At 49.2% G+C, this 70,838-nt stretch overlaps 2 protein-coding genes across 2 annotated transcripts; one reads left to right on the plus strand and one right to left on the minus strand.

Annotated features, from left to right (window-relative positions):
- Positions 1–13,111: 13,111 nt before the first annotated feature.
- TMEM221 (transmembrane protein 221) lies at positions 13,112–28,541 on the plus strand. The gene is made up of 3 exons (XM_036754517.1): positions 13,112–13,404; positions 23,641–23,726; positions 28,057–28,541. Exons 1-3 carry the CDS (start codon positions 13,112–13,114, stop codon positions 28,539–28,541), a joined length of 864 nt encoding a protein of 287 aa, XP_036610412.1.
- A 10,738-nt stretch (positions 28,542–39,279) lies between these two features.
- On the minus strand, positions 39,280–63,044 carry MEX3D (mex-3 RNA binding family member D). Its single transcript, XM_036737158.1, has 2 exons — positions 62,320–63,044; positions 39,280–40,718 (listed from the first exon to the last, which is right to left on the minus strand). The coding sequence occupies exons 1-2, from the start codon at positions 63,035–63,037 to the stop codon at positions 39,406–39,408; spliced, it is 2,031 nt and encodes a 676-aa protein (XP_036593053.1). The 5' UTR covers positions 63,038–63,044; the 3' UTR covers positions 39,280–39,405.
- Between the last annotated feature and the right edge of the window lie 7,794 nt (positions 63,045–70,838).

Genomic DNA, 70,838 nt, shown 5'->3' on the forward strand with positions numbered 1-70,838 from the left:
GGGTGCCTCGTCCCGACCCGCAGCTTTGTGGACACTGGGCCCGAAAGTGACCCAGCTGACCACATTTAAAGCACCGACGGTCGGATCCGGAGTCCCGGGAGACCGCGAGGCGGTTCAAAGCCTCTACCAGGGCGTCATTTCTCGCGGCCTCCTCTTTCAAGCGATCCCTCCGGTCCCGTTCTATGGCCGTCGCCAAGACTTCCATGGGACAGGGAGGAGCGAGGGACATCACCTTTTCTATCATTTGGTCCGGGGTGGCGTCGGGGGGCAAGGCCGCCAGAGCTGTCTTCGCCTCCCCCCGGAACCCCTCTCGGAGGATCTGCTTAATGATGAGTTCCCGGCCCGGCCCTGCAAACGTGCTGTCCACGTATCTCCGCACTCGCGTGGCAAACTCAAGTGCGCTCTCCCCTGGCTTCTGGCGCATATCGGCCAGGCCAGCTGGGGTTCCTGCAGAGGTACGCCCCAGCCTTTGCCATGCCTGTTGATGCACTACCCGCACATCCTCCAGCTCCTGGTCACTAAAAGTGGCCTGTACCCGGGGATCACTGTATTGTCCCCGGCCCAACAACAGGTCTACCCGCCCCGGGGGCCCCCCGGTGCGCGCTTGGAGCGCTCTAGCCTCCGATTCTTTGATAGCCTGGAACGCCGTGTAGTCCACAGGGCTCAGGACCCCCAACGCGAGGTCATCGAAATCACGCGGGGTCCAGACTGTGGAGACAGTCATATTAGAAAGAAGGCGCTGTGCCAACGGGGAAGCGGGGCCATTCTCCTGCACCGCCTGCTTAAATTCCCTAATGGTCTTCAGCGGCAGGGGCTGAAAAACTCGGGTACCATTATCCAGAAATAATGGAAATGCCTCAGAGATTTCTGAGTCCACCACCTCTCCGGACCGCATAGCTTCGCGGATCGCGCGAGGTATCAGAGGAAGGTACCCGCCTGATCTATCCCCCGGGCTGAGCCGCTCATAGCGGCTTTCGCTTTCGCCGTCAGAGTGGGGAAAAGAGGAAGTAGATCTGCGTTCCTGTTCTGGAGGGCGGGGCAGTGGGCGGCCCTCTGGCACACCACCCCTCCCTCGCGCCTCCCCTTCCCCGCAGGAGGGAATCGCCCACGACTCCTCCCTCGGCCGGAAACCGGCGCCATCTTTGCTGGGTGCGCCCACCGCTCCAAAAAGTCGAACTGCGCCTGAAGCGTGGTAGCAGTTCTCCGAGACTAGTCTTTTCGTCTCTAAAAGGGGCCATTGTCCTGTATGTTCCGCCTGAGGCCGCTCATTTCCCGCCTCCTGCATATCCTCCCAAGGGTACAACGGGGGAGCAGAGGCCGCGGGCCTTGGCCCAGTTACCACCACCTCAGTCAGATCAGTCTCCCCTCCCGGGCCCCCACCGAGCGGCCGGGTCTCCGTCTGAGTCTCTGCCGTGCTGGTGTCCGGAGGAGGCCTGGGGTCGAGCAACCCCTTAATGGCGGCCATCAAGCCAAAGTCCTCCGGAAGAAGAAAACCCGGGCACTGTTTTTGATAAGACAGCATTTGCTGCTGTAAGACCGGAAAACGGTCCGGCTGAAACCCCGAGTGTATGAGCCACGGAGCCACCACCAGCAACTTTTCCACGAGCCGCTTTAGCTGCTCCGTGGAGGCGGACAACCCCCGTTTAGACAAAGCAGTTCTGACCTGTAAAGTTAATAAGTCCCGATCCTCTGGCCGCAGCAAAGGGAGGCTGCGCGCTTGCCCCATCTCCGGGCCTTTCCCCCGTTACCTGCACGGAGAAGCTGTCTGGTCCGCCCTAGTCGGGCTAGTCCCCCCTATCACCGGGGCTCTTCCGGAACTCTGCAACGGTCCAGCCGTCCTAGGCCGGTCCCTGTTCGGGCGCCAACCTGCCGCGTTCCCCCTAGGCCTCTTCCTGGGCCGGGGGTCGCGGGCAGTCCTCCCCGGGGGACCTCTTCTGCTCCTACACCGAGCCTTCGGTCGTCACCGGCCGGCCTGGCCTCCACCCAGACCGGAATTCACCAGACAGAACGCCAGAGGATCTCGCTCACGGTCTTTATTGGTACATCTTCCACGGCGACTGCTCGACTCTGCTCTCTTCCCCTATCCCCGTACATTATATATCCTATTGCAGCCAATCCAGTGGCGAGAGCTATAACATTGCCTTATATGGACGGGCTTCATCCTAAGCCGGCACCGCCCAGCGATATACCCGGAAAAGCGTTATACCCGGAAAGCTGTAGTCCCTGCCCCACCCTCCACCCAGCCCTAAGCGGCGTCCCACCCCCACCCAAATCCCAACAGGGAGGTTTAGGAGGAAGGGATGAAAGGTGGAGAGAGGCAGCCACATAAAGAAACAGCATGCTCGATTCCAAGCTATCCAGAAGTATAATGGGATTCCTGGGGACTTGTTCCTCACTCCTCCAGATGTTGTGGAGAGGATTCCTGCTTCGATAGGACGTCAAGCCCTCCGAGGGCCCTTCCAACACTGACAATTGGGAAATCTGCTTGAGTCACATTCTAGAAAGACATTTATCCCAGCTGACTCTGAGCAGGAACTGTCCTGGGTTCTGTTGTCCGGGGAGACATGAATGGATGGAGCCCAGTTCCTGCCCCGTTGAATTCCCTACAGCCTGGCAGAGGGAACGTGAGGCTGGTGGCTCTGCACAGCCCTCCCTCACTTAAATCTAATTCACTTGTATGTCATGGCACCACCTCCAGGATGTCATGGTCCTCTTCGAGAACAAAGCACAAACGACGACAACAACAAAAAGCAACAAGTCATATTCGCATAAGCTGGATGGACGGCAGGATGTTATAAGAGCCACAGGAGAGGCAGAAACGTAGGGCTTTGGGATGCAGAAGGAGAGATGCTCTCCAGCTTGGGGATGGGCAAGGGGATGGATCAGGAAACCAGAGCCCCAGTATGACCAACGAAGGATCAAAGGGCATCGACCAACAATTTTCAAGAAGGAAAAGATAAATTCTTAATAGTCAATTTTTAAAAATGCTCGACTTCATCAATAGTAATCAAAGAGATACAAATTAAAACTACTTTGAGTACATACATTACATACATACATTAAATTGGCAAACTAACTAAAACTCACGAAACTCAACGTGGTCTGGGTGGTGGAGAAACAAGTATATCATTGATTGCTGGAGGATTTGCAAAACCATAGGATCTTTTTGGAGAGCAATCAGGAAATACGCAGTAAAAGTTACCAAAATAATTATACCTTATGACACTAATTCCATTGTTGTAAAAGTGAATTTTTAAGTGCCCTGTTCAAAGATTTTCATAGCAACATAAGTAATTACAAAAAACTGGAACCCTCCTCAATGCCTAACGATGAGAGGATGATTAAGTAAATAGGATATATTAATGAAATGGAATAAGAAAATACTAAATAATGCAATAAGACCGATAATTTACAAAATAATGCAAAACAAAGAAACAGAAGTCGAATAATACTATTAATAACAGCTAGCATTTACATAGCAGTTCGTAAAGTTTGCAAGGCACTTTACAATATTATTTTGTTTGATACGCATAACAACCCTGGGAGTTAGATGCTGTTATTAGGTAAGATTATTCCTATTTTACATATGAGGAAACTGAGGCAGAAGTAACCAGGCCAGGGCCACAACTAGTAAGTGTCTGAGGCTAGATTTGGACTCAAGATCTTGCCTCCAGGTTAGTGTGTCACCCAGCTCTAAATGCAACCATGTTAGAGGAAAAGTTAAGGAGAATAAGTAGAGAAAGAACTCTGAAGGGGGTCTTAGAATACTTTGTGTATTGAAATTGTTTCATTTAGATGTAAATTATTACCAAGCAGTTTTGGTTGGTTGTATAGATGTTCACTGTTAAGTTTTACATGAAACATGAGAGTTTACATGACTGCTCTGTGTAAGTATTTAACAGCTGACATTTAAACAATACTTTTGAGAGGGGAAGGTGGACTCCAAGCTAACCTCAGGTCCAGAAGACCCAGGTTCCAGTCCCATATCTGACATAACCTGGCCGTGTGACCCTGGCCAAGTTATTTAATATCTTAAAGCTTCCAGACCTTCCCCCCAAATATGTGGTTATGGCATTCTGAGGTTTGCAAAATGAGTGATGTGCAGTGTCTTATTTGATCCTCACAACTACCCTGGAAGGTAGGAGTTATCAAGATCCCTACTTTCCAAATGTGGAAACTGAGGCTTTGAGGTTAAGTGACTTACCCAAAGCCACACAACTAGGAAGTATCTGAATTTGAAACCAGATTTTTCTGATGACAAGTCCAACACTCTCCACTGAGCCTAGACCCAATATGCTGCCATGTTCCTGAGCATTGGTTAATGTCTTTGTGTAATGTGTGTGGCTGAATGTATGTGTATGTGTTTCTGACTGTATGTCTGCCTGTGTCTCTGTTGTCTCTGTCTGGTTGTATCTGTGTCTTGTGTGTCAATTGTCTATTCCTTGTGTGTCTCCTTTGAATGTCAGTGTCTTAGTGGGACCAACTGTTGTCTCATGTGTGTCTGTGATTGTAAGGGTGACTGCCATGTGACCCTGTATCTTTGTGTTGTGGTTGTGTGACTGTGTCTATGTGTTACGGGTCTGGGAAGCTGCCTCCTAGCCCTTCCACCCCTCAGCCCCTCAGCCCTCCAGCTTCCTAAATCCCCTCAGTGCCCCAGGTTCTCGCCTCCCAGGTCCCTAGGACCTCAGCTTCCCAGTCCCCCAGCCTTCCAGCCTCCTGGGCCATCTCTGCTGAGCCTCTGGTTCCCTCTGGTGCCTGCCAAATGGACGAACAACCTCCTAACGTGGGTCCACTCCCTAGCCCTTCCGTGCTCAGGAACCCAAAGGAAAAGGGTCAGGGAAACAGCAAAGGGGATGAGAAACGGGGCAGCGGAACCCACCCTGAAAGCGGGTTGGGGGGGCAGCGGGTGCAGAAGGGTAGGGGGGAAGAGGGGTGAGATGCTCCCCCATTCCGCGTTGCCAGCGAAAGTTCGAGGACTCGGGTTAGAAGGGACAAAGACTAGGGGGTGTGAGCCTTAGAAGGAAAAAGCACCGGTCCAGGCTCTAGGGTCATGAGATCTCGGTTCCTTCCACTCGTGGGTACGCGGAGAGAGTCACGTAAAGCGAGTCGAGATCCGGCTTCCGATGCTGCTTGCTGTCATGCGGCACAAATCCCTTAGCCACTGTCGGACCTCTAAACTTCAGGGGCCGACCTCTTTTCAGCGCACCTGGAGGCACCCGACATGCAAATCGCATGCAAATAAGGCCCCGCCCCCGGCTTGTTTCTCAGTTTCGGTGGGCAGTTTTTGGTTTTTTTTTTTTTTTTCCAAATCCTGCTTTGGGCTGACCAGAGCTGTTAAGATGTGTGGTGGAGCAGCGCCTCCCGGTGTCCATCTAGGGAGGAAGCTCAGCCGGGCTGCCCTCCCATCTCCGCTCCTGTTTTGTCTGCTCCCGTGCCCCGCCCTCCCACCCGACCTCCCTTCCACCGGAGCCAGGTCTCCATGGGAACCGTGGGAGGAAAAAGCGAAGGCAGGCTGCCCGAGGGTTTAGACAAAGGCAGGGGCACCAGCTGGGAGCTGGGCGAGAGACAGCGAGTCGGAGCTGGGTTCTCCCCCCTCCTTCCCGACTCTGCCACTCACTACCGTTGGATCATATGATTTAGCACGGGCAGGGACCTTAGAAGTCTATGAGAAGAATCTGTTCATTTTACACAAGCGGAAACTGAGGAACGAATGATTGAGTGACTTGCCCAGGGTCACACAGCTAATAAGTGTCTGAGGGAGGATTTGTACTCCAGCCTTCCTGACGCTAAATTCTGCATTCTCTTATCCGACACCTATCTGGATGACCTGTGGCAAGTCTCGTCTCTCTCTGGGTCTCAATCTTCCCATCTGTAAAATGAGGGGATTAGGACTCCCGATTCTAAAATCCTATCTATAATCTCTCTTCTCTCCCTTTCCAGAGGTCCAATTATGGTCCAGAAAACACACAGAAAAAGAAGGAGGAGAGATAAGGAGAAGCAGATCTAAGGATCGGGTGGGGGAGGGCTGCCTGCTGGAGCATCCAAGACTAGACTGTCTTCATCTAGGATCAGGGCCAAGGCCCCAGGCTGCCAAGGGAAGAAGGGAGAGACAGAGAGCTGACCCCAGCCAGAAGAGATGGGCAAGGTTTCTTTCAAAGATTCTAGGGCACTGGCTAGATTAGGAGAGCCTCATCACCAGGTTGGCCTCAGGGTGATTAATTTTTCAGCCAGGGCAACCCTCCAGGACTAGGACTGTCTACCAAGATATAGAAAGACTCCAGTCTTAGCCTTCCAAGAGGTATTCACACTGATGAAAAATCACAAATCCCTGAATTTAGTTTTGTTGACATTGTTATTGTTTAGACTACAACATACCTATTTTTCTAAATAGAAAGGAAGGGAGGGGGGAATGATTCTTAGGTACCTGGAAATCTCCTCCTCCTGCTGCTGCTGTTGCTGAAGATTGCACCTCAGAGAGTCGTTAGTAAACAAATAAGAGTGGAGATTTGCAGACTAGAGACCTTTATACATGACTTTAATTCCAGGCAAAGTTCTAGACCATATTTCTAAAGGGACTGTTGATGAATATTTAGAAAAGGAGGCGGTAATCACAGAGGCTTCATCAAGAGCCAGACTAAACTTGTTTCCTTTTTTTGACCAAATTAGTAGACTGATAGATGGGAGAATGCTGCAGATAGCATTTAACCTAGATTTTAGGCAAGTGTTTAGCAAAGTCTGTCTTGCTATTCTTGTGGAAAAGGTGGAATTGTGTAAGCTAGATAATAGTACGATGAGGTGGATTTGGAACTAGCTAAATGGCCAGACACAGAGGACTTATTAATAGTTTGCTGTCAGCTTGGAAGGAGGCCTCCCTTCAGTGGAAGGCCCCAGGGATCTGTGCCTGGCCCTGTTTTAACATTTTTGAAGCAAATGATTTAGGTAAAGGTGGAAATAGCCTGCTTACTGAATTTGTAGATGACATAAAGTTGGGAGGGATTGTTGATTCAATGAATGACAATTGGGATCCCAAAAGATCTCAATACGATAGAATCTTGGGCTGAATCTATTAAAATGAAATTTAATAGAGGTGAATGTAAGGCCTTGTACTTAGGTTAAAAAAATTGACTTCGCAGGTACAAATATCTCGACCCCTTCTGACAAGCAGGAATTGGTGCTTTGGCATTTAAAAACTCTCAGTGTCCTGGGATTTGCTTCCCCACCCTGGGTCTGTATACTACATAATCATCCTCTCCCCCACCCCACCCCACCACTGCCTGCCTCAGATGAAATGACAAATTTCAGGAAAGGCCCTTGTGACCAAGAAGATAAAAAGTCTACATGAGGGTTGGCTGAAGGAACTGGGGGTATTTGGCCCAGAGAAGAGAAGACTAAGGGAAACATAGATGATACCTCTCAAGCATCTGGATGGCCATTACCTGAGAAGGCATCAGACTGTTTCTGCCAAGGGCAGGAGATGGGAGGGAGTACATTTAGGCTTCCTGCAAGGAAAATCTTCCAAGCAGATTTCTCCACAAGTGCAGTGGACCACCTCTGAAGCTATTGGGCAATCCATCTCTCACTGAAGGGCTCCAGCAAAGGCTGAATGGCCACTGGTCTGAGAATGTCCATAGCTCACATCACCACAGCCCGCAGACAATGATATTTCCATCATTGGTGACATCCGCACCCCTGTCCCTACTGCTAATCCCACTGTCCTCATCCTTATACCTAACAGCATCTTTATCTCTCCCATCATGAATATCACTACCACCACTGTCCTCAGGATTACTCCTTACTGCCATATTCACCCCCCCCCAACCTCAGCATCATCCCAACTTCTATCTAACCAACCTCAGCACCAGCATCACCACCATTAATTACCCCCTTCCCCACCAATGCCTTCCAACCTCTCCTTAGTTCCTAAGATGTTCACTGGAGAATTGGGATTTCACAAAGCAAATGGCCAAACTTGTGAAACTCTCTGCCCCAGGACAGGAATTAACTGGGACTGTTATTTCAGTGGGATTTGAAACTTCCCTTTGAGGAAAATCCCTCTACCAATGTAAATCAGTACCTTCCCTGCAAATTAGAGACCTGGAAGTAAGCTGTCAAGAGCACTGAGGTTAAGTGACTTGTCCAGGGTCACACAGACAGGATGTGGCAGAAATGGGGCTTGAACCCAGGTCTTGCTCATTCTGAGAACACCCCTTTATCTGGGTCTCACTAGTCTATTGCCAAACATGAAGTCATTTTTTCAACTGAAGGACGCTTGTTCTCTTTCCTTCCAAGCCCTCCCCACTTCTGAACTTGCCTATTGCTGTCCAAGGTCCCAGGCACCCAGGTTCTCGATCTAGAGAATCCCCACTCTCTCTCACTCCCCACTCCAAACCACATCCATATCAATCAATTGTCCAGTTCTGTTATTTTTACCTTCAAAAGATCTCCAAAACACTCTTTTTTCTCTCCTTGGACACTGGTCCAGACTCTCATCACCTCATGCCTGGATTATAATAGCCAGCTGGTTGGTCTTCCTGCCCAAGTGTCTTCCCACTCCAATCCCATCCTCCACTCAGCTAGCAAGATGATCTTTGTTTGTTTTTAATTTAATATTTTATTTTTCCCAATTATTTGTAAAAAAAACCCAATTTTTAACATTCATTTTAAATTTTTTTGAGTTCCAAATTCCCTTCCTCCCTCACCTTCCCCAAATGAAAAGTCAAGTAATTTGCTATAGGTTATAGATGTGCAGGTTACACGTGTTGCTATAGGTTATACAAAACATATTTCCATGTTGGTAATGTAGTAAAAAAAAAAAACACAGACAAAAAAGCCCAAGAAAATTAAGCAAAGTAAAGAAAAAGTCTGCTTTGATCTCCATTCCAAATCCATCGGTGGGCAGATAGTATTTTTCATCCTAAGTCCCTTAGAATTGTCTTGAATCATCGCATTGCTGAGTATAGGTAAGCTGTTTGTAGTCGATCATCATATGATATTGCCGTTACTGTGAGCGATGTTCTCCTGGTTCTGCTCATTTCACTCAACGTGAACTTTGTAAAGCACAAGTCTGATTATGTTCACTCTCTTACTCAATAAACTCCAGTGGCTCCCAATCACCTCTAGGATCAATTATAAAATCTTCTGCTTGGCTTTTAAAGCCCTTCAGCTTTAGGGCAGCAAGGCAGCTCAGCGGATAGAGTGTTGGGCCTGGAGTTAGGAAGAGAGTCTTCCCAAGTTCAAATCTGGCCTCAGATACTAACTGTATAACCTTCAGCAAGTAATTTAACCTTATTGGCCTCAGTTTCCTCATCTGTAAAATGAACTGGAGAAGAAAATGGCAAACCACTCTAGTATCTTTGCCAAGAAAACCCCAAATGGGGTCACGAAAGGTCAGACACGACTGAACGAAAACCTGGTCTCTTCCTACCTTTCCAGACTTCTTATACTTTACTTCCTTCCACATGTTCAACCATCCAGTGACTCTGGCCTCTTGACTTGTTCTTCACATGCTGAGCTCCATCTCCTGAATCTGTGCCTTTTCTGTGGCTGTCCCCATGCCTGGAATGCTCTTCCTTCTGTCCTTCCAGCTTCCTCTGGCATTTAGCTCAAATCCTATTTTTTAGGAGACTTTCCTAGACCTCCCTCACCCCCTCCCACAGTAGTACCTTCCCTTTTGCATCTTATAGGTGTAGTTTTGGGCATATTGCCCCCCCCCATCAGAATGTCAGCTCCTTGAGGACAGAGATTGCTTCTTGCTTTTCTTTGGATCCCCAGCACTTACCATGGTGCCTGGTATATAGTAAGTGATTAATAAATGCTTGTTGACTGACATATTTTGTTACTACACAGAATACAACTATGAGTATTTTGGCAAACATTGGACATTTGTTTCTGTCTTTGACTTCCTCGAAGTATATACCCAGTAATGGGGTTGCTGGGGATGAACATACTTCCAAACCAAAATCCAGAACAATCGGATAACTTCATAGCTCCACCAACAATGCACCAGTGAAGCCTGACTTCCCAAAGCTCCACCACATTGACTGTTCCCATCTTTGGGAATTGACTGGTTTATGACTGCTTTCATCTTTTCCAGTATACATGATGTGAGGTGAAATCTCACCTAGTTGATTTTTTAAATTTATTAATATCTTTTGTTTTTCACCACCTTTATTCTAAATATAGCCCTCCTTGCCCTCCTACCTGTCGAGCCATCTGTTGCAACAAAATAGAAGAAAAAAAAAACATTTTGGCAAAACCAACTAACACATCATCCTGAATCTGGCAGTACCTATAAAGGTCCACAGCCATAGTCTCCGCTTCTTCAAGCAAAGAAGAGAGATGCATTTCCTCATCTCTTCTCTGGGGCCAACTCTGTACATAGTTTTCAGTTTTGTTTTGTTGGTGTTGTTTTCTAATTTACATCGTTGAAGTCATTGTGTGCAGTTTCCCTGGCTCAGCTTGATGAGGTTTGAGGGGGGGAATTCAGGGACCCCCCCCCAAGGACTGAAGTCCTGAAGAGGGTCCTCTGGAATGAATTCACGGACTCAAGCATTCTTCAAATCAAGGTGGCAAAGGTTTGTTGTAATGCCAATATAGCGGGCAGAGCTCCTTAGGGAACTTGCATTCCCTAAGGAATTTGCAACTTAACAGGAATGATGCTAAAGCTTATATAGGAAAAGTAGTGGATTATCTGGCAGATCTGCTAATTAGGTGATAACTTACAAGCTTGGTCACTGGTGTCATTTACTACTGGAAACCAGAGGAAGGGGTTTCTCAGGGATGTATTTTTGGTCTGTTACATCTGTAGCAAGATAGCTTTGAGAATTGGCATGTATAGTTTGACTTCTGGATTGAATATGATAATTTTCGGAATCAATACATGATAATTCTGTGGTTACAAGATAATCTTGCTTTTACAAGAGAATTTCTTCAGAGCTCAGCTTGTTCTTGGGATGGGGAAAGTTAGTTTGTTTTACTGGGGACCTGTTTATGAGTAATTGCTGGGAAAGGTTGTTTGTCTTACTGGGGCCCACTCATGAGTTATTGCTAGGCACAGTGCCCTTGGGCTGGGGAGGAAACTGTCAGGAATAGTGCTTTGAGACTAGTGAGAAATGTAATCTTGGAACTGGGGTCCAAGTGCAAGCACCCAAGCACTCCATCAAGTTTACTTCAATATGCATCAACTCATATAAATCTTCGCACAATTCTCCATAACCATCATAGTCATCATTTCTTTTAGGATAGTAATAGATTCAAGTACCACAATCTTACTTAGTGATTCTTCAGCTGATGGGCATCTACTCCAATTTTCAAAAGAAGTCAGAGCTCCTTTTTCCCTAAGTATTGGGCTCTCAGACATGAGAGAATATTCTGACTTCACAACTGCTATTGGCTTCCTCAGGAGAATGCTGGGGAATGAGATATGAGTTTCAATATATCCAGTGGATGTCTAGTGAAATACCAATGTGGCTGGTGTGGGGTTTTTTGGTTTTGTTTTGTTTCTTACTTTTCCAGGTCCTCCTGACCCCCTGCTCCCATACTTGACTGAAACATCTTTGAGAACAGAGGCCTTGCATTTTTTTCCAGATATAGAAGAGAGAGAGATAGAGTGAAAGAGAGAGATAGAGTGAAAGAGAGAGGTAGACCGACAGAGGCAGGAACATACAAGCTGAAACACTGAGACAAAAGGAAAAGGACACTCCACACAGGCACTGAAAGAGACAGTGAAGACAGTAAGAGACACAGGGAGAGACTCAAAGAGAGGAAAAGAAAGTAGTCTGTACAAATACCGAGGTAGAAAGACTGAGGGTGCCAGAGAACACTAAGAGAGAACGGGAGAGGAGGAGGAAGAGAGACACAAAAGTAGAGACAGCAATGGACTCTGAAAGACGGGAGAGATAAACTACTTTCTCAGTTTCATTTTCCTCATCCGTAAATAGAGAGACTGCTACATACCAGTTGTGTGACCTTGACCAAGAAATCCCTTCGCATCTCTGGTCCTCAGTTTCCCCATTTATAAAATGAAGTGGTTGGATTAGAAGATGATCTCTAATAGCCTTTCTAGCTCTCAATCCTATCGTTTAGAAGACAGGAAGAGATAGAGGCTCTCACAGACTCAGACACTTAGAGAGAGTCATACCCAGACAGACCAGAGTCGAAGCTGAGACAAAAGCGGGAGTGCGCTGAGGCAGGTGCGGCAGTGGTGGCTGTCCACCCCCTCCCCGCCTCCCGGCCCTCAGCCTTCTGTCGCCTCGGTGCCCACCCTGGTCCCTCCCTCCTTTTACTACCCCCCTCCCCTTCAGGTGGCTCCGGCTCCGCCCTGCGGCCGCCCAGAGAGAGCGCTCCACTTGGGATCGGGAGGCGGGGGAGAATTGCAAAGTTTCGGGCAAAGTTTCTTTGTCACTTTCTCGGCTCCGCTTCTCCGGTCGCCGCTGCCCTCGCCTGCTCCTCCCTTCTCTCCTGATCCGGTCCCTGCGGGCTTCCTGGCTGCACTCTCTCCTCTCCTTGACCCCATCCCCTTCTCTCCCCAACCCCGAATCCTCACCTTCCCACCCCCTCAGCCCTCAGAAGCCCCCCCCCCCAGCCTAGAGCCCGTCCTTGACACCCCACTGTCCGTCAGCACCCTCAACCTCAGAAGCCTCTCTGCAACCCGGACCTCCCCTCCCGACACCCCCTTCTCCTGCAGCTCCACCGTCCCCCGATTCCCCTCTGGTCTTACCCTACCCAGACCCCAGATCCAGCCTGGAATCCTGTCCCGTAGCTCAGTCTACACCTTCCGCTCCACCGACTTCTGGCACCCTAAGGCATCCCCACCCCTTAAACCCTACCCCCAGCCGCCCCACTTTCCCTCTGCTCCCCTCCTGGCTCAGAACCCTAAGCTACCCCCTACCTCGACCCCAGCCTTAGCCCAGTATTCTCCCCTCAGCCCAGGGGCCCCATTCTAGCACCCTTGACCTTCCGGACCTAATACCCCTTGCCCTCTCCCTTCCCTCCGCTCCAGGTGTGCTTACTCAGTCCCCTGCCTTCTCTTTCTTCCTTCCTCCCTTCCCCAGCCTCTCTCCCTGCCCCCCAATTCTGCTCCTAAGGCCTGTGCCCCGCTCCAGCTCCGGCCATGCCCTGGGCATCCAGCGGGCCCGCCCTGTCCGTCTTGGTGCTCCTGGGAATCCTGGCGGCCGTCATGTCGCTCCTCTCGTCGCAGCTCCTCTTCCAGCTCCAGGCGGGCCGCGCGGAACTGTGGGGCCGGTCTCTGGGCATGGAGGGGGCGGCCGAAGGGGCCACTGGGGTCCTGCTGCCCTTGGCCTCGGCGCTGAGTGCCCTCTGCCTGGTGCTTAACCTCTGCGCCCTCTTCTTCTGCCTCCTGCTGTGCCATCTCAGCGCTGAGCTGGCACGGACCAGCCCAGACAGGTAGGGACCCAGGTGTCCGCAGCCAACAGGCCTTGGAGGGTCCTGGTTGGCTTCTAGCTTCCTTTGTCTCCAAAGCCAGAGCACCCCCTCAGAACATGGAAGGGCAGAACAGGAATGGACCTTATTAGAACAGAAAATGTCAGAGCTGGGAGGGCCCTTAGAACACAGGATGTCAGGGCTGGGAGGGCCTTTAGAATACAGGATGTCAGAGCTGGGAGGGCCCTTAGAACATGGCCTGTCAGAGCTGGCAGGGCCCTTAGGATGCAGAAGATCAGTTAGAAGGAACTTTAGGACTGATTTGGGGTCTTGTCAGTTAATTAGTCCAACCCCCTCATTTTCCAGAAAAGGAAAGTAAAGCCCAAGGAGCTTAAGTGATTTGCCCAAAATCATACCAGTTAGTAACCCCGGCCAGGGCTTGAACCTCAGCCTTCCAGCTCAATCTAGGACTCCTTGCCCTGCCCCTCACTACTTTTCAAAGGCCAATGAGCTTCCGAAGCTTGAACCACAGGATGTGCAGTTTAGTGGAAAGAGTGCTGACTCTGGAGTCAGAAGAGCTGGTTCAAACCTCACCCCTAATTGGCCTGTCTCTGTGACTTCGGGTAAGTCACATAACTTCCTTGGGCTTCAGTTTTCCCTTATGTAAAATAAGGGGTGGGAAGGGTCAGACTCTAAGGTTTCTTCCAGCTCTAAGTCTTTGGTCCTCAGGAGAAGAGAAGCACTTCAGTATAATAATATTTCTCCCCAATTATCTATAATCAGTCTTCATCCAGATCTTTATTCACCAGGAAGTCCAGGCATGAAGGTTTGGAAGGGGGAGGGGGGAATGAGGAGGTAGGTGGGCAGGAGGGAACAAAAATAAAGTTGGGAACTTTTGATTTAGAGCAATAGATTCTCAAACTTTTCAGAAGTCTCTGGACCTCATTATACTCTTAAAAATTATTAAGGACCTCCCAAAAAGCTTTTGTTGAGGTGGGTTACATCTATTGCTATTTACAATATTAAAAATTAAAATGGATGAATTTTTAAAATATTTACTTATTCATTTAAAATAATAATAAACTCATTATATGTTAACATAAGTAATATTTTATGGTAAATAACTATATTTTTCCAAAGCAAAAATAATGAGAAGACTGGCATTGTTTTACATATTTTCTCAAATCCCCTTAATGTCTGGCCTAATAGAAGCCATCTGGATTCTTTTATCAGCTTCCATATTCAATTCATTGTGATGCGTTGTTTTGGTTGAAGTTTATAAAGAAAACCTGGCCTCACACAGATATGTCGTTGGAAAAAGGAAGAGAATTTTAATAAGCAAATAATGCCTTAAGATTATTATGAAAATAGTTTTAACCTCGAGGATCCCTAAAAGTATCTTACATTCCAGATGATACACATCTGGGAAAAATAGCTAATGTGTTGGATTGAGTTAGGATCCAGAAGGATCTTAACAGTTTAGACTATTGGGTCCCATGGGTCCCTGGACCACACTTTGAGAGCCAATGATCTAGAACAACCCCCTCATTTTGCTGATGAGGAAAATAAAGTCTCACAGAAGGGTTAGTGACGTACTCAAGATCCCAGATCCAGAGCTCGAGGAGAACTCAGAGTCCGTCTAGCCTAGTCCCTCTCATTTTTACAGATGAGCAAACCAAAGTTCAGGGAGATTAAGCGATTTATTCAAGCCAACACAGGTAGGAAACATTAGAAGCTGAATTTTAACCCAGGGCCTCTGCCTTGAACCATCTCTGTTTTCACTGTGGCACATTGCCACAGTAAAGTTGCAGAGCTGGGGATTAATAAAATCATGGGGTCCAGTGTTCAGCATACTGGGCACCAAGTTGTAGGAAAGACTTACAAGTTAGAGTGTGTCCATAGGAGGGTGTCTGACCTCAATAGGGAGAGCACTGGAAATCACGCCATTGCTTGAAGGATATTTGGGAGGAGGTGAATGTGGAAGAAGGAAGAATTATTTGGAAGACAAGGAAGACTCGTCCTTCTTGGAGCTACAAAATCACAGAATGTTAGAGGTAGAAGGTACCTCAAGGAATCATCTAGTCCAAGCCCTGCCCTAGAATAGAATAATAAAAGAATGGTTAGCGAACATCTAGAAAAGGAAGTAGGTGGCACAGTGAATAGTGTTGGGTCTGGAGTCAGATCCTGGAGACCTGGTCAAACAGTCCTGAAGCAGTCAGGAGGATTTACTGTAAGAGCAGAAGGAGGCACCTCAGGAATCCAGCCTCAGACACTAGCTCAGTGACCCCGGGCAAGTCACTTAACCCTGTTTGCCTCAGTTTCCTCATCCATAAAATGAGCTGGAGAAGGAAATGGCAAATCATTCCAGTATCTTTGCCAAGAAAACCCCAAATGGGGTCATGGAGAGTCTGACACAACTGAAAACAGCTAAACTACACCAAGATAAGGAAGCAGTCCTCACAGAGAGCCTACATGACTTCATCAAGCACAGTCATAGCAGATTATCTCCTTTCTTTTTTCTGACAGGGTTGTTAGACTTGGAAAATGCTCCAGATATTTTATTGTTGTTAAGTCATTTTCAGTCATGTCCTACCCTCTGTGACCGCATTTGGGGTTTTCTTGGCAAAGGCACTGGAGCGGTTTGCCATTTCCTTCTCCATCTGCTCTAGTTTGCCTTAATTTCAGGAAAGCATTTGACCATTACTAGTGCTGTCGAGTGAATTAACATATAAAGCTCTTTGCAAATCTTGAAGCATGATGTAAATACTAGCTATTATTATCATTATTAGATTTTAAGAGAGTTAAGTGTATTCGGAGTTGGTTGAATGACCCCAAAGTAGTCATTAATGAGCTGATGGCATCTTGGAAGGAGGTCTCCAGTGGAGTGCTCCAGGGGTTTCTCATTGGCCCTGTGATGCTAATCACCTTTATCAGTGACTTGGATGAAGTCAAAGATGGAATGCTTATGGCATTTTTCAGATGATACACATCTGGGAAAAATAGCTAATGTGTTGGATTGAGTTAGGATCCAGAAGGATCTTGACAGTTTAGACTATTGGTCCAAATTTAATAAGAGAAAATTTAATCTCCAAGTCTTAAGCTTGTGTTTTAAAAAAATCACCTTCATTCCAAATATGAGATAGGGGAAATGTGGCTAGGCAGTAAGTCATCTGAAAAAGATCTGGGGCTTCTAGTGGACTGCAAGATCAGTGAGTCAACGGTGCCTTGTTCTGACCAGTTTCTGGAATATTGTGTTCTGTTCTTTGTACCATATTTCAGGAAAAACATTGATAAGGTGGAGTAGAATGACTTGATGATGAAGGGCCACCTAAATATTCCATAAGATGATCGGCCAAAGGAATTGGGATGTTTCATTTAGAGAAAAGGCATAATAGTTCTCTTCAAGTTTTTGAAGACAGATGGGTCTTATTCTGCTTTGCCCCAGAGGGTAAAGGACCAAAAAGTGGACATTGAAGAGAGGATTTCGGTTTAACATCAGGAAATACTTCCCAATAATTCAAGTTACCCAAAAAGGGAATGGGAGATAAAGGGTACCCTGTTCTTAGAGGGCTTCAAGTGAAGGATAGCTGAACACCTGTGGTGGGCACTGTACAAGGAAGATTCTTGCTCAGCTATGGTGGCCCTTGAAGGCCCTTCTAAGTCTAGAATTCTATGATTTTACAGATAGGGAAACTGAGGCACAGAGCAGGGAAGTAGTTTGTAGGAGGTCACACAGTAAGTCAGGACTTTGGCTCATCTGGCTTTAATTCTAGTATTCTCCCCACCCCACTATGCTGGCTTCCCCAGAGGGTACAACAGCTATAGATGGAAGCTATAGTAAGGACAGTTCCATGATTGCTGCTCCCTAAAAACTGAATGTGTTGCCCCTTAAGGTAGTGAGCTCCCATCACTGGGAGTATTCAAGCTGATGCTGGATGACCATTTGAGGTGGATTGCATAAAGTGTACTCCTGCCCAGGTAAAGGGTGAACTATATGCCACCTGAGGTTCATCTCAGCTCTGAGATTCTGTGTGTCCTCATTCTTCCACAGGGATCTTGGGTCAGTCAGTCCGTCAAGAAGCAATTTAAGCACCTAGTACGTGCCAGGCCCTGTGCTGAACACTAGGAATATGAAGAAAGGCAAAAACAGGGTCCCTTTCAAAGGAGAGCGACAAACACAGACACGTCACATACATAAAATCTAAGCAGGAAAAATGGAAGGTAGCCTCTGTGGGAAGACACTTTGGACGAGGCATCTCAACGATTTGAGTCAATCAAACAAATATTAATTAAGGAGATAGTGGACAGAGATCTGGCCTTGGAGCCAGGAAGGCCTGGATTCAGTTCTTGACTCTGACACATAGTTGCAGTGCTTTCTCAGGCACGTCATTTAACCCTCAGAACTCTGGGAAATCCCCTAAGACAGGGGTGGGGAACCTGTGGCCTTCTAGGTACTTGAGTGCGTCCTTTTGACTGAGTCCAAGTTTTACAGAACAAATCCTTTTGATTATCCTACCTATGTTGGTAGGAGGGAGTTTTTTCCTTGGAAAGTTCCATATGCTAATGAAATAGCATGTGCATAAAGCACTGGGTATCTTGATTCTCTGGGCCTCAGTTTCCACATCTGTAAAATGAGACTGCGTCTAAGATCTCTTGAGCTCTGACAATCCACGTTCTTTGTTCTAAGGGCTGGTAGTACATACCACAGCTCCCATCATCCTGTGATCTGTGATATGGATCGTTCTCCTTGTCTTTGGGGACCAGCTCAGAAAGAGAAGTGAAAGGAAGGAGAAGGGAATAGGGAAAGAACAGAAGGAAGCCAAGAGGATCCTCTGGTCCAAAAACCCTGGATTTTTGGTGTCCCATCCTTCAGCCAGACCCTCCTCCTTCCACTCTGGAATCAGTCTTATTCAGTCCATCTGCTTTCTCTCTAACACCCCCATGGTGTAGAAGATAGAGTGGTAAGTTTGGTGGCCCGGAAGGCTTGGGTTCAAATCCCTTCACCTAGGGCAAGCTTTGGAGGGGAGAGAGCTTTTGGACTGAAACATGGACAGAATATCTGAGTGGGAAGGGATGATAAAAGGCACCTAGTCGAAAGGGGGTGAACAGGAATGCCCTCTTTAACTTGCTGATAAGTAGCAGCCCTGCCTCTGCTCCACGGCTTCCAGGGATGACCAGGGTACATCCCCCACCCTACAATGGAGGGAGGAGTGCCCTCCCACTTTGTCTCTGTTGGAGATTTTCTTCTTCCATTCAATCTAGATTTGCCCCTGTTTGGTTTCCCTCCATCATTCCTCAGCCCCCCATCTGGGGCCAAGTAGATCAAGTTGTTGTTGTAAACACCCTACAGATGTGGAGATTTTACTTCCTCCTTGGGGATCCATTACTGGATCTGACGGAGACCTTCGGCTTTCAGGCAGGGTGGGGGTGGGAGGTCTGGGAAGGTGGACATACCAAGGCTTCATATTTCTGTGGGTCACCTTGCTGATGAAGTTAATGGCCTGATGAAATCATTAACCCCAGGCTGGAAAGCCATTGAAGGCAAGAGCAGTGGTGTTGCTGCCAGAGGGGCCATGTGAGAGGTTCATGTAGAAGGGGCCAGGCTTCAGCCTACTTGGCTCAGTGTGAAGTAGAGGCCCGAAACTCATTCCTGGGAGTGGGGCAGGGGCACACACCTGGCAGCACAGACAGGATCCCAAAGTCTTGGGTGACTGATAAAGAAAACTAGGGGTTTTAGAACTGGATAGGATTTTAGAGACCATTTTGGGGTGGGGAACCTGTGGCCTCCAGGCCTTATGTGGCCCTCTAGGTCTTCAAGTGCTACCCTTTGACCATTGGATTCCATCAAAAGACCACACTTGAGGATCTAGAGGGCTACATGTGGCCTCAGGGCTGCAGGTTCCCCACCCTGAATTTCTAGTCCAATCTCCATCATTAAAAAAAATTTTTTTAAATAAAAAAATTTTCCCACTTAATAAAATCCATTTTTCTCACTTCCCCCCTCAGTTGAAAAGAAAAAGAAAGCCCTCAAACACAAATATAAATAGTTAAGCGAAACAAATTTCTGCATTGGCCATATCCAAAAAGTATACATCTCCTCCTGCACCCTGAGTCTTTCTCCTCTATGTTAGGAGGTGAGGAGCATGTTTTCTCATCTACCCTCTGGAGCCATGGGTGGTCATTGCATTACTCGGAGCCCGTCATTTTATTATGTATGAGGAAACTTGAAACAACCCAGTGCAATAGGTGCTATTATTATCCCCCATTTTACAGATAAGGAAACTGAGGCTGAGAGGTTTGGTGACTTACCACAGGTCTTTAGTATCAAGCCTTCCTGGAACCAGATCTAACTGCTACACCATGAGGGGTTAGAGACTTGGCAGATGGATCGAACAGGATTGATTCCAGGATGGGGCAAGTACGAGCTTCCTATAAAAATGACTCATAATAATCATAAAGAGGGTCAGGGTGGCATAGTGGATTGGGAGCTGGCTTCAGAATAAGGATTCAATTCTTGTCTCAGAAATACTGGCTGTGTGACCCTGAGCAAGTCACTTAAACTCTCCATGTCCCTGGGCAACTCTCTAGTTCTATATAAGCCTTAGACAAAGTGCTATTAACATTGGGGGAGTGAGTCTCTTTATTGGGAGTTACCTCTAACAGGTGTGCCCCCCAAATGCTAGTGTTTAAAGCAATTTAAAGTTTACATTCTATGTTCCAAGGGTCCTCCCAATTCTGACATTCTATCTTCCAAGGTCCCTCCCAACTCTGACATTCTATGTTCTAAGGTCCCTCTCAGTTTCAATATTCTATGTTCCAAGGTCCCTCCCAACTCTGACATTCTATATTCTAAGGTCTCTCTTAATTCCAATATTCTATGGTCTAACTCCCTCCCGACTCTTACATTCTATATTCTAAGGTCCCTCTCAACTCTGACATTCTGTATTCTAAGGTCTCTCTTAATTCCAATATTCTATGGTCTAACTCCCTCCTAACTCTTACATTCTGTATTCTAAGGTCCCTCTCAACTCTGACATTCTATATTCTAAGGTCTCTCTTAATTCCAATATTCTATGGTCTAACTCCCTCCCAACTCTTACATTCTATATTCTAAGGTCCCTCTCAACTCTGACATTCTATATTCTAAGGTCTCTCTCAGTTCCAATATTCTATGGTCTAACTCCCTCCCAACTCTTACATTCTATATTCTAAGGTCCCTCTCAACTCTGACATTCTATATTCTAAGGTCTCTCTTAATTCCAATATTCTGTGGTCTAACTCCCTCCCAACTCCGATGTTTTCTGTCCAAAGGGCCCTCCTACAATTCTAACATTGCATGTTCGAAGGCTCCTCCCAGCTCTGATCTTCTGTGTTCTGTAAATTCTGGCTTTTCACCTGGTGGGACCTGTCTGTCCAGTTAGTAACATGCTAATCTCCCAGGATAAGACTCCTTTTATTTCTCTGGGGCTGCAGCTGGCTGTCCATCTCAAGGGAGGAATAATCCATTGGTGGCCAAATCAGGACTAGAATTCAGGGGTCTCTGACCAAGCCCATTCTGGTCAAAGGCAGTCCTGGGAGGCTCTTTGTGTCATCAGCCTCAGCTCTGCCAGCAGCCTCATGGAGGTGCCTTTTAAAAAAAAGTCTAGGAAAGGGTTACTGGGGCCTGGAGTGCTCTGGACCCTGTTCTGTCCTTCTCAGGGAGTATCCTCCTGCCCCTCCCCTCCCTTGCCTGGCCTGCTAGGGACAGAAGGTGGCTTTGTCTCCATCAGAAGGTGGCTTTGTCCCCATCTAGCCTGTCGCACTGGATTACTCATTTGGGCCTTCCACAGCCTGAGTCTTTGTCCCTGCTGACACAGTGAGATGCCTTCCTTCCTCTGCCCTCATGCGTGATGACGCTTCTCTCCTCCTCCTCTCCCATCCCCACAGTCGGCATAGCTTCAGTAAGGGATTCTGGGCCTGAAGTGTAAGGGCTCCTTGCTTCCCATTGCTGCTTGCAAGCTGTCCCTCCACCTCCATCACTCAATAAAGTCTCTTACTCAATCCCCGATAGACCACCCAATCCAAATTCTCATCCCCACCACTCACCCACCCCGGCTCCTCCTCACTGCCACTTCCAGGATCTCCCTCTACCTCCATCACTCAGTAACATCTCTTACTCGATGCCTATCTACCACTCAATCCAAATTCTGGTAGCTGCTGTCTGCTCGCTTCCAGGGCCCTCCCCTTCTTTAAGCCTCAGTGAGATCTATGCTTGGCTCCAGGTCTTTCCTCCTCAACTCCTGCCCTCACAATATGGGGCTTCAACATGTATACTGGTACTTCCTCTATCACCCTAACCTCCTAGTTCCCCAACTCGCTCATTTCCCATGACCTCCAACACCTCAACTACACCCAGAGGCGGTCGTACCCTTGGTCTGGCCATCACAGACAAAAGCCCCACCACCATCCTTGTGGCCTCTGAAATTCCCTTTTTCTTTTTCCATCTGTTGTGATTCCATGTCTCCCTCTGCCTTACAACCCTGGTCTTCATCCTCACTTGATCCCTCAGGCCGTCACCCTTACAAAAGCTCCCCTCTACTTACTTCCCCATCTGGACCCAGTCCACTCACACTGTCCTCTTTGGTCTCTTCCCCCTCTACTCTTGTCCTGTCAGGCCCCCCTCTTATTCCCACCATCACCTGCTTTCGCTCCTACTTACATGCTATTGAATGAAGGTGGAGAAAATCACAGAAGCATGCTGATTGGGTCCATTATAAATTTGCGTTACATAATCTCAACTGGGTCCTTACTTCTGCAAGGCCGTCCTTTTACATTTCTCTGATTGGTTTACCAGCCTGTCACCGTAGTGGTCTTCCAAATCTCCTGTCGTTCCCCTTCACCCCACCTTCACAGCTAAGGACCTCATTTCATATTTCTTTTTTTTCTTTTAAATTATTTATTTTCAGTTTACAACATCCAGTTCCACAAGCTTTTGAATTCCAAATTTTCTCCCCCTACCTCTCCTCCTACCCTCCCCCCTCCTCCTTCCTCCCCTCCAAGACAGCATGAAATTCGATACAGGCTCTACATATACATTCACATTAAACATATTTTCACATTAGTCATGTTGCAAAGAAGAATTATAACCAATGGAATCATTTCATATTTCGTTGAAAACATTGAGGCCATTCATTGAAAGCTCCCCTTCCACTCCTCCTTAACTCACACCACTGAGATACCTCCCCATACTATCTCCAAGGGCATTCTGATGCATCCTGGGCCATCCGCAGTCGTCCCAGTGAATACCGGGTCACTGGACCCAGATGGCTCTGGAGGAGAAAGTGAGGCTGGTGACCTTGCACAGCCCTACCTCATTCAAATCAAAGTCAACTGCAAGTCATGTCATCATCTCCCCGATGTCATGGTCCTCTTTGAGAATGAAGGACCAACACAACCTACTGTCTCCTCCTTTGTTCCCTACTTCACATGATAAACATGGCCCTTCTCTTTGCCAAGGCCAACCCCTTTCTCTGCATGAGTGATCCCAGTCCATCCTGTCTTCTCCAGCAGCTTGTGCCCTCTGTCATCCCCACTTCCATTTACCTTTATCTCTTCCTCTCTAACGGCTGCCTCCCTGTTCTCTACAAGCACACCCGTGTCTCTTCCTTCTTCAAAAACCTCATCTTCTCCATCCATTTCCATCCCTGCTGACTGCCATGTTACTCAGCTGTCTCAATGTGGATGATTCTCAGTTCTGCCCTTCTGGGGATTCCTTTCACATATGAGTCATATGAGATGGCCTCGGAGGTACTTTCCAGCTCTAAATTCTGCATCTGATAATCCTCAGTATATGTTCCATCCAGTTCTGGGTGCAACGGTCTAGAAGGGACATTGGCAGCCTGGAATGATAGTCCACCCTACTTGCAAAGTGACTATGCCTACTTGGCCCCCGAGGGCAAAACTGGGGTTGGTAGAGAGGCTGATGTCACAGGGTTAGAGATGGAGGAGACCCGAGAGCCCATCAAGTCCAAGCCAGTCATTTTACAAATAAGAAAATGGGATAAGGTAGGTTAAGTTATTTGCTCAAGGTCACATAAGAAGAGAGATTTGAACTCAGAGCACATGAAAAACTTCTTAACGATAGCTTGCTAGTATAGCGTTAGATAGACTACCTTAAGTGGTAGTGAGTTCCCTGTTACTGAAAAGCCTTTGGACTCCAGATCTTTCCATTTTGCCCTTTGCCACATTGCCTTCCCTATTTAAAAACCTCTTTCTTTGCAGGGCTGACTGGTTCCTGTTGGACAGCCGCTGTCTCCGGCATGTCTCCATCGGCTTCTTCTGCTGTGGGGTCTCAGTGTACTTAGCAGGTAAGGGCCCGTCTCTTTCTCCAACACCGTATGAATGGGCACAGGCTAGAAGCTATCCATTTAACCCAATACTTAGTGGTAAGTGACTCCTGAATGAGTGACACTCCCTTCTTCTCTCCACCCTCCATCCTTCTCTCCATGGCAAGTTATCCAAGCCCAGAACTGCCCTGTAAGGTGGAGGAAAAAGGCCTGGGCTGGGAGGCAAGATATCCAGGGTCTGCTCCTGTGTGTACTGCTAACAGGCCTCGTGACCTTTGGACACATCTGTCTAAGCCTAGGATTCAGTTGTCCCTTGTGTCACACCAGGAGGCTGCCCTGGCATTCTATAACAACTTACATGTAGGGAATGCTTAAAGGTTTATAATGGGCTACAGCAGCCCTGTGGGGTGAGTAGTACAAATCCCGTTGTCCCCCATTTCATAGGGGAGGAAACCGAGGCCAAGGGATTGAATGACACAGCTAGGAAAGGTCACCTGGTGTTTGAACCTGTGTCTCCTGACTCCAAGTCTATTGCTCTTTCCTATATACACTATAATAATTACTTTTTATAGCTTCTCCCCAGCTCTGACATTCCATGTTCTAAGGGCCCTCCCAGCCCTGACATTCCATGTTCTAAGGGCCCTCCCAGCCCTGACATTCCATGTTCTAAGGGCCCTCCCAACCCTGACATTCTATTCCCTAAGGACCCTCCCAGTGCTGAGATTCTGTATTCTGAGGGGTTGGGAGTCAGTCAATAAGTATTTCCTAGGTGCCTACTAAGTGCCAGCCTCTATACTAAGTGCTGAGGATACAAGACAGACAGACAGTCCCCGCCCTCAAAGAACTCTCAGCTCTGTACAGACGAGATACGTACAGGCAGATTGGAAGGAGTCTCAGAGGAAAGGCACTAGCATTTAAGGAAGCTTAGAAAGGCTTCTTGTAGAAGGTGGGATTTTAGCAGGGACTCGGAGGAAGTCAGGGAGGTCGGTAGTCAGAGCGGAGGAGGGAGAGCGTTCCATGTATGGAGGAGATGGAGTGTCTTGTGCAAGAACATCCAGGAGGCCAGGGTCACTGAATCAGAATATGGGGTGGGGGATCCTGCTGTAAAAGTGTAAGAAGACTGGAAAGGCAGGAAGAATCTCCAATGCCAAATGGTTTCCTATTTGATCTTGGAGGTCATAGGGAGCCACTTCAATTTAGGGAATAGAGAAAGGAGTGATGTGGTCAGATCTGTACTCTAGCCTAATTAATCTGGCAGCTTTGTGGAGGATGGCTGGTAGTAGGGGGAGACTTGAGGCTGGCAGGCTCACCTGTAGCCTATTTTAGTGATTGGGGTGGGAGGTGATGAGGGCCTATGCCAGAGGGGTGGCGGTGTCAAAGGAGAGAAGGTGGCGTATCGGGGAGATGGTACAGAGATGAAATCGACAGGCCTCGGCACATCTTGGATATGGGAGGATGGGGTGAGAGATAGTGAGAAATCCAGGCTGATACCAAGGTTGCAAGCCTAGGGGACTGAGAGGATGGTGACCACAACAGTTAGCAGACAGTTAGGACAGTTAGCAAGAAGGGAAGCCTTGGGGGTGGGGAAGATAATGAAAGAAGAAAGAGAGGGAAGGAAGAAGAAGAATGGGGCGGGGGGTGAGAGAGGGAGGGAGTGGGGAGAGAGGAGAGAGAGAGAGAGAGAGAGAGAGAGGCGGGGAGAGACAGAGAGAGAGAGACAGAGAGACAGAGACAGAGAATTGAAGTGTGGAGGGTGGGGGAGATAAGCGTGGTTTCTAGTGGGAAAACCAGGATCTGTAGTCAGGAAGCTTTCCCGTGTCCCTAGACACAGACTCAGCTTCCAGACGGGAAGAGGCAGTGGCCCCAAACCTTCAGCCTTTAAAAACACTTGGACTTTCATTCCTCTGTACAGTTTCTTAGTCTTAAACACACACACACACACACACACACACACTGACCTGACCTTTCAGGCATGACAAAGTAAAGCTCATCTTCCTCTTAAGTCTTTCCTGTCTTTTACTTCATTAGATTCTTACAAGTGCCTTGAGAGGGAGACTGACGTTTTACAGAAGAGAATTTCTCTTGGTTTCTCTCTTTCTCTTTAGAGAATGTGACCTACCCAGATTACCAGAGGTGATCCTAAATGTGTCAACACAACCACCATTGCTGATGATGTATGTGTTGGGGAAGAGAAAAACTGGAAATTTGAACTCTGGCTTTGATCCTTAATCAATAAACATTTATTAGGCACCTACTATGTGTTATAGTAGGGGATTCAAAAAGAGGCAAAAGATAGTCCCTGCCCTCAAGGAGCTTACAGTTAATGAGGGAAATAACAAGTAAATGACTATATGCAGAGCAAGCTCTAGAAAGGATCAATAGCGAATAATTAATAGAGGAAAAGCATAGAATGAAGAGAAGTTGGGGAAGGCTTCCTGTAGAAGGTGGGATTTTAGTGAGGACTTAAAAGAAGCCAGAGAGGTCAGCAGTTAAGGTGAAAGAGGGAGGGCATCCAGGCATGGGGGACAGCCAGAGAGAATTCCCAGAGACCTGACTGTGGCTGTGGAAGATAAATAAGTCGTGGGCTCTATTAGAATGGTTGTGTCATTTTCTCCCACCTTCATTCAGCAGCACGTCTGTGTAGGAGCAAAAATAAGGCATGATGGGAGTAATCCAAGGCTGAGGCTTGGCTAAGCCTAATTAAGTGATATGATAAGGGATGGTAAAGAGAGGAATTATTTGAACAACGGATCGAGATGGGGAGGAGAGGAGAGAGTGGCTAATGCAGAGATGGCCTGGGAGACAATTGAGGGGCCAAGGGATTGGGAGTCATGGGGTCCAGAGAGTAGGGTTTTATAAGGGAAGGCAGAAGGAGAAGTGATTAGCCTGTGATCCGAGGTCTTTTCATCTGAGGAGGGGCACAATGAGGCGGCGTTTAGAAGAGATAGACTCCTTGGACACATAGCATTTTACAATTTACAAAGTATTTCACCAGCATTATGTCACCTTGGGCAAGTTCTGTCCCCTCTCTGAGTGCCAATGTCCTGATCTGTAAAATGGGGATAATTCAATACTTGGACTATTTTCCTCGCAAGAATGTTATGAGGCTTATACAAAGGAGGCAGTGTGGGGCAGTAGAAAGGGCTCTGTGTTTGGAATCATGGGGTCTGGGTTTCGATCCTGGCTCTTACCATCTGGAGGACATTCATTAAGATGTTCTCTCTAGACTTCATTTTCCTTATGTGTGGAAATGAAGGCTTGGCTCCTTCTTGCTCTCAATCTATAGCTCCACATGAAATCAAATGGTCAGAATAAAAGTTCATGTTTCTGTATTGTTTTAAGATTTTCCAAAATACACAGTCTCATTGGACTCCCATCCTAAGAGGGAGGCACAACAGATATAATTGTCTCCATTTTACAGATTAGGTCACTGAGGCTCCAGAAGGTAAACTGATGTGGCCATGGTCTCACATCTAGAAAGTGTAAGACCTGGAGCCCGGGAATGTCCAACTCAGAAACTGAGGCCCCTGAGAAGGGTCTGTCTCCTCTAAGATCACCCAGATCAAGCTGGATGGAGCCAGCTGTCCTGACTTAGATTCCCAGTCAGAAGGAGCTTCGGAGGGCATCTAATCCAACCCTTACGCTTAACAGATGAGGAACCTGAGCTCAGACAAGCATAGTCACTTACCCGAGGTCGGCTATGTCATAAGCAATATGTTGCCAAGATTCGAACCCAGGGCTCTTGCCCCTATGTCACGAGTGCGCTCCAATGGTTATCTCGTTCTCCTCGAGAAGGTCCTGGGACAAGTCCCCAGGATGCCTTGAATTTTAATGTTCGGTGGACCATTGCAGAAGAGAATAAAATAGCTGCTTTTTGCGCTTGAGTTAAAGTATTGGGACGTAGGCTCACCCTCTGCAGGCTCAGTGACAGCAGACACAACGGCAGTGGTGCCACGCACCTCATCCTCTTCAAAATAACAATACCAATAAATAACATCCAAGGATTTTTAAAATCACAAAAAATAATAAAGATAACCATAATGATAGCTAGCATTTATATAGTGCTCTAAGGTTTGCAAAATGCTTTACAAATATCTCATTCATGACAATGCTGGGAGGGAGGTGCCCTTATTATCCCCATTTTACAGTCAGGGAAACTGAGGCAGAGAATAAGTGACTTGAAGAGAGCCCCACAGGCCTAGCATTTCATACCCTGGGCTAAATACCTCTGTAAAATTAGAGGGTTGGACCAGATGACCTCTGAGGCCCCTTCCAGCTCTAATTTTTGGGCCACGTGTGACTACCGCTACTGGGCGTCACTTGTCCTTTCCTTCTTCCTCCTCCCTTCCAGCTCTGTCTATCTATGTGCTGCTGTTGTTCGAAATGGAAACGGGGATCGTCGGTGCTTGCATCCTGTCCTCTGGGATAGTGGTCCTGTTAATCACCCTCACCCATATCCTGCTCAGGGCATCAAAGGCCTCCCAGCGACGCCTGCCGGAGCCAGCCCACACCCTCTACGAGAACAACACAACTCGCTCTACCAGGGACCTCTACAAGCAGGCCCCAGGGGGCAGGGCACGACCTGACATCCACCGGGAGTTCTCCTACCCTCCATTCCTGGAGGCCCGACCTCACCTGGCCTCCTCGCTCCCCACGGGGAATCCTGTGCCTGCTGAGGAGGGTGACCGTGGGGTACCCAGGATGCACCGGACGCTGTCAGCTGAGTCGGGTCTGTTGGGGGCCCGGGCCAGACCTTGGAATGGGGTGGCTCAGGAGATGAGGGGGGTGCTGAGTCGAAAGACTGGTAGCTCTGGGAAAGACTCTACCCTGGTATAAACACTCCATTTCGGGGCAGGGAACCCTCAGTGTGAACCAGTCTAGGGCTTCAGAGGACAAAGACTGTGGACTGATGTGTCACCATCCGTGTCTAGCTAAGGGTCAATTCTGGCACCCAGGGGTCCCAAAGGTCTCATAAAATTGTAGGATTTAGAACTGGGAGGGATCATCTAGTCCAATCTCATTCCCTCAGCCAGGGAAACTGAGGCCCAGAAAAGTTAAGGCCATACGGCTAGCACATAGCAAAGCTTTGATGCATACCCAGGTCTTCTGACTCCAGACCCTCTAGAGAACACTCTGCTACAGCATACTGGGGCCAAAGCTGAAGCCCTCAGGTAGAGACTGAGGGTCTTAGTGAACTACAAGGTCAACATAAATAGATAGAACCAGAAAAATAAATCTTAGGCTGCATTAAAAAAAAAAAAGGACAGTGTCCAGAAGGAGGTAATTGATGGTCCCATTGTCCTCTGCCCTGGAGGACTGGGAATTCAGTTCTGGGTAAGGCCAGAGAGGATGAGGAGAGGACCAGAAATCAAGCCACGTGATGAGCTTTTGAAAGACATTTGGCCAGGGGGACAGAAGGTCTAGGCTGGGGAAACATGGGAGACATCTCTAGTCTTCAGAATTCTGCTTGGCCACAGAGGGTAAAAATAGAGGAAGAAGTAGCAGAAAAGCAGATTTGGGCTCAGTCTCAGGTCATCTTTTCCTCCCACTTAGAGCTATCTCGAAGGGCAACTTTGGGAGGGAGAGACTGCCCCATCAGGCGGAGCCTGGGTAATCACTCTCTGTAGAAGGGGAATTCTGACTCAGGCCTAGGCTGGACCAGATGCCCCCTGAGTTCCCTTCCCTCCCTGAGAGTCCTATTTCAACAGGCAAAGGAAGAGTTGATGAGGTCTTAACCAGAGATTTCATGGCTAGAGGCTAGGCCTGGTTCCGAATTTTTCCCCTGATCAGGAGATTCTTGTTTCATTGATTAAAAACCAGAGAAAAGTAATCACCCCTTTTTTAAAATGGCTGGCAGAAAGTAGGTAGGGTAGCAGCTGGCAGGGCCCATGCCCCGAGATCCCCCATGTACTACCTAGAGCTTGGGACTGGCCTCATGGATTAGGGTAAACCAGGGTAAGAAACACGGAAGAGCGAAGGGAGGAAAAGAGGGCAAATTCCAGGCTTCACTGTCCCTGTGCTGACCTGTGCATGCCAAGAATATTCTTAGAGAAGTTATACTGACCCTTGGCACAAAGGGTGTGCCTCACAGTAACCATGTCTTTGTGCTGGATTTGGTGTTGGAGTCGAGAGGGTGAGAGTGAGGAGAGAGGGAGAGGGAAAGGGATGAGATGTTCACTCCAAGTCACCATTCACTGATAGAAGAAGGAAAAGAAGCTGGAGGTGGGGAGGTAAAATAGGAGGTGGGGGTGGGGACAAGGCCCCAGAGTGGGTGAGGTAGGAAATTGGGGCTCCAGGCCACGAGTCAAGATGCTAAACTGGATGTCAGGTGTGCGCCCCTCAGCCTGAGGCAAATGTGAGAGTGTGTCGGGGGACAGGAGAGAGGTGGCAAGGGGGAAGACCAGAAGAGGCACTAGAATCAGAGTCCATTATTGGTGTGGTCTTGCCTGGCTGCCAAGGTCAAAGTGAGGGCACAGCCAAGGAACAGGGGAACCCAGAGAAGGGGAAGCGCCCCAGGAGCCTCTTATTCTAGGGCCCCTTCCCATCTCCACCTCCCTTGCCACCCCCCAGTTCCCCTCACATTTCCCTCAAGTTGAGGAAAATGTACCTGATGTCCAATGAAATATAAGAAATGGGTATGAAATAATGAAGAGTGAAATGAGCAGAACCAAGAGAATGTGTATGCAGTAACAGCAATATTGTCTGAAGAACAACTGTGAACGACTAAGTTATTGAGTATTAGAAATACTCAGATCAACTGCAGAGGACCTGTGAAGGAAGATGCTGTCCACCTCCAGAGAAAGAACTGATAAATAGAAGTATGCATGGCATGGTTTTCCATCTATGTCTGAGTCAAATGGATGGTGGCCTTCTCTAGTTCAGGGCACAGAGGACAGGAAGGAGACAGTTCCACATAACAAATACATATATATATATATATGTGTGTGTGTGTATGTGTGTGTGTGTGTGTGTGTGTGTGTCTGAATATATACATGCCTATGTATATATGTGGGGGTAGAGTACACTCCCAGTGAAGCATGGGTGGAAATGGGTCTGGGTGGGACATTCATCCACTCACCCACATCTATGTCCTATGTATGGACTTGTGCTTTGGGGATGCAAAGGAATCCTATCTTGGTCCCTTAGTCACAGTGTCCTCTCTCCCCTTATCATGGGACTGGGTTGAAAAGGACTGGCCAGTTAGCCATGAAGAACAGTTGACCTTAAAAGGTATGGCTCCATCATCTGAGACTGTCTAGCTTCCCTTAGGCTGAGGGTAGGGGACACTGCAGGAGATCTCTCTCTTTTAGGGATGAGGGAGTCCCTCCCATCCCAGGCCCTTTGAAATGATAGCAGCTACTCACATATGTATTGATTCTGCCAACCTGGACCTGGACCCTAGGCTGCTGGCCGGCCTTTCTGCTTTGTATTTCTTTCTCTGAGCATAGGTGACTGAATAAAGATCCTGATGCCTTGGAGGCAACTCCATGAGTTGGGAGATCAGAAGGTCCTGAGTCCCTCAGCTGGAGTTGAGGGGCAGAGGGAAGTGTTTTCTGTAACTTTACCCCCTTGGAAAAGGGGGTAAAGGGCCACTGCCAAGTGGATGGGTCCTGGATAGCCCGAAGACCTGGCCCTCCGGGGAATTTTTTAGACATCGAAGATCGAAGGGAAGGCAAAAAGGCTGTTTAGTCAGTCCCATTATGTGTCTTGTGTTTTAAGTATTCACCCCTTAGGAGTTACAGTTTATTGTTTCATGTTTTAAGTCTTTGTCCATGCACACATGGAAGCCTTTTGTGATTTTTAAACATTTCTTTTGTGTGGAAGAAATAAATAGCTGTCTAATACCTAATTGACCTTGCACACTGATATCATTCCAATGCCTCACGTAGGGAGACCCTAGATAGAAATCAAATCTAAGCTACTTGGATGTGATTTTCCCTGGGGCTTCAAGGTAGGGGCATAGAGAACCAATGAGTGTGACAAAAAGGCCACGGTCTTCTCTGTAGAGGTCCTGTCCCCCTAGGACTGAGCCTAGTTCACGAATGAGCTCGAAGCAGAGGGTCCCTAACTGGGAGAGAACTTCCCCACTCCCCCACCCAGACCAGCTCTGGTCTTTTATTACACATCTAAATGCCTTTCCATATGTTAGCCACAGGATGCTGAATGTGGAAGAGCCAATCAGAGTTGAGAGGGACTTCATTTGGGTTTTTTTTAAATCTTGGGGTTTTTTTTTTTGAACAATTCTTTGATTTTTTTTATACCCCAGTCATTCTTTACCCCGCTCCCATCAAAGCCTCCTTTGTAACCAAGAAAAACAGTTAAGCAAACCTGATCTGAGAAAGTGAGAGTGTCTGAGATAGCATATGCAAAATTGGAAGGGCCCTTAGAACCTAGGATATCAGAGCTGGAGGGCCCTTAGAACACAGGATGTCAGAGCTGAGAGGGCCCTTAGAACATTAAAATATAGAATATTAGAGCTTCAAAATCCTTTAGACCAATGTTTAAAGGTCATTTGGTTGAATTTTCTCATTTTACTGATAAGGAAACTAATGCTCAGAGGGGTTATGAAAACTGACCCAAGCCCACACAGCTGTGTCAGCGCTGAGACTGAAGCCCATGTCTTGACTCTCAGCCAAGGGCTTCTCCTAATGCTAATTGAAGAAATACCCAAACCACACAGCCTCCCATCACTGCTCTTTTCTCAAGATCATAAACATGAAAAAAAATCTCCATTTTTGTGTTGAAAGAAATGTAAAAAGCACTTTTCCTAGTTGTTAGTTACATCTTTCATACGGCAATTCCGCATGAAGACTTTTGTTCATTCAAAGGAATCTCATTTTAGGAGCGTGTCCTCCATTTGGGGACAGCCTACATTGGAATAGAATGGAAGGAAATGGAATCCAATGTCTTGGTGCTGAGTCCAGAGAGCTAGGGCCCGCCTCCAATCTCTAGACTCTGGGGACAGAGAGGCTGGCCTGCTTGGGGAGACCACGTGGATGGGCCTTGGAAAATGATCCTGGGTGATGGTCCCTGGAGGATGGGCAGAGCTGGCTGGCCCTTGGTGTGGCACAAACATCCATCCTCCTGCCCAGAAGAGGTATCAAATTCTGTTTACTGGTTTGGAGAGAAAACTTAGATTGGCCTCTTGGATGGAGGCAGAAACTTAAGGAAAGATTGTGGAGTTCACCTGTTCACCTCATAGAAATAGCTCAAGGCTGGGCATGTGGAGACCTGGGGTTCTGTGTCTACTGTGCTGGGTGCTGGGGCTAGAGATGCAGAGGGCGAAATGGAGAAGAGCTTGGGTAAAGTGGACGAGGTGAAGGATGAGACCTTTGCTGAAGACGGCCCGTCTCTACAGTATATACAGTTCTTCCCCAAGCTAACCTCCCGGTGCTGGCTCCACCCTCTTCCTTTCCCCATCCTGACCCCTTGGGAAGCCAGTTTAACTCTACACTGTCCTCTTGTGTGTTTTCCCCTTTATCCAATTGAAGATCTTGCCCAGCCAAGCCTCAGTCTAGAATTACACCCACCATCCCCTGCCTTTGCTCCTGTTGACCTGATGTCACTACAGCTTTGGGTTTCTCATAATCTCCACTGAGCCTTCACTGTCTCAAGGCTATGCTGAGCTGAAGGAGGGAAGGAGAGAAAAGTCTGCATAGTCCGTGTGGCTCCAGAACCATCTGGCCCTAGAGATGGGAGCAGACAGAGGCAGTGATGGAGACCAGATCTCCTAAGAGAACAGTAGAGTTCCTGTTTAAGGCTGAGTTTCGGGACCAAGAGAGGCCCAGGAACAGCAGCAGTAGAGGAACAAACCTGGACTTTGGACTCCACTAACTACAAACTTGAGTTATATGAACTATGCACATCTGAGAGAAGGGAGTTGACTCTGGTAACCCTTGGTGCTCATCCTCTTTGGGAGAGGAGCCCAGACCATGAGGTAATACCATACATCTGGAGGGCTATCTAGGTTTCTGAGGGAGGTGGAGCTAATTAGAGAGGGAGTGGCCTTGACTGTTTCTATATAAGCTCCTGTTCATGTGCTATGTGGAGGGAAATAAAGACTGTCCTATATTCAGTGTATTGTTAGCCAGGATGCTTGCGTGGGAGTTGAGACTTTTTATCTTTTCTGTAGAGCTGTATTTTGATGTCCCCAAGGGATTCTTGAGGAACGGAAAGAACAACTCACATCCTGAATTTTCAGCCTGCCTGAGAGCACAGGCCAATGATCTGTGAGAAGCTCCCCAAGTCTAAACCCTATCTGTGTGAATTCATAGCTGAGGTTCTGGACCAGGGGCTCCAGAAAGATAGATACAACCCAGGCCCTGCTCTCAAGAAGCTACCCCCGAGAGCAGAACTAGGAGTTCCATAGATGTGAAGAAAAGCTTCCTGAGAATGGGAGCTGTCCTGAACAAGAATGGGCTGCCTTGGGAAGTAGTGAATTGCCCATCCTGGAGGTCTACAAGCAAGGACTGGATGACTACTAGATAGGGATGCTACAGGGGACATTCTCGCTCAGTAAGGAGCTGGACATGATGGCTCCAGAGGTCACAGAATAAAAGCATCCCACATCATCTCATCTGGCCCCTTCAGCCTCTGCTCAGATTCCTCCGGTGAAGGGCAGCTCACTCCCTTCCAAGGTAACTCATTCCACTTTGGAACAGCTAGAAATCTTGGGAAGTTTTCCTTTATATCAAGCTTAAATGTATGTCTTGGCAGCTTTCACCTCTTCTTCCCAGTTCTCCTATTTGGGGCCAAGTAGAATAAAACCAATCCCTCTTCTGCACACCAGAATTTCAAGAAGATGGCTATATGTCCATGCCCCAAATCTTCTCTTCTTCAGACTATACCTGCCCAGTTCTTTCAAATGATCCTTACATGGCAAGAACAGGAACCCCTTCACTATCCTGTCCACCTGACTCTAGACCATCTAGATCATCTAGACCACAGTTAAGTGACTGATTTATCCTCAGGGTCTCAGTTTCCTCATCAGAAAAATTAAGGGGTTGGGCTACATGACCTCGAAGAGCCCTCTGAACTTTAAATCTATGAGGAATGTGCTCCAGGGTCTGGGAACCTCTCTGGGTCTCAATCCTTATTTGTAAAATGATGGAGTTCAGTGAATGACCCCTAAAATCCCTCTCAGCTCTAAATCTTATCCCCTATGGGTACTTGTCTTCTGAGGTTTCTCACTAGAAAGTCACAGGATGCTTCCAGACCAGCATCTGTCCAACCTCGATCTGAATGACCCCAAGCTCAATCCTCCCCACGATGTCCTAAGAAATCTTCCTATGAAGGCCCACGCAGGCGGTGGGCGGTGGCATGCTGGCAGATAGGAGGCTAAAGTGGCGTCCCACGTCCCAAAGTGTGGGCTCCAGCGCCTCCTGGTGGGGAAGAGCCTTCATTACACATATTCTCAAAGAGGACGTTACCGCTGTAAATTCACATGCTCATCCAACATCCACACCCTGGCCCCCACAGAAATATTCCCATGCGTGCACACACATACAAACACCCCTTAGACTTGAGCTCAGTGTCACTCTCAGAAAAGAATGAAGTCTTCGAAAGGTGGCCTTCCTTCACCTGCCCAACCCTGGATTTCCGAAGCTTGAGCCAGCACAGCATAGGGTGAACCCAAGGTGCATGAGGTTCTAGCTGCTCCAGTTCTCCTAGGATCATACATTTGGAATCAGAAGGATGTTTGGAAGGATTGAACCGAATGCCTTTTAATTTTAGAAATAAGGAAATAGAAGGTCGGAGAAGTGATTGGTCTTACAAGGGGAAATTTGAACCAAGATCTTCCTCATTCAGAGTCCTGTGTTCCATCCACTCCATTCCACTCTGCTCTTTCTATGGGGGTGGGTGGGAGCAGAGAGGCGGCTCTCAGCCTCCAACCGCCCTAAGCACAGAGCACTCAGGCACTGTGGTGAAGGAAACTCACTATTAGATTTAAAGTCAAGAACACTTGTGTTCAAATCTCTTCTCAGAAACTTTCTAGCTGCGTGATCCTGGGCAAGACACTTAATTTCTCTGGGCCTCAGTTTCACCTATAAAGTGAATGGGAATCTTTAGCCTCTTCCAGTTCTAAATCCATGATCCAATGACAAAAGGATGGCTGGACAGAAGCTTCTACCCATGAACCAAAGCTGTGTCTGGACTAGGGTGGATAGAGAGTAGGACCCAGTCAGGAAGAGCTGAGTTCGGGTTCTGACCCCAGACACTTACTAGTTGTATCACCTGGGGCGAGTCACTTAATTCCTGTCTGCCTTTGTTTCCTCATCTGTAAATATAAATGTTGCCTCACTGTGGTTCTTCATGGCTGGGTCTGCTCAGCTTGCTGGTGGCTCCCTCTGGTTCAATTACTAACTCAGGGGATAGGGGGGGGGGGGGTATGGGAGTATGGGGGTATGCTATGGCCTATCCATGGTGAAATCTGGAGGAAAGGCTGGAGGCCAGAGTTGGAGTCAGCAGTCCTGGGTTTGATTCCAGAAAGGCTTTGATCTGTGTGATCCTGGACAACTCAATTGACCTCTCTCTTGGCCTTTTGAAGAGGTAGGGCTTGACTTTGGGGAGCTGTTCCAGGTCTAAATACAAGGAGCCCATGAATGGATGGGGGAAGCCCTTTTCCCTGGAGTGTTTCTTCCCGGCCTGAATTTTATGTTCTAAGATCCCTCTGAGTTTTGATTCAACATTGGATGTTCTAAGGTCTTTCATAACTCTGACATTGCGGATTCGAACTTTTGACAGTTTCTCCTCCCCACCCAGCTCTTACAATTCTAAGTTGTTCTTCTCCATGGAGAAGCCCATCTTAAAACAGGAGGGCTCTGTCAAGGACCTCAGCTGCCTTCTGGCCAGCTCCAGCTTCTGCTCCCAGGGGCTTGATGGAGCAAGATGGAGGAAGTAGCCCACAAGGTCCTGCCACCTGCTTCACCTCCTATTCTGGTCCTCATTGAAGAACACCAGGACTCTGGACCCTCCCCACCCTACTGGGCACCCATACTTTGTCAAAATTATCACTTTCAGGTGGAAATAAACCCCACAGACACACGCATGTATGAACACAGTTAAACCTAGAGATGATATAGCTATTGACCCACATTCAGGAAATCTGGATTTTTCTTTCTGAACTTTTCACTCACATGCTATGTGACCTGGACCAAGACACTGGTCCTCTCCTAGACCTTTTTCCCCATCTGAGATCCTAAGATTTGCTCTTTGGAGATCCTCCTTACTCAGACATTCTATGGTTTAAGGTCTTGCATCTCCCAACTTGACATTCTGTCTAGCTAGCATTTATAGCTTTAAAGTTTGTAAGGCACTTTAGAAATACCATCTCATTTTATCCTTACAATAACCCTGTGAGGCAGGTGTTATTATAATGACATCATGTTGTTCAGTCATTTCTGACTCCGTGTGACCCCACGAAGAGTCTGTGGGTTTTCTTGGCAAAGATGGTTTGTCATTTCCTTCTCTAGTGTGACCCATGTAACCGATGAGGAACTGATGAGGGCAAACAGTGGTTAAGTGACTTGCCCAGGGCCACATGGCTAGTGTCTGAGGCCACATTTGAAGTCACGGTTTCCTTACTCTGGGTCCAGTGCTCTATCCACTGTGCCATCTCTAATATCTAAGATTCCCTCCCAGCTCTCATCTGAACTTGGATAGTCTAAGGCCCTTCATAGATCTGATATTGTAGATACTAACTTCTATGGTTCCCCCTGCATCCCCACCCTAACTCTTAAGAGTCCCAAAGTCTCTCTCTTCAACATTTCATAATCACGTTCAAACTTTTTTTTTTTTTTTTGGAGATCAGGTCTCCTTTATCTTCCCCTAGGCTGGAAGTGAAGGCCAGTCCCTCCATTGATTAGCACAGCTTTGACCTACTCTTTTTCCAACCTCGATCTCTTCAGGCCTCATTATTCCAGGGGCCTCCCATGCTGGTGCTAAACTTAGTGGGGATACTCAATTGGCACAGCTCTACTATAGCTCAGAACTCCTGAGCTCAAGAGATCCACCAAGAGGGATTATAAGCATGCAACAATATACTTAGCATATAATCTAAATTCTAAGCACCCTCCCAGCTCTGACATAGTGTGTTCTAAAGGGCCTTCCCACCTCTGACATTCTGTTCTAAGGGTCCTCCCAGCTGACATTCTGGGTTCTAAAGGCCCTCCCAGCTCTGACATCCTGGGTTCTAAGGCCCCCCCCCCCCAGCTCTAACATCCTATGTTCTAAGGGCCCTCCCAGCTCTGACATTGTGTTCTACGGCCACTCTCAGGACTGATGTTCTATGTTCTATGCTCTCTCCCAGGGAAAATTCCATCTTCCAAAGTCCCTTCAAGGTCTGAACCCCTGTAACTGTCCAGTGTAGAGGGTGTGGGAATGGTGTGTAGGGGGTGAGAAGAGACTGGAGGACTTGTGCCCCTCACCTTCTGAAAACTCTGCAGGCCCAGCCTCCTTTCCCTCTGTGCCCTAGATAGCAAGCCAAGCAGTAATGTTTATATAGAGTAAAAAGACTTTATTAAGAAGGCTTTGAAGTCAAAAAATAAAACTCTTGATACAATTTTCTTAACCGTCAAGTCAGCTCAGCAAATATATAATCAGTACTTTAGCTGTGTAAGGTTAAAGGTCCGTTATTTTCTTTAAAATAAAATATATTTTAGTTCTTAAAATTTATTCAATAAAGTACATATTTTCCTATAAATTCCCTACATATACACAAGGTAAAAAATAAAAAAATAAAACTAAAAAAATAATAAAAACTTAAAGACATAATCAGCAAAAGGAGAAATTTTTTTCTTTTTAAAAAAAGGTAGGTTTCTTCTGTTTGTTGACATGACAGTTCTGTCCCCTCCCCACCCCAAGTGGCCCCCCCTCCCGCCCAGGTGTGGTCTGTACTGCCTCCCCATCCATCCCTGCTGTCCGATTCTTGTGGTTCCATCCTTGCTAACTCCCCCTCCCCCCAGTGGCACCGGAACCCTCCTCCCCCCTCCCTGCCCCCCTGGACCTCCTCCACACTGCCCAGGGACCCCAAATTGAAAGCCCTCCCTTAAAAAAAGAAAGAAGGAAGACAATGTTCTCCGCAGGCAGGTGGGCAACCAGGCGGAGAGAGCCCTTGGCCCTCGCAGGAGAGATTGGAAAGCCTAGCAAAGAATGCTCCGTATAAAACCCACCCCCCAAAAAGGTTTAGAAATATAAAAAAGACAACCCTTGTGTGTTCTAAATAAAAAGTGCCATTGGACCTCTTCTCTCTGTTTATTTTAACTTTTCAACTGAATACTGTTATTTGGAAATAACTGTAGGACAGCCAGTCTGCCTAGTCCCGGCAGCTTCCACACCTGGGGTCCAAGTTAAAGCTATTCTGTAAACATTGGAGGTTTGTTTTTCTCTGTGGTTTTCTATTCCCCCCTTCCTCCCACCCAAACCCAATTCACATACCTCCCCCTGTTCCCCCTGACCAGCTCTCCCTCCCCCCCAGCCCCAGCCCCCCTCCCCCAAAGCTCCTCTCCCCTCCCCCCATCCCTCCTCCTCCTCCTCCCCCTGGGAGTCATTTTTTTTTTAAATTAAAAAGGTCGGAGTAGAAAGGGGTGCTTGGGTGAAGGAAAGGGAGGAGGAGGAGTGGGAGGCAGGGAGGTCCCCTCTTTTCCTCTCATCTATGCTGGCCCCTACTCCCCCCTCCCCCCCAGCTGAAGGGCGGGGGCAGCTAGGAAAAGATATGAATAGCCTGGGTGGCTGGGGTATGGCAGGCAGGGCACTCAGGCTCAGCCTTCCCACAGATCCGGACAGCGCACTCCATGCAGAAGAGGTTGTGGCCGCAGGGGACAAGAGCAGCGATGACTTCGCTCTCGTAGCACACCATGCAGTCCCGGGAGGCCTTGCGTGCACCCTCCGAGCTGCTGGAGTCTGTAGGGGAACCTGAGGCTGCTGACACACTGCCCGGCAGGGAGGATGACGATGACGAGGAGTAGCCCGTGCTGTTGGAGAAGGATGACAGAGAGCCCTGGGGCCCTGGGAGCCAGGAGAGGGCGCTGACTGGCTCGCTGGGGATGCGCCGGGCCAGCGGGTGCTCGAGGCCGATGCCCCCTGGCTCAGGCAGTGTAGGTGAGTGGCGTGGGGTGGCGGCACCGCTGAGCCCGCTGTTCCTCCGTTGGGGGCAGCCAGGGACCGAAGGACAGCCGCCAAAGGCCTGCAGAGGGTTGGTGCGTTCAAAGGGAGACCAGATGGTAGCTGGCGTGGTCAGGTCGAGGGCCAGGAAGTCAAAGCCAAAGTCACAGTCCTCAGAGCCCAGGGGTGGAGCAGGTGGGGCAGCAGACTGACTATCCCCCCCAAAGCCGAAGCCGCCTCCGCCCCCGGGGCCAGGGCCAGGACCGTAGGGACTGGTGGGACTGGCCTCAGCAGCAGGGGCCCGGCCACCATAGAAGGCCTCCGCAGGGGCCAGGCTGTCTGCTCGCAGGCCGGCCGAGGGCCTCCGGGCCGGGTTTGGCGCCTTGGCCCAGAGCCCTGCAGGACCACCCAGCAAGTCGAGGCAGACGTCAGTGCCGTTGGAGTGAAAGTCATTCTCAGCACCAGCATCGATGAAAGAGCCCGTGCGCATGGTGATATGGGCCTCGATCTCTTCTCGGGCCCGATCTACATTCTCAGGCATGCCCGTCACCTCAAACACAGGCTCCTTGTCCCGGCTCGGAGTCACGATGTACGTGTGGGTCTGCTGCTGGATCCGCTTGATGGTGGCGCCTTTGGGCCCCACCACCAGCCCCACCACTCGATAGGGGACGCGGACCTGGATGGTGGTCTGCCCGGGGAGGTTGGGGGGCCCTTGCACAGCCCCCGTCAGGCCGTTCACCTTGTTTCGTGTGGCCCGGATCATGGAGAAATGCTCAGCGGCCGACAGGATCTCCCGCTTCGCCATCTCCACGTCCTCTTTGCGCCCGGTCACAATGAAGATTGGCTCCTCGCCTCGAACAGGGGTCTTGATGTAGGTGTTGGTTTTGGCTCGAAGGGCCTTGATCTTGCATCCTGGGGTGGGAGAGGAAAAACAATGTTCAGATTCCTACTTCTGGAACCTAGTACCAAGCCCTCACATTCTCACATTCCACACCTCCATGCTCCTCAAAATCTCCAATCTCTCCCCATCCCCCTGAAAAATATATGAGTCTCAGAGCAACCCCCTGCAAGGTGGACCTGGAGTCAGGCTCTTTTCCTCCCTGGGCCCTCATGTTAGTAGGCGCTTTAAAAATGGGCACACAGTAGGTGCTTAATAAATGCTCACTGGCTGTCATTTGTAGAAGGGGAGGTCCTCTCACCCCAAATTAAGTCACACTGTACCACACTGGCTCTCGAAGTCACAGCCAGTTGGCAGCAGAACACTGAGCCTGAACCCATGTGTGCTGACCCCAAGGCTCATGCCCTTCACCTCGTTAAAAAATCCTAAGCCCTTACTGAACAGGACATCCCAGTCACGGGAGTGTTTGGGCCCATGGTCTCTCACACGGTCCAAGACCCTCCTAACTGGTCTTTCTTCTTCTAGTGTCTTGTTTCTTCCTGACATCACAGCTGTGATCATGTCAAGGCCCCCTACTGCTTAAAGGCTCAAATAAAACCAGTCCATTTGCTGCTCCCCAAACTCAGCAGTCCACTGCCTTGCACAGGCAATTCCCCCACACCTAGAATGACACTCCCCCCCACCACCCCCACCACTGGAATCCTTAGTTCCTTTCAAGGATCACCTGAGGTGCCTCTGGGAAGCGCTTCCCAACTTAGCTTTCAACCTGAGTTCAAATCCTGCCTCAGACAATCAGCAGCTGTTTGACCCTTGACAAGTCCCTTAAGTACTGTCTGCCTCAGAGGGAGCTGGACTCCAAGCCAGAGAAGTCTGAGTTCAAGTTTAACCTCTGACGCATAGGGACTGGCCAAGTCACTTCACTTTCTCAGCGCTCTAGGCCAATGTCAGCAAACTCAATGAGAAAGAGATCCCTGTGGGCTACATGTTGTTTGTGAAACCACAAATCAACAAATGTCTACATTGCATTTGTTGCATGCATGTGTTGTATTTGTTTGACATTTCCCAATGACCTGTTAATCCAGTGTGGGCTGCAGTCCAGTTTTGCAGGCCTCCCAGACCAAGGGAACACATGACCCCTCTGCTCTGGGCAATTCTCTGGCCCAAGGGGTGCAGAGACTGTACAGATTGGGAGATGGCACTTTCTCACCTGGAGTTCTTCTACCAATGAAATCACAGGCCCAGAAACTCATCTGAGCCCCCACCACAACCCTGCAGGCCAAGTACTACAGATATAACTAGTTCCATTTTACAAATGAGGAGACCAAGGCTCAGAAACATTCAATGATTCACAGAAGACTACACTTAGCATGTGCTAGAGGCAGGATTCAAATCCAGGTATTTGAACCCTAAGTCCAGCAAACCAGCCTTAGGTGTGCCTTTTCTAGCTCTGACATTGTGTTCTAAGGCCCTTCCCAGCCCTGACACCCTGACTCCTAAGGGCCCTCCCAGCCCTGACACCCTGACTTCTAAGGACCCTCCCAGCTCTGACATCCTGTGTTCTAAGGACCCTCCCAGCTCTGACATCCTGTGTTCTAAGGGCCCTCCCAGCCCTGCCACCCTGACTTCTAAGGACCCTCCCAGCTCTGACATCCTGTGTTCTAAGGGCCCTCCCAGCCCTGACACCCTGACTTCTAAGGGCCCTCCCAGCTCTGTGTTCACAGAATATCTGAGCCATTAGAAGGAACCTCAGTAACAACATAGTCTAAACCCCTCACAAAAGGAATGTCTGACAACATTCTGGAGGAGTATCCAGAAGGCCACCAGGGAGGGAGCCCCCATCACCTCTTTAAACAGCTCATTCTACTGCTGGGCATCTCTAATTGTGAGGAAGCTCTTTTTGACTTAAAGCCTCAGTTTACCTCTTTGTCATTTCCACATCCACTGCTTCCAGTTCTGCCCTCCGAGGCCAAACCATCTAATCCGTCCACCTGACCGCCCTTCGAAAGCTTAAAAGATAGCTATCATGTTCCCCCTGACACTTCTGTTCTCTAAGCTGATCATTCCCTGTTCCTTCAAATGAATCTCAAATACCACAGACTCAAGGCCTTTTACCATCCTGGTGGCCCTTTTCTGGATACTGTCCAGCTTATCAATGTCCTTCAACTAGAGGGTCTAGACCTGACCTCAGTACTTCAGATGAGGTCTGACATGGATAGAGGGCAGTGGCACTATCACCTCCCCACTGTCTTAAGCTAGGCCCCTCTTAATTGCATTTGGTTTTGGCTGCCACATCACACTTCAGCTGGGTCATACTGAGCTTGAAGTCCACTAACACCACCAGATCTTTTTCAGAACTGCTGCCAAATGATGCTCTCCCTATCTTCTAAGGGCGCTCCCAGCTCTGACACTCTATGTTCTAAGGGCCTGCTCATTCTGACATGCTGTGTTCTATGGCCCAAGGTTATCAGTCAACCAGCATCTATTTTACACATTTGCTATGTGCCAGGCACTGTGCTGTGTGCTAGGGTTACAGAGAGAGGCAAAAACCCACAATCCCTGCCCTCAAGGAGCTCACAGCAAACAACCATGTATATACAAGACACAGACAGGATAAACTCTAAGTAATCAAGAGGGAAGGCATTGGCAGGATGTATGTGGAGGGGAGGGGACCGAGGAAAAAGGCCTCCTGCAGAAGACAGGCTTGGAGCCGAGTCTTGGGAGGGAGCCGGGAGGCAGAGGTGAGGAAGGAAAGCAGTCCAGGAGTGGGGCACAGAATCAGGAGACGGAAGCTCTTGTTGGAGGGCCAGGAAGAAGACCAGTATCACTGGAGAGGAGAAAGGTGTAAGAAGATTGGAGCGTAAGAAGGAGACAGGCTATGAAGGGTGTCCACTGGGAAACAGGACTGGATCTAGGAGGTGATGGGGAGTCACCAGTGTTTATTGATTTGGGGTGAGGATGTGATATGAATGTAATTTAGGAAAATTTCCACATCGGGTGAGGGAAATGATTCTAAAGGATCAGAATAGGGAAAGGCCTGAGACAGAAAAACCAACCAGAAGGCTATTGCACTAAGTCAGGAGGTGATGAGGGCCTGTCCTGGGGTGGCAAATAGGTAAATGAAGAACCTCAAGATTTTGTGAAGGGAGAAACGAGACCTTTCAACAGACTGGACGTGAAGTGTGAGAGGGCCTGACAATGACCCCTAGGTTGGGAGCCTGTGGGACAGAAGATGGTGGTGCCCTCGATGGTAAGAGAAAAGTTAGGAATGAGGGCAGAGTTTGGGAGAAAAGAGAGTGGCTTCTGTTTCGGACACACCGAGTCTGAGATGCCAACGGAAAGCCAGTTTGAGGTGTCAGAGAGGCAGCTGGGGGGATGTGGTCAGGAGAGAGGGCAAGGCTGGATGGAGAGGTCTGGGAACTGACTCCATGGAAGCTGATGTCAAAGTGAAGAAGAGGGTCCAGAACAGAAGCCTGGAAGATGCCTGATTAGTGGGCAGGACATGGAGGAAGATGGAGCTGAGGAAACCATAGGAGAACCAGAAGAGAAAACCTAGGTGAGTGTATCCAGAAAAGGGTGATCTCCACAGTAGCAGAGGCTCTGGATTGCTCTGGAAAGATGAGAAAAAGCCATGGGATCTGGTAATTAAGAGATCACTGGTCACTTTGGAGAGAACAATTTTAATTTAACGATGAGGCTGGAAGCCAGCTGAAAAAGTTAAGTAATGAGGAAGGAAAAAGGAAGTAGAGGCACTCGGGATAGCTTTCTCAAGGAGTCTGGCAGAGAAGAGAAAGAGGGATATAGGATGAAGCTAGTGGGGATAACTGAATTGAGGGTGAGGGGTTTTTTAAGCCTTAAGGGAAACAGGTGCATTAATAGGCAGCAGTAAACATAAGCCAGGAGTTAGGAGAGATGGAAGATTGGAGGAGGGGAAAGAAGGGATCTCTTCTGAAGGGACTGTTTTTTTTTCCGTGAAGTATGAGGTCGAGTCCCCAGCTGAAAGGGCCTGTCTGTCGAGGACCTTTCTCCCAAGGGCTGTGCTTGGTTCAGTGATCTCAGCCTCAAGCCCCGCCCCCCCACCTTCAGCACCCCAAACCTTGCACCTGCCCCAGTGAGAGAGGGGTGGGGGGAAAGCAACGCTATTCAATAAGACTGGATTGAAGACGCTGACATTTGGGGATGGTTTTCAACGAGGTGGTCCCTGGGACCGTAAGATGGGGACTCGAGCCCTTGATCTCTGTCATTAGCCCAGACAAGTCACTTAACCTCTGCCTGCCTCAGTTTGCTCAACTGTAAAATGGAGATAAAATGGGGTTGTTGTGAGGACCAGAGGAGAGAATTTCTGCATGGTGCTTTGCAGAGGTTAGAGCATTATACGAATGCTAGTTATACCATCGCCGTTGCTACTACTATTAGTCATCTGACCTAGGAAAGTCCTTTGAATCTGTTTTCTCACCTAGAAAATGGGAATCATGACACCAGTACTGCCTGCCTAAAAGGGAACTGTGAAAAAAGGCTCTGTAAGCCCCAAAAAGCCACAGACGGGGGGGGGGGGGGGGGGGGGGGGGGGGCGGGGGGAAGATCAGCATCTGGGGCTGATTTCAGATGCCACTGAATTAACCCAATTCCTCCTGGCTTTGGTTCTGATGGAGGAATCAAGATCACGCCTCTAGGGCAAGGGAACTAGGACCCAGAGAGGTAACGCCTTGCTTAAGCATCCAAGGTGGGATTGGAAGCCAATCAGCTCTCTTTCCACTCACTGCGTCACCCTGCCTCCTTCCTCAAGCAACAGAGAGAGCACACGCATAGGGGGTCTGACGAGGAATTCTGGGTCCTTTCCCAGCTCTAAGTTCAGCAGAACTTGGAAGGTCACTGACAACTCCACAGGGGCATGCTCAGGGCCAGGGGGGTGGACCACAGAGAGGGAGGATGGAAAGCCATTTACTGGCCATCAATTTCCACATCTCTAAAATGGGGGTGAGACCCCCAGCATTGTTTACCTGACAAGCCTGCTGGGACAGTCACAGGAGATTCTTAAATCACTACATAGGGACAGGGGCCACCCTTGTAACTTCATGCCTGGATGGAAGATGCCCTCGCTGAGGCCGGCCAGCACCTTCTCCACCACTTTAGAGTCTCAGAGTTTGCACGGATCACTGAGAGGCTGAGACACTTGGCCAGGGTCACACAGCCAGCACATGGTTACAGGTGAGATCTGGAGCCAGGTCTTGTGGCTGAGGCCGGCTCTCTGTCTACTGTGCTAAGGCTGCCCCCTACTCAACATACTCCAGGAGCTTCCTATCACCTCCTCTTTCAAACGCAAAACCCGGTTTGGCATTCAAAACCCTTCATGCCCTCCTACTGTTCTAGTCTTCTTCACCATTTCCCACCCCCCAATCCATGTACTCTGACCCACAGCCCCTGGCCTCTGGCCTCTGGGCTCTTCCTCCATCTCCAGACTCCAGGCATTTGCTCTGGTGTCCCCCAGGCCTGGAATGCTCTCTCTCATTTCTACCTCCTGGCTTCCTTCCAGCCCCAGCTACAGGAAGCATTCCCCAATCCCACTTAATGCTCATGCCTCCTCTCTGCGGAGTATTTCCAATGTACTCTGTGTACTATATACCCTGTGTATCGCTCATCTGTACATAATGCAAACAAAACACATGGGCTTCCCCATTAGACTGGGAGATCCCTGGGGGCAGGGACTGACTTTTTGCCTTTCTTTTTCTCCTCAGTGTTTGGCACCCAGTAGGTGCTTAATGTTTGTTGACTGCTCACCCAGAGCAAGTCACTTTCCTTCTGTGTGACTCTGTTTCCCCACTTGTAAAATGAGGGGGTTGGACTCAGATGGCCTCTGGGGTCCCTTCCCACTCTGCCACTTTCTCCAGAGATAAAGGCAAATGAAGCCACCAGCTGGAATGGGAAGGAGGCTCTCTCTGCCAGGCAGTGGCTTCCTTGTCTCAGCTGGCCAGAGGGGCCTCCTCCCCGCCCCCTCCCACACCTTCCAACAGTAAAAGGACCCAGAAGAAGAGCCATGATATGATGGAAAGAGCCCTGACTTGGGAGTCAGGGAACCAGGTTCAAATCCCGCCTCCGATGCTACCTCTGGGACCATGGGCCTCAGCTCTCGAATCTGTAAAATAAAGGTGTTGAACTAAATGGTCTTTGAGGTCCCTCCAGCTCCCTCCACACTGGAATTCTTGGCTCCTACGGAGGGGCACTGCAGGTTGAGGCAGGGAAAGGCTCCATCCCAGATGCCACCCAGAAGTCTGGGAGGGGGCAGGAGGAGATGCCCAGCAGCCTGGTCCCCTGCCCAACCACCAGCAGTCCAGCTCTCAGGCTGTTTTATAAATCAAAGAGCCAGATCCTTGAAATGCTTCATACCAACAAGTCACAGACAGATTTCACTGGCTACCCCGGGTTCTGCTGGAACCCAGAGGGCACCATGGCCCAGTGCCACTGGATTGAGAATTGGAATATCTGGGTTGGAATTCCAGCTTTGCAACTTACTAGCTGTGTGACCTTGAGTAAGCTACTCAGTATCTCTGGGCCTCAATTCTCCCATCTTTAAAAGGGAGAGGGTGGGGTCCGATGTTCTCTAAGGTCATTTACATTAGATATCTTATCTAAGTTTTGCTTGGTAGCAAAAACAGCAGCATCTGGGGAGGGCTGGCTTAGATGGGTGGGTGGAAGGGTTAGGGCTGGGAGGGGCCAAGGCTTGGAAAAGCTTCCCAATAGTTATCTCAAAGTGGAAACAGGCTGCCTTGGGAGAATTTATTTCACTGGCTTATGGTCAGAACCAAAGGAGAAAGAGAGACAGAGAAAGAGAGACACAGAGACAGAGAAAAGGGGAGGAAGGGAAGAGGAGGGGAGGGGGGGGAGAGGGGGAGAGAGAGAGAGAGAGAGAGAGAGTGAGTTGTGTGTGTGTGTGTGTGTGTTATGTGTATTAAGTGCTCTGAAGACCTTAAAAAGGGCTATGTAAATGTTAGAGGCGTGTTAAGCTGGAGGCCAGCTGACCATGCGCTCAGACATTGTAAGGAGGCCTCTGGATGATATAAGGGCTGAACCAGATACCCCTTTAGGTATCTTTCCAGATCTAGTCTCCTTCATTTTCTTTGTTAATGAACCAATTTCCAAAGTTGTCCTAAGGAAAAGAGCCTAGGGGTGGGCCAGGGGGTAGGCAGGTCCTGAAATATAAGTCCAAGAAAGGTATGGTGTGGGGAGGGCAGGACTCTCCCTACAGACACAACCCCCAAGTCCATGTCTTGGGACCCAAGCAAGAGCATTCAACTCTCTCCCCAGTGGTTCCCAAGCAATTGCATTCTTTCCTTCATCAGGCCTAGACACAAGAGGCCCTTAATCAATACATATTAGTGAATGGAATCCAGGGCACTCATGGTCTAACAGCCAGAAGAAGGGCCTGCAGCTGGAACCCCAGGGACCATGAACAATCCCCCCAACCATAGCCAAAAGCTACAGAGGCTGCCAAGGGCCCCCCACAAGGATGAAATCTCCCTAAGCTAGCCATGTCCAGGCTGTCCTTACAAAGGTAGCACTGATCTGCTGCCTGCTCTCCATTCCCAATGACCAGGCCCTCCTCCCTGCCTCCTGCCCTTGCTCGGGCCTCCCCGGCCTCCCCCGATTCTGGTCTTTTCCCATTCAGGGTTTTCCAGCACAGTCACAGCAGAGTGGATGGGGGCTAGACTTGGGAACCAGACTTGGGAGCCGGGAAGACTTAGGTGAAAAAGTGTGTGACCTGGGGCAAAGCCCTTAAATTGCTCTCTGCCTCGGTTTCCTTACCTGTAAAATGGGGATAATCATAGTTGCTCTCTCCCACCCCACAGCTACTGTGATGATCACATGTAATAAGAGATGGAGAGAGCTTCTCAAACCTTATATTGCTACAGGAATTCTAGCTTATTGCTATTAGCTATGATTTCCTCCTCCGTAAAAGGGTGATAATTCTATCCCTGATACCTACCTCTCTGGGGAGGCTCAAAAGATATTCAAAGTGCTCAGCAAACCTCAAAGTGCAGAATGAAAGTCAGCGCACATTAGAATTCTTATCAGGGTGGAGTAAGCTGAGTCACAAGCCCAGCTTCTGAGTGACCTCAGGCAAATCCCTTCCACCCTGGGAACCTCCTTTCCCTCATCTAAAAAATGGGGGGTTGGGAGGGAAGGGGAAACTGTACTAGATGACTTCTCAGGTCCCTTTCAACTCTAAATTCCATGATCGCATCCTTGCTTGTCAAACACTTCAGTCGGTCAACAAGTATTTATTAAATGCTTATTATGATAATGTCAGGCACTTGGCTGAGCACTGAGGATGCAAAGAAAGGCCAACACAAGGTCCCTGCTCTCCAGGCAATCACGGTCTAACAATATTTTAATAACAAGACTCATACTAGAGAGAGAATGGGGTGAGATAATCACAGAAGGAAGGCACCAGGGGCTGGGGACCAGGAAAGGCCTCCTGCAGCACACAGGATCTGAGCCAAGCCTTGAAGGGAGCCAACGAAGCCAGGAGGCAAAGACAGGGAGGGACAGCATTCCCAGGTGTGGGGCAAAGGCTTGGAGAAGAGAGATGGGAGTATCTTGGTTGAGAAACAGCAAAGGGGGCTGATGCAGTTGGATCATAGAGCCTGGAAAAATAAGAAGAGGCCTGGTGGTGAAGAGTTTTTAAATGCTAAACAGAAGACTTTAGAATATTTGATCCTGAAGGCAGCCAGGTGGCTCAGTGGATAGAGAGCTGACCCTGGAGTTGGGACAACCTGAGTTCAAAGCCAGCCTCAGACACTTATTACCTGTGTGACCCTAGACAAGTTACTCAACCCAAATTGCCTCCAAAAAAATTGCCTTAAAAATATATTTAATTCTAGAGGTAACAGGGAACCACTGGATTTAATCGGTTGGAGGGGAGATGACACCATCAGTCCTGTACTGTAGGAAAATTATATTCTAGGGCTTGACACAGCACACAGCCGCATGTTTTAATAAACCCTTACTGACTGGTTACCTATGCAGAGAGCCCCAAACTTGTCCATGTCATTCAAGGCCTTCCATGCCATCCGTGACTGCCCCAATCCTCCCTCAAAGCCCCCCACCAATGAAGAGGTGGGTTCTGTGGTCTAGACCAGAGTGGCTGAGCCCAGACTAGGGGAGGGGCTGTATGGGACCAGAGAGAAAAGGATGTTGGGGGGTGGTTCTGTGGCGAAGGCAGAGGCAAAAATGGTGTCAGAAGAGTGCATGAGCACTAGATGGGACTCCCCATTTTGTCTGTGCCTGCCACCTGCCATCCCAGCTCCCTCAAACATGCCACCAGACTGGTCTCACTCTAGTCCATGAACACAACTCCTGTCTTGCTTTCTAAACCGGATCCCGTCTATCTTCGAAGTCTGAATTCCCCCAGAAGCCTTTCACCCTTCAGTTTACACATGGAGCTTCAAGCATCCCGCTTTGTCTTGTACAAGCATGACACAGGACTTGATGCCTGGAAAGGCCCCCAGCTTGACTCCCCCACCCACCTATCCCCTGAGCCAGTCCCTACCCTGCCTCAGCTTTCCCTTCAATGATTTAGTCAAAGGCCCATCTTCTCTTGTAGTTTATGCCCTGGTACAAAAGAGGCCCGAGTTCAGGCACATCCTAGCTGGTGGTGCTTTACCCAGGAAAGCCCAACCTGAATAAAGAGCGGCCTGGAGAGTTAGGGGCCTGGAGAAAGGACCTCAGAGGTCACCAGCCCAACACCCTAGTTCAGCAGATAAGTAATCCTTATCTTCTTAATCCAATCTTCTCAGGGCTCCTGGCCCCAAGATGGCTAGAAATCAATCATTCAACAAGAATTAAGCGCTTCCTACATACCAAGTACTGTACTAGGCCCTGGAGATATGAAGAAAAAGTGAAAGGTCACTGACCTCAAGGAGCTTACATGTCTATGGGGAAGGCAGCATAACATAGGTCCATATGGGACACACACACAGGGAAATGAAAAGAGGACACGTTTATTAAGCACCTACTGGGTGCCAGCCAGGCACTGTGCTAAGAGTTTTACAAATGGTATCTCATTGGATAATCTACAAAGATCAGATACATCTCTATGGAGTGGAATTAAGGCAGCCTAAGAGTGGGGGGTGGGGACTGGGAAGGGCCTCTACAGAAGGAAGCTGGATCAAGATAAAATTTGGAGGAAGCAGAGCTAGGGACTCTAAAATGGGAAGGTGGGAAAGGAGAGAAGTCTGTGCATGGTGGGGAGCCAGTGCCAAGGCCATGACAGGAAATGGAGCATCCCATGTGGGGCCCATATGGCTGGTCACAGAGTGCATGGAGGGGGTGATATGGAAGAAGGCTGGAAAGGTAGGAAGGGGTCAGGAAGTTCTGAGCTTTAAATGCCAAGCTAAGTTTATATTTGATTCTGAAGACGACAGGGAGCCGCTGCACTTCACTAAGAAGGAGAATGACAAGGTTCGATCTGTACTTTGGTGGCTGTGCAGGGGACGGATTGGAATAGAGAGAGACTTGAGGCACAGAGACCCACCTGTTAGGCAGCTACTGAAATACTGCAGGCGAAGACTTACATGAACTGATGCAAACTGAAGAGGGCAGAACCAGGAGAACACTGTACATGCTAACAGCACCCTTGTTCAATGATCAACCACAGACATTCTTAGCAGCACAAAAATCCAAGATAATTCCAAAGGACCGATGATGAAAAAAGCTCTCCAGCTCCAGAGAAAGAGCTGATGGAATATGAATGCAGATCAAAGACTATTTTCCTTTTTCTCTTGGTCTGTGTTTTCTTTTACAGGTCACCAATATGGACAATATGGAAATGTTTTGCACGATCGCATACGTATATCCTATCAAATTGCTTACTGTCTTACTGAGGAGGGGAGAGAGGGAGTTTGGAACCCAAAATTTAAAAAAAAAATGTTAAAAATTGTTTTTATGTGTAATTGGGGAAAATATTTTTTAAATTTTTTTTAAAGAAATATGAAAAAAGAAATAGTCTAAGCAAGAAGTGGTAAAGAGCTGAACTGGGGGGTAGCTGTATGAATGGGAAGAAGAGGGGGTATCTGAAAGATGGGGGGGGAGTAAGAAAATGTGGCAACTCCTAGATCCCTGGTGAGGATGAGTGAGGAGTTAGGAATGACCCTGAGGCTGCAGACTTGTGACTAGAAGGATTCAGCAGAGGGCTGGGTTTGGGAAGGCAAGATAATCAGCCCTGTACTGGACAATGGTGAGTGGGAGATGCCTACAGGACATGCAGCTTGAAATGCTAGATGGACAGATCGAAATGAGAACGGAACCCATGGGAAATGGTGAAATGGTCATAAGAAAATGAATAGAAGGAGAAGAGGGACCTGGGACACCCCACAATCAGCAGGTGTGCCATCCAGTAAAGTAGGCCAAGACGGCATGGGGAGGCAGCCGGAGGCAGAGCTAAGGGGAAGAAGTGGCATAAAAAATCAGAAGGGAACTGATGTGTTAAATGCCCGAGCCCCAAGGATGGACTTCAGAAAGGGCTGGGAAGAGAGCAAAGCTGACTTCAAGGGACAGACAGGCCTGGAGGGCTACAGTCCATGGGATCACAAAGAGTCAGGAAAGACTGAATACTGCCACAAGGGTGAAGCTGGGGATGCATATTCCCCACAGCAGCAAGCAATCTGCAGTGGAAGGGCCATCTAGACCTGCCATTCCGCCCTAGAGCACCCCAATTCCCTCCTCTCATGACCCATCTGTGAGAGAGATGGTGCATCCATTACTGTCCTCATTTTACAGAAGAGGAAACTGAGTCTCAGAGAAGTGACCGGCCCTTGGACAACACGGCTAATAAGTGCTGGAGGGAGGATTTGAATCCAGGTCCTCTGATTCTAATTTTTATGTACACACACACACACACACACACACACACACACATATAGATAGATAGATAGATAGATAGATAGATAGATAGATAGATAGATAGATTAAACTATACAAGAGACGCTCCTCTGGCTGAGCTCTCCCCAGACACTCCAACACCTCAAAGGAACAGAGCATACCTATTTTCACAGCCCTCCCCACAGGGTCCTAGCCTAGGGTCTACCTGCAGCAGCCCCCAGAAGAGGCCACATTGATGGATGCCAGATTGAGAGCTCAAACCATCCACCAACCAACCCACTCATTCGACAGGGGAAGGTTCACTGAGTTGCCCATGGCCACACAGGTAGTGAACGACCCAGGCGGGATCTGAGCCCAAATACTCAACTCCAAAGCCACTGCTCCTTCCGCTGTAGCCCCTGCATCTGAAATAAGAGGCTGCCACTGGGAAGTCCACGGCCCTTTCCCTCCTCCCCAGGGGCCCTCCGATATCCCTCAGACACTCCCTCAGCTCAGTAGCGAATAATAACAGCTTTTGTTTCTCCAAGCCCTTCACAGCTGGCAGAGCACTTTCCTCCTGACAGCCTTGGGAGACCAAGTAGTACAGGGATGATTATCTCTATTTTACAGATGAGAAGGCTGAAGTCCAGAGAAGGTGAGGAATTTGGTCAAGGTCACACAGCTAAGTAGTAGAGAGAGGGGATCTGAACTCAGAGCTCTAAGATGGGATGAAGGGAAACTGTCTCTAGCTCTGAAAGAGGGGAGCAGGGGCGGTGCAACAAGAAAAGGATCAGTGATCATCAGCTTTCACATTTGGAGCTTTTTTAAGGCTTGCAAAGCGCTCTGCAGATATGGTCCCATTTGATCCTCCCAACAACATAAGGCAGCGGTTCTTAATCTTTCTGTGTGTCCTAGACCCTACGGCAATCAGTCTGGTAAAGCCTGTGGCCCCCTTCTCAGAAGGACATTATTATTAACATCAAATAAACTATATAGGATTATAAAGGAAATCAATTATTTTGAAATCAAGATGTCGTTTTCAGTGAATCCCCTGAAATCTACCCAGAGACTCCACATTAAGAACGGGGGCTGTCAGTAAGGTGCTATTACGATCTTCATTGTATAGATGAAGAAATGGAGGCTGAGAGTGGTTTGTCTGGGCTTACACAGTGAGAGAATTTGGGACCTGGCCCTGGCCTCCCCAACTCCAAGCCCAGAGCTCTGGCCACAACACCACGCCACACTGGCCTTTCTAAAAACGAGGCCAAATAAAAGTGAATGTCGAAAACTGAAAATAAATATATTTAAAAAAAAAAAAAAGGAGGCCAAAGAAACTTTTTCTGAAGAGCGAAGCCCAGGCTCAGGAAAGGGCTACATTTATTCTCTGCTGACAGAAATGTTAAGACGAGGGCAAGGATCCCACAGCACAGCTAGGAGTCCAGACCCGCCTGCACACTCCCTCCAAGGGCAGGGGGCTACCTCCTTCCTACCAACCTCTCTTTCAAGTCACCATTGCTTCTACTGAGGCTAAGCCTTAGCCCTTTCCCAAAGCTCTCACAGACTGTTAGAGCTCAGAGTGACCTTCTGAGGCGATGGGAACCCAAGTGGCTTCCTGGACGGTCACAGGACAGCTAGTGAGTTTGAACTCCCATCCTCTTAGACCTTAGACCACACCACACTTTCTGGGCATTATATTTGGTGTTCCAACAATTTTTTGAGGTTTGTGGGTAGGGAAGTCCATAGCATCATGAGATTTAGGCCTGGAGAAAGGCCTAAATTCAAGGTCCCCCAGCAGGCTAACAGGTGAACTAGGGAAAGAACCTAGGTCTTTCTCCAAGAAACCTAGGATTCCTGTTGTCTACTGGGGGAATCAAAGATGGGGATAGGTTCCTGATTGTAGAGTGGGCTGGCCCTGAGTCACCTTCCCCCCAACTCCACAGTGAGCCAGCCACTCCCTGGCCAACAGGGCATCGACAGCTGAGCCCTCAACAAAAGAACTGCCAACATCTCCCATGTCTATGGTATGGCAGCCTGCTTTATGTGTACTGTTACATTTGATTACAAACATGGCCTCATGAGGTAAGCAATGCAAGGTTGAATATAACTATTTCAGAGAAGAGGAAACTAAGTCCAGAGAGCAGGAATGACTTTCCCAAAGCCACACAGGCTGTACATGGCAGAGCTAGGATTTAGGCTACCTCTAAATCCAGTGTTTCTTCCCCTTCCCAAGGCAGAGGCCAAGATGGCTTCAGGGGCGTGTGTTTGAGGGAGCTGGGATGGCAGGTGGCAGGCACAGACAAAATGGGGGGTCCCATCCAGTGCACATGCACTCTTCTGACACCATCTTTGCCTCTGCCTTCGCCACAGAACCACCCCCCAACATCCTTTTCTCTCTGGTCCCATACAGCCCCTCCCCTAGTCTGGGCTCAGTCATTCTGGTCTAGACCACAGAACCCACCCCTTCATTGGTCTCCCCAACTCTGACCCTTCATCTCTACTATTCCCTAACCAAGCCAATACATATACAGCCTGTGCAGATACAGCTTTTACATCTCCAATCCTTTGCCCATGTCTGACACCTTTCCTTTGGAAATTCTCCCCATTCTCCAAGGCCCAGACACTCCCTCTAAGAAGAAACCCCAGAAACCCCAGCGAGCATCCCTTCTTCTGCCCTCTCTAACACCGACTACCACTCAGGGTGTGTCTGATTTATGGGTGTCTGGGTATAGCATCCCTCCTGCTCAACTGTGGGTGCCACAGAACTTTCTTTCTCCAGCCTTGAAATATTAGGCCTCTGCATACACTTAATAATGAATGACTGAATCTTCCTCAAACGTGGCATTAGCTCCTTTCAGCCCACTAAGCCCAAACCCAGAATTCTCTGATTTAGAAGGGCTTTGCAAATCTAGCCTAAGCACATGTCTTAGAGAAGAGACTGGGGAGCAAGGAGGGAACAGAGAGGGACTGATGACTCCTCGGCCTGCGTCACGCAGGTAATGGCAGAGGTGACTGAAGGTTTAGGTTTCCTGCCTCCACCCGGGCCTCCTCCTCCTGAAGCCAATTCAAATTCAAAGGAGAAGCAGTCCCTGCCCTCAGGACAGGTCAGGGAAACAAGTATAAGCAGAAGGTGGGAGACACCTGGCTGCACTGAGGGAACTCGGGAAGGGTGCCACTTGAGCGGAGCCTTGAAGGAAGGAAACAAGCATTTATTAAGGACCTACTGTGTGCACCTGTAAAATGAGCTGGAGAAGGGAATAGTAAATCACTCCAATATCTTTGCCAAGAAAACCCCAAATGGGGTCCCAAAGAGTCAGATGCCACTGAATGCCCAAACAACAAATATGCACCTACTATGCTAAGCCCTTTACAAATATTTTGTTTGATCCTAACAACAAGCCTGTCAGGGTAGACGCTACTATTATCCCCAACTGACAGATGAAGAAACAGGCAAACGGAGGTGAAGCGATCTGCCCAGGGTCACATAGCTAGTGTCTGAGGCTGCATTTGAACTCCAGGGCCAGTGTCTATCTACTGAGCCACCCAGGTGCCTCTGAAGGAAGCTAGGGATTCTCAAAGATAGAAGAGTAAGGAGTGAGTGCATCCCAGGCACAGAGAGCAGCCTGTGCAAAGGGGTGGTGACTTCAGTCAATTCCTGGCTGGCACCCTCCTTATTCCCCCCCACCCCACACACACCATCTACTTCTGCAAATCTCATCTCTTTGCTTCCCCCCTTTCTGCCCTAACACCCTTCTACTCCTGCACATCCCACCCCAGGCTCAGCAGTCACAATGCCCTTTAAGACACACGCTCATGTGCCTCCACCAGGAACACCCCCCAGAACAGCCTCCCCAGATGAAAAGTCATTCCTCACTCCTCCTCACTCCATGCCCTCAGCACACCAAAGAGGGCACTGCTACCCACTGGCATGCCTCGGGTTTCAGTCTTTTTCATTTTCAGTGTATCCGGTAGGCACAGATGGTGTGCTGGGGGTCTGCATGTAACCTGGGGCTCTGGGCTAGGAGCTAAGTGGGACAGAAAGGTCCAAAGTCAGCCAGCGGGAAAGCAGCTTGGAGCAGATGAGGCTTTGTCACACATGCCCTCTAAGACCTTCTCTTGGGCCTCAGTTTCCTCCTTTGCAAAAGCTGGGAGGTTGGGTTAGACAGCTCTCTGAGGTCCCTTTGCCAGCTCTACACCTCAGAGTAACGTCCCCTCATCTCTGAATAGGGGGCTAACAACATCTACCTCTGAAGGGTGGCTGGCTCAAATGAAATCCTGTATGAAAGTACTTTGTAAACCTTAGAAGCCTTATATAAATGAAACTGTGGTACCCACTGAGGAGCCACAAGGCATAGGAGTGAAAGGCTGATCAGGCTCCAAGGTGGAGAAGACCTGAGATGGTGTTGGCCTCCCACCCAGATAAGCCCTGGAAGTTCCTGGGAGCCTCTTTTTGATACCAGTTTCCTCTTCTGTAAAATGGGGATCCACCATGTCTCCTTTGGGAGTAGCTGCCCAGAGACTCAAAGGAGACACCAGTAAGGAAACTGTTTTGCAAATCTGAAAGCTGCATACAATGTCTGCTCCTGCAATTACACAGATTAAGGGAGGCACACCTGCAGGGAATTCCCAATATGCCCAGGCTGCAAGTCTGGAAGGTGAAATCATCAGGGACTTCCTAGGGGAGGGAGCATTGCAGCTGGGTCAGAGGCTGGAGGGTGGGGGAGAGAGGCCGGTTCTGGTGGGAATCCGCTCTAGCACAGGCAGGAAATGGGGGATGAGGGAAAGGTATGGGGCCACTATCACATGGGGAGGGGGAAGGGAGGGTTGTTGGAAGTTACCCCTGACTATTTCTTGGGGCTCTCATTAGGCCATATCCCCCTTAAGAGGAGTAACCTGGAAGAAGCGGGGAGGGGGTTTCAGACAAACCAAAAGGTACTCTACAAGCAGGTGGGCCCCAGTCCCTCCCCTGCACCCCACAATTGCCCCTCTCAACAATAACTCTTTCCAGGTTGCTTTCCTCACTACTGCCGTGGTAAGAGGGGAACAGAATGGTTTTCTCCTCCCCCATGTGAAGGAGAGGGCCCAGGACTCAAGGCTGAGGCTCTGAGCTGCCTGTTTGGGGCTTCTCCTCCAAATCCTTCAAGAATTACAATCCTAGGGGCAGCTAGGTGGAGCAGTGAGTACAGCACCAGCCCTGGAATCAGGAGGACCTGAATTCAAATTCGTCCTCAGACACTTGACTAGCTGTGTGACCTTGGGCAAGTCACTTAACCGCAATTGTCCTGCCTTCCCCCACTCCAAAAAAAAAAAAAGAATTACAATCCTATTCATCTTTGACCACTTGACACTAACTAGCTGTGTGACCTTGGGCAAGTCACTTAATCTCAACTACCTTGAAAAAAAATACCTTTTTTTTTTAAATCATGATCCTGAGGTCCCTTCCTCTGCCACAGCCTCAAAGGCCTGGTCTTCATAAGTCCTTAAAATTCCACCTCTCCCATAATTATCAAACAAGATTTTTGTAAAATCCTTAGCACAGTGCCTGGCATACAGTAGGTGCTTAATAAATGTTTGTTCTCTTCCCTTCAAAGGGCAATAATAAGCTCCACTCTTCAGGGCCCAGCTTAAATGCTACCTTTTCCAGGAAGACTTCCCTGCTTCTCACCATCCTTCAGATGGCTTTCATTCCTGAGCATGGGGGAGTCTACCAGGATAAGCCTCCCAGGGGAGGTGGGGAGCTGAGCTAGGCTTGAAAGGGACCCAAGGACTTCCAGAGCAGAGGTGGGAGGGTGGGAGAACTGGGAAGTTCAAAGTCATGGAGGAGAAGGGAGAACAAAGGACTGAGTCTATTACTCCCCAGGGTGGCACGTTCCCTGCTTCGGCTTTCCCCAGGCTCCACGGTGCCCCCTTCTCCTCCTCTCCCAGTAACAGGGGCTTTGCACTGGGTACATCTCACATTGATACAGGATTTTAAGGTTTGCAAAGGATCCCCACAACCACCTTGTGGGGCTGGCAATATTCTCATGCTTATTTGACAGATGAAGAAACCGAGGCCCAAAGAAAAGTGATTTTACCAAGGATCACACACAGTGAGTTGGTAGGAGAGACAGGCCCAGAACCCCACCTGCACCCCACCTTTCCAAAATTGTACTTCTGCTATGCCACGCCTGAGGGCAAAGCTGGCCCACTAGGTGTCTGGCATAGGTCTGGAGCCAGGAGGGGTGGGGGAGGGAACAGAGTTTGGCAAGACAGCATCTAACCCTCTAGCCCAGTCACACAACCCCAATCCTGACCTTGCCTAGACCCATGGCCTTCTTTCAGGAAGAGCTCTTCCTGCTTAGAGGGGGCAGATCAGAGGTGGGGGAACCTGTGACCTCGAGGCCCTAGATTGTAATGCTACTCCATTCTGGGACCCTCACTGGCCAACCATCGACCAGGCCCCTCTGAAACGTGCAGAACCCTAACCCATGCTACCTGCAAAATACCGCCCAGGTGTGAACTCGAGATTGCCAGGGAGAGAGATGACTTCATCCTTCCGAATTTCCTTGGGATTGGGACCCCTGGGGAGCAGACTTTCTAAGCTCATCATTTTGCTTTCCCCAAGAGAAGTGTTTCTCAATATCATGCCATAAACACTTGACTGATAGATATTATAAAATGTGCCTGCTTTGTGATGCATCTGAGGGGAGCTGGCCCCCAGGGCACCCATGGGGTTTCCTTCAGCATAGACGGATGCTTTTATTTAGGGAATCCTCCCTGTTAATCCTGGCAACAGGATAGAGCCCTGGAGTCAGCCTCAGAAGACCTGTGTTCTAATCCAGCCTCGGGTCATTTACTGTCTTTTGGGATGGGAGCCTCAGTTTCCTCAACATAAAACAGGGTTAATAATCCTTGCATTATCCACCCTGGACCCCACAGGCCTGTGTAGAAAGTAAAGCACTACAGAAGGAGAATGGACTATTTTTACCTTTTGTACAAAACCCAGATTTTCAGAGACTAAGTTTGCTTTGCTCAAAGTGGGAGTCACATGTCTGCCTAACCTGAGAACAGACAGACAAGGAGGAAGCCAAGGAAACAAAGCTCTCTGTGTGTGTTGCAGGGGGGTGAGGTTAAATAGAAATCTAGGCTTTAGCTACTACAGGGATGTCAGTCAGCTTCTTCTAGGACCTTTGGACTAGAGGCCAAGGTATGAAAAGAACTTGGGCCTTCAGGGGTCTGCCCCTATATTTACTGGGACTCCTCAAATGACCTTGGACAAATTCCCCATGACAGACAGAGCAACTGAGGCCTAACTGAAAAGTGATTTGCCCAAGGTCATTTGGGGAGTCGCTAGCAACAGCTATGGATTGTCTTGGGTTTGAATTCACCTGCTGCAGGGCTGGCCCTGAAAACACTGACTAGCTTCAACCTATGCTGATGCCTATGACCTGTGTGACCTTGGCCTCTGGGGTCCCTTCCACCTCTGGATCAGTGATCCTTTGACTGGGAAAGGGCCTGGGTATCCAGCTTCCAGGGTTCCTGAGGGAAGCCCAGAGGCACAGGGGACCCATCTAAGGCTCCCAACACTCAGCCCTCATCACTCAGATGAGCTCCATGCCAAATGACTCCCCTATGCCCATTAGGGTGGGGCCCCAACCACTCAGGAGCTTAGGGCAGGGAAGCTATGAGAGACACTCCACAGCCTCTGCCTGCCACCACACTTGCCCAGTGACCTTGGCTAAGACATCTCCCTGAGCACCGGGTTTCCTAAATCCAAACCGGCCTTAACTGGACCCAGCTGTAGTAGCAACAGTGCCAGGGTGATCCACAGAACCAGCATCCACGATCCCACTGAAAACTCACAACAACCAGAGGAGCTAGGTCCTATTCTTAGCCAGATGTTACAGGAAACTGAACCTGAAGAAGGATAATCCACTAGCCCAATAACCAGCCTAAAGCTAGCTCCCAAGGAGGGAGCTGACCCCAAGTCCAACCGTCCCTCCATTCTGGCACATTGGGGGCAAACGGTTTCAAGGAGAAATGAAGCCAAACTGAGCCAAGATCAGCTAGATGCAAAATAAAATAAAGGGTTCTAGATCGGGAAAAGCAGAGAAGCTGAGTTCAAATTCCTACTCCATCACTTTTGGCATCCCTTCATCTCTCCTGGCCTCAGTTTACCCAGGTGTCAAATGAATGATCATTAAAGGCCCTATAGCCTATAATCCCACATGGGACTCAGTTGCCTCATCACAGCCAATGTCTGCTCTCACCATGAAGATAATTAACAGACAAGCTACATTGAAACCAAGGTTACTGTCATTTTGGGACCTGCTTGACCTCCAGAGTTCTATCCCAGATCTGGAATGCCACAATGGAGGACAGAAAGGGAGCCGGGCAGTTTTTCCAAGTCCAATGCTGCCAGCCTGGCCCCACCCTGCTTCCCAAACCAGGCCTCCCCCACCCCAGCTACACCTCCCCGCCCCAGCCACAAAGACCTAGGCAAAGCAAGGGAATGGGGGGGGGGGCGGGGAAGACGGTAGGAGGGGGGTTCGGGAAGGGGGAAGAGAAAGTTGAGACCAGCAGCCAAGTGGGGCTGGGCTGGGCTGGGCCAGGGCTGAGTGGAGCTAGGAAGGAGTGGGGAGGGGGGGGAAGTAGGCTGGCTCAGGGCAGCCCAGCCACCAATGGGAAGCCTTGGGCCTGATGTCACCATGCTAATCGCAGCATGGTCCTCTAACAAAGGGAACAATAGGGCAGCCAGCCACCCAGGCCCCTCCGACAATAGAGCCGGCCCCAGCCTTCTAGCCCAGGATAGAATAGAGACCACCCCCTCTTCCACACCAGCAGGGACAGTCCAAAGCAGGGTGGGGGTGGGGGTGAAGGCACCACACTCCAGATACCCACCAGCTTATCAGATCAATACATTTGAGACCCCTATTGGAATATCAAATAATCATGGAAGGGCTCAAAGATCTCTTCTAAAACATCAATGCCCCCCCCCACCCCCAACACACACCGTCATTATCCCCGTAGCTTCCCTGGCTGTTAAGATATAAGGGGTCTTTGTGACTGATTCTCTGCAAAGCAGATGACACCCCCCCCATCTCAGTTTTTTGCCAGAATCCGATTTACAAGGTGGGGGGGGGGTGGTTCCTTAAAAAAGGCCTTAAGCCCCAAACTGAAAAAACCTGCCTTTCCTCTCCCACTCATCCCCTAGAACTCCCTTTCATCAGATCACTAACATGATCTCAAACTTTGGCTGATCCCTTAGCTAGAGAGGCAAGGTCCCTGAGGTGGGACCACCAAGCTCAGGCAGCAGACAAAAGGTGGAGGGCAGCCAGGGCCAAGGACAGGGGGATGGATGGGGGGGGGGGGCGGAGATCAAGGCTGGCAGGGTGAGAGGAGGGCTTGTGCCAAGTTAAACTCTCCAAGCACTGCACAAAGGGAACAAGAGTGACCCAGATACAGAAAGGGGGGGGTGCACATCTTTCCCGGAAAGCCCAGATTTTGTCCTAAATTGGGGGTGCATGTTATGTCAAGATCACCAAAGCCTCGGAGCCACATGCTGACCCCAAACTCCATTGCTAGGGGGCTGCCAGGGGCCCCTCCTGAGTTAGGTCCCCTGTCATTTCCATGCCCCCGATTCTACAGGGAGTGTCACTGTGCTAGAACTTCCACGCTAGGGGCGGTCAAGCCACTTTTGCTAGTGTCACTTTCTGGATAAAGGGATCCCGGGCGCCGCTGGGGGAGGGGAAGAGGGCACAGACCAAGCCCAGAGAGGGAGTTTACCTTGTCTCCCCACAATCTCGGCGACGTGCTCCGAGCTGGGCACTGGAACACACTCGGTCATGTTGACACTCTTCTTCCGGCTGCCGATCACGCTCATCTGCTCCGCCAGGATGGAGTGGTGGCTCAGGTGAGGGTGGTGGTGGAAGTTGCTGAACACATCTGGCGGGGACGTGGTGTTGGAGGCTGGGGGGCTCACGTCCGTGTCCAGCATCTGCAGGGCTCCCAGCACGCCCCCCGCCCCGACAGCCACCCCTCCGGGGGCGTCCAGCCCGGGCCCGGTAGCGGGGTCCAGGTCTTCCAGGGCGCCGTCGGCTGCCTCGTCTTCTTCCTCCTCATCGTCCTCCTCCTCCTCCTCTTCCTCCTCGGCGCAGGCCTCGCCGTTTACCCCGCCTTCTTCCTCCTCTTCCTCTTCCTCGTCGTCCTCCTCTTCTTCCAAGCCCAAGATGGAGAGCTGGTCCAGGGCGAACCTCAGGGCGGCGGCGGCCGCCTCCTCCTGCTCCGGCGGGGCTGCCACCTCTGCGCCTTGGTCCGGGAGCGGGGGCGGCGGGGGCGGCGGCGGGGTGGGCGGGGGCGGCGGCGGGGGCGCGGGGGGCTGCTGCTGCTGTTGCTGTCCGGGGCCGGGGCTGAGCATCCCGAGGCCGCCGCCGTGGGGCGGTCCCGCCGCGGCCGCGGCCGCCGCCGCCTCCCCTCCCTCGGGCTGGTAGATGGAGCTGGGCATGGCCGGGCGCGGGGAGGGCGGCGGGGAACCGGGCTTCGCTAGCCCCGGAGCTGCTGCCGCTGCCGCTCCTGCTGCTGCCACTGCTGCTGCAGCAGCGGGAGCCGGGCCCTCGGGGGGGAGGCGGCCGGCGGCCCGGGCAGGGCTCGGGGCTCCGATCCTCGCCGCCGCTGCCGCCGCTGCAGCTGCTGCTGCCGCCGCTGCCGCCGCTCCCCGGGCTGCTGCTGCTGCTGCTCCTCCTCCTCCGCCGCCGCCGCCGCCCCCTCCTCCTCCTCCGCCGCCGCCGCCGCCCCCTCCTCCTCCTCCTGCTCCTCCTGCCGCCGCCCCCCGCCTCCTCCTCCTCCTCCTTTGTCTCCTCTCCAGCCGGCCGCCTGCATTCAGCAGCAGCGGGGGGAAGAAGGGGGCCGGGGGAGCGGCAGGAGACTCAGCTGCGCCCGCGGCCGCGGCCGCTGCTGCTGCTGCTGCCGCCGACGACGCCGCCGACGCTACCGCGGCCGCTGCTGCCGACGCCGCCGACGCCGCCGACGCTACCGCGGCCGCTGCCTGGCGGGCTCGCTCCGGACTCGGGCTGGGGCTGGGGCTGGGGCTGGGGCTGAGGCTGGGGCTCGTCGCGGCGGCGGCGGCGGCTACGTGGGGCTGCGGCTGCCGGGGCGGGAAGCGGTGATGGGCGCGGGGGCTGCGGCGGCGGCGGCGGCGGTGGGCAGGGCGGTGGGCAGCGCGGCGGCGGCGGCGGCAGCTGGAAGCTCCCTCCTCCTCCACCTCCTCCTCCGGCTGCCCCCCCCCCGCCCCGCCTTTCCCGGGAGCCCGTGACGTCACCCCTCAGCCCAACAATGGGTCAGGGGACACGGCGCACGCGCGGGCTCCGCACCGTCCCACATGTCCGCGGAGAGGCGGCCCGGCACGGCTGGGCGGGGCCCGGGGCGGGACTGGACGGGGCGGAGTGGGGAGGGGAGCCGTGGGGGGGCGAGGGGAGGGTAGGAGGGAAGTAGGGAGTCATGGGAGTCGGGAAGGGGCGGGGCAGGAGGGGGCCCGCCTAGACTTGGGTCTGGCGGCGGGGCCGGGTCTTGGGTCAGTAAGTCTAGGGACAGCCCTTGGGCACGCTCTCACGCGACGTTACCGACCTTTGAACACGCCCTTGTGGCACAGACCGGTGGGACAGATGCGCAAAGAGCCTCTCCCGTGGATGTAGATATCCCATTACCACCAAATCCACGGGAAACGAAATCTAGGCTGGACCCCCCTATCCTAGCGCACCCCTAGAGAGACCCCAGCTAACACCACCAAACTCCTTATTCCTTCCACTGGGGGTGGAGTTGGAACTAGGGTCCCCTCCTGGAGCCTCCTAGACTCAGAACTGCCCTTGACATAGACACTTAGGTGGCACTTGGTGAGAAGCTGGTGCCCAACATCGGCTCTATTTGTGACTGTTAATCCTAAACCGATTCCTTCATGTAGCCTCTTCTCGGTTCCGCTACCAGTTTGGTGAGGTGGATACTCAGGGCACGCAGATTCGTTGTCCTAAAAGAGAAAAAGTGTCCCCACCATCTCCACCACCAGATCCTACGTCTAGAACTGGATCGGACCTCGGGCTGTTTAATCCAATTCTCACTTTTCACCTGAGGAAATTGAAGCCCAGAGAGATTAAACAACTTGCCCAAGATCAAAGAGGTAGTCAACGGCAGAGGTGGGTTTTGAGCCTGTGTCTTTTCGCAAGCAAGATGGCATTCTTTCCACGGTACCATGCTTGCCTGCCCAAGGTAGGGGAGTTCTGATATCCTGTTGGGAAACTAGGCTGAGTACTTTAAAATCCAGCACTGTCTTCCTCGGGTCTTCGTCTGTCTCTTATCCACTTAGAGAATAAATACATGGCGGCTAAGAAAACAGACTAGAATCTGAGGAGATCTAGTTCAGTGATCTCTTAACTGATAGGGAAAGGTGCAGTACAGTATTTAAAGCCCTTCCATATTTTGATTTTAACCTCCTTTTACCCTTTTTTATATCACATTACTCCCCTCTCCTCCAGCCAAGTCCCCAAGCCCTGCTGTTAGCTGTATAACAGTCCTTTCTGCCGTCCACCCCTTAGAATCCTTAGCTTTAAATTCAGCTTTGGCACCACTTCCTAAATGAAGCCTTTCTAGGTCCCCCAGGTTGTTTGTGCTTCCCTGTCCCTCCTCAAATCCCCACTTATTTACTTCTACATGTAAGTACCCCAGTAGAAAGTAAGCCTCCAAATGGCAGGGACTGTTTCACATTTGTCTTTATATCTCCAACTGCTGGCAATGTTCCTTAAGCAGGAGTGTTTAATCAGTGTGAGTTGAGGCCCAAGTTGGGCAAAGGACTTGCCAGAGGTTACAGGGCAAAGTCGTGGCAAAAAGGCTTCAGAGCCCAGATCTCTTTCAAAATGTAAGTCTTGAGTTCCCTACTGTAGGAGTCAGGCAGCTGTGCAAAAGTATACGGTTTGGTAGGAGAGATAAGATGTGCTCCACTATCTATAACAGAAGGCTCTAGAAAACTCCTTCCAGCTCTGACATTCTGTCTCCTGTGTTATAAGAACCAATCTGGTTCTGACCTATTCTTGGGTTTCTCCTACCTCTACTATTCCACGGTCTGTGTCCTAAGGTCCCCCCCAGCTCATCCTACTTTTTTATCTACTGATTTGCTTTATCCCTTCACTCATCTGGTATATATCTGCCATCAATACGAAACAATACCAAACATTATTGAGCATAAGTATGCCATAGGACCACACCCTGGGAGGGGGAGAAAGTGCTGGGGGGGAGGGGAGAGGACAGGTTTGGGTGTTGGTCTCTGGGGAAGAAGACAACAGATTCCTGGATCCGCAACTTTCCATCCTTCCATTAGCCTGGACAAGTCACCAGATGATCTTTGTCCTTACTGGTTATAGCTGCAACTGCCCCAGGGGTTCTGGGAATGCAGTTTGCTGTGCAGACCAGCAAATGTCAAGTGCCTACTGGGTTTTGAGCACCTGGATGAAGAAGATAACCAAGAAGGTTAGCCCAGAGTGCCAATTTGCACCCAACCCCCAGACTTCAGGAGGCTAGAAAGCACCCTCCCCCCAAAAGCTCAAATTAAAATACAAATATGCCCAATCTTGAGTCTAAGGCCCTGCCCACGAAGCCCTTATTCCCCACTGCCACCACCCACCACCTTTCTGATTTCTTTCTAGGATGCCTGGGAGGTTTATTTAGGATTTTAGGGTCATCGAGCTTACAGGCCATCTAGTCCAGCCTCCTCATTCAATAAAGGAGGCGACCTGGCTCCCCAGGGAGGTAATTTGTCTAGTTCACACTTTAACCTAGGTTAACCTAGAGAAATTCCAGTTAAGTTCCTGATAATGCAAATTCCTAAATGGCTTCTTATCTCCATGGATTGGAGGATCTCGGATCTAAAGGTGGAAGGGACTTCAGAGACTTAGTTTAGCCCCATCCCCTCATTTTACGTTTAAAAATAAGGCTCTGGGAGATTGGCTGATTTGGCGAGATTACAGTAAAAGTAAGTGCCAGAGGCAGATTTCAATCCCAGGGTCCTCTGACTCCAAATATGTTACTCTTTCTATTGTTCCATCCTGCATTCTGGGAGCTTCCTCAGTTTCCTGATGTGTAAAATGAGGTGGACCATGAGGGCACCTTCCAGTTATAGCATTCCGTGATTGTGTCTCTTGCAGTTTTGAGGGTCAATGACTATAGACTTTACATTCGACAAGTTCTTTTTTAAAAGGCTATTTAAGCAAAGATAAAGCACCTGTGGTCAGCCAATCAGAGAAAGCCTTGCTTATACCTGAAACCAACAGAGTTGTCGGCCCTGTCAAAAATTGCAGAAAGGTCCATGGAAGAGAACTAAGAGAAGGTCATCTTGGCCAGGAGTGGTGTGGTCGCTTCCGAAGAGAAGTGAACATTTGGAGGAGCCAGCTTGGAGAGAGTGGTTGTCAATAACCCTTTAACTTGTTGAGTGGTGTCCAACTCTCCATGACACCACTGGGGGTTTTCTTGACAAAGATACTGGAGTGTTTTGCTATTTCCTACTCAAGCTCATTTTACAGAGGAGGAGACTGAGGCAAACAGGATGAAGTGAGTTGCCCCGGGTCACGCAGCTAGTAAGTGTCTGAGGCCAGATTCGAACTCAGGTTTTCCTGACCCCAGGCTAAGCACTCTGTCCATTATGCCACCCAACTGCCCTGTTGGGAACAGCCCAAGATGTTTCGCTTCTATAAGGGCATAGTAGTAATTAGATAACATACATTTTTGTGGACCAAGTCAATGGGCATGAATGGCAGTGGAATAGGTAGATGGTAGGGGTAATTAAGGGCTGGTCATTTCTAATTGTTAGAAAAGTCTTCCTTGTATAGAACTGAAAATCGCATCTCTTTACTATCCAACTATCCAATTTTACTATCCAACAATTATCTATTCCACCCCCCACCCCCATCTTTACCTTTATTTTGCATGTATCCTGAGATTACTTATCTGTGAACCAGAACTCCCACTGCCCTCCCACTCACCCCAGACTGTAAGTTTCTTGAGGGCAGGGCCTATCTCACTTTCATTTGTTTCCCTAGCACATAGTAGGTACTTAATAAAAGCTAGATTAATCAATTGATGGATTGATTCCTATCTCTGGAGCACACATTTCATGGCTTCTCCATTTCAGGATGAGGACAGTTAGGTTAGTCTGTGTGGTCAGTCTGACCCAGTCTGCAAATGGATTTGCTCCATGCCAGAGAGATGAGAAGTCAAGGCTGTGGCCTGCTTTCCAGAAAGGCACCGGGGTGGGGTGGAAATGCTGAAATAAACAGATCCTTCTAATCACTCTGTTCGCTATGGAACCTAGGACTGCTGAGCTTAATACTAATCAAATTGGCCGAGAAGTATCCTTCCCTTCCACGTGTGCTGATTTGAGGCTTAATATCTATGAGTCTGAGTGCTTCGCTCAATGTAATCATATCTCAGAATTGGGTTGCTGCTCCTTGGAATACTTGAGTCTCCTTACGGTATACCACTCTGGCAAGGCAAGGTATGGGGAGCAGGGTTGGTGTTGCAATTTAAATCCTAAGCAACAAAAATGTATATATGTATATGTGTATATATATGTGTATATATATATATATATACGTATTATGTATCTATGCAGCAACAGCAATATTATTTTAAGAACAACTTTGAGGGACTAAGTCATATTGATTATTATAAATACCCAAATTAACTACAAAGGACCTATGAAGATGCTATCTGCATCCAGAGAAAGAACTGATGAAAAGAAATATATATATATGTGTGTGTGTATACACACATATGCACATGTATGTGTACATATACATACATATTTGTGTCTAATGGTAGCCATCTCTAGGGAAGAAGGAGTAAAGAAAAAAGGGAAAAAAAGAAATGTACATGATAACATATATTTAAAAGGAATAGGAAGTTGTACTTAATAGATTTGCAGTTTTATGTACAATCATCTCTTTTTATTCTACTATATGGAAATGCTTGTTTTATTTCATAAAATAATTTTCTTAAAAGAAAGCTATCCTAGAAAAAATGAATCCCTTTCTGTGTGTAGAGAGAACAAGACAATGCCCAGTTATGCTTGAATTCATATACTTCTTGTTGGTCTAAAGACATAGATTGTTGACACTACCTTGCTATGTGACGTCTGTTTAGGCACTCTCTTTCTGGGCCTCCATTTCCCCCTTCTCTAAAAGAAAAAGGGTAGGATTTGATGATTTCCAGGTCCAGTCTTTGCTTCAAGGTATGTCCTAACAGCTGGATGTAGTAGATAGAAGAGCAGACCCAAGTCAAGAAGATCTGGGTTGAAATCCCACCTCTGCCCTGACATTTGTGCAATCAGAAGCAAATCACCTCCTTCTCTGGGCCTCCCTTTTCCCATTGAAAAGGAAGGGTTGGATGAGATGACCCCGAGGTCTCTTCCAGTTGCCAGAGTCTGTTTTCTAAGGTGTTCGGCAGCGTGGGATCCAGTGCTGGACTCAGAGTAAGGAAGATCTGGGCTTACTTTCTATCTCTAGCACTCCTGAGCCATGTAACCAGAGCAGGCTAATTTGGCTTTCTGAGCCTCAGTTTCCATATCTGCAAAGTGGGGATAATAACACCTACTTCACAGGGCTATTTTCCAATTTGATGCTGCATACAAAATTAGACATTCAGAGTCAGAGGACCTGAGTTCTAATCATACCACTTAACATGTGTGAGACCTTGAACATATCCCTTCCCCCCTTTGGGTGTTGGTTTCAGCACCTATAGAATGAAGGGGGTTGATGATCCCAAAGGTGGTCCTTCCCAGCTCTGGATCTACGCTTGTCACAAGCAGCTTGGTAGCGCAGGGGATAGAGCAGTGGGCCCAGAGTCAAGAAGAAGGGGGTTCAAATCCAGCCTCAGACACTTTCTAGCCGTCTGACCCTGGACAGGTCAGTTTCCTCATCTACAAAACAGCACCTTCCTCACAGGGTGGTTGTGAGGATGAAATAAGGTAATGATTGTAACACTCCCAGTGCAGCGCCTGGTATCTAAATGCTGCATAAATGTTAGCTGTGATTATTATTATCAACACTTAGCCCACCTGGAGAAAATCCCTTCAAGCTCCGACATTCTGCATACCTTCTTCCCATCAAGGACGGGGTGGGGGCGTACGTGCGGGTGGAGGTCTTGGGGGGCAGCGGCATGTGGCCATTTCATACATGTCAGGATCAGTGTGTGTATATGTGTGCATGTGTGTGTGTGTATACACACACACACACACACACGTATGTGACAAGGGAAGTAGTCTTACCTTTGCTTGGCTCTTCAGGCAGGTGGCTTGTCAATCGGGCCCATAGTCTAGAACGCTGAACAGGGCACCAGAGACCTCCCTTCCAGCCCTAGCTGTGCCACGCCTGGGGTGCCACCTTGGACGGGCCATTTTAATTCATAGCGTAGGGTAATAATAACTGCCTCCCCTCTCCATGTGTCGGGAAAGTTGAAATGACATGGCAGAAGGGAAATTGCTTTGAAAAGGATAAAGTGATACATAAATGAGTGCAGAGTGAAATGAAAGGAACTAAGAAAACAATTTACCCAGTGACCCCCTGGCTCTAAAGACAGACAACTTTGAAACCTTATCAGAGGTGTCAAACTCACCCCCCCCCCACAGTGCAGCCTGAACCATATTATAATGTAATTAGGAAATGTTCAACAAAATAAATAAAAGCACAGTACAACATAGATAATGTGAATTTGTGGTTTTTTAAGTTGATACGCTGCCCCCAAGGATCCATTTCTATTTGAGTTTAACACTACCAGACTAGAGAACTTTGATCAACACAATGACTGACCAATTCTAGAAGATCGATGATGAAACATGCTAACCACCTCCTGACTGAGAGGTGGTAGACTCAGGGTGCTGAGTGAGACATACACGAGTGATAGTGTCACTCTTCAGGAATGATCCCCCTTTGTCCTACGAATATTTCCAAAAAATGTATAAAATGAATCCAAGGTCAATTTGGAAGGGGAGGCATTTTCACTGGGGAGTGGGGGTGGGGAATCAGGAATAGCAGCACACAGAAAGTTGCCCTTGAGCTGTTTTTTTTTTTATGTTCATTTTTTTTTTAAATCTGAGTACTAGATTCTCTTCCTTCTGCCCCTTCCCTGCCCATTGAGAAGGCAAGCAAAATGATATCAATAATACATATAAAGTCATGCAAAACATATATCCATATTAGCCATGTGGTAACTCACACACACCACACACACACACACACACTTACTAAAAAGCAAAAAACATGAAGTAAAGA

The sequence above is a fragment of the Trichosurus vulpecula genome, chromosome 1 (genome assembly GCF_011100635.1).
Source record: "Trichosurus vulpecula isolate mTriVul1 chromosome 1, mTriVul1.pri, whole genome shotgun sequence".
In the NCBI taxonomy this organism is placed as follows: domain Eukaryota; kingdom Metazoa; phylum Chordata; class Mammalia; order Diprotodontia; family Phalangeridae; genus Trichosurus; species Trichosurus vulpecula.

Excerpts from the sequence above, each read along its gene's own strand:
- TMEM221 (XM_036754517.1), top strand. The coding sequence starts at position 13,112 with ATGCCCTGGGCATCCAGCGGGCCCGCCCTGTCCGTCTTGGTGCTCCTG. Across the intron at positions 13,405-23,640 it reads GCACGGACCAGCCCAGACAG|GGCTGACTGGTTCCTGTTGG; the intron begins GTAGGGACCCAG and ends CTTTCTTTGCAG. Across the intron at positions 23,727-28,056 it reads GGTCTCAGTGTACTTAGCAG|CTCTGTCTATCTATGTGCTG; the intron begins GTAAGGGCCCGT and ends CCTCCCTTCCAG.
- MEX3D (XM_036737158.1), bottom strand. The coding sequence starts at position 63,037 with ATGCCCAGCTCCATCTACCAGCCCGAGGGAGGGGAGGCGGCGGCGGCC. Across the intron at positions 40,719-62,319 it reads CGAGATTGTGGGGAGACAAG|GATGCAAGATCAAGGCCCTT; the intron begins GTAAACTCCCTC and ends CTCCCACCCCAG.